We start from the raw sequence: 70960 nt of genomic DNA on the forward strand, positions 1-70960 counted from the left end.
ACCTCACGCCCTCAGTCAGCTGGGATAGGCTCCAGCTACGCACCACAGCGGATGAAGTGGTTGAAAACGAATGAATGACTAGGGTCAGACAATGCTTCATGAGCTGACACCTCCCACTGTCAGCTCACACTCTGGGTGGGAGTGGGAATCAAACCGCCGTACTTGTGATTATAGGATGACCCGCTCTACCACTGAGCCACTGCCCCCCCCCCCATGTAACACAACTGCAGCAGCCACGCTCCACAATGGCTGTAGCGATTTAAGTTATCATGAAATACGTTGGTTTTATTGAAGTTCAAGTACGGCACATTGTTGTGTCATAATTTCACCCCAGATTGGTTCTAAATGACTGAAACACTCACAGCTTCAAGGGGCATTGACCTCCTGAAACTCCATCACTGGTTCAACAGAAATAATTAAGCAGTTGTCATCAATGCCGGAAACAATAATGTGAAGTTGGGGAGCATATTTTACAGAATGAGAAACAAGTCAGCTTTGGCTTTTCTTTGGTTTTATTAGTGGGTCCCCCTGTTGGAGAACCATTCGTACTACAAGTATTGTAATACAGCATCACAAAGATGAGTTCTAGATTTTCCATTATGAGGTGAGAGACACTGATTGCCATCATTGTCAAATTAAACATTTCCAACTTAATACAACAACGTGCTTTAGACTCCCATGCCGCACAACATGTAATGTGTTCATGTAAACTCATCATGATGCATTACAGTAACGTCTCTTTATGGCGTAAAACATGGTGATTCTGCATCATTAGGTGGAAGTGAAATCTTCAGAGAGAGATGTCAATGTACTTCTGTAGTATTCCTCGCAGCAATCCGATCAAACTCAGTAGAGACAGAATGACAAAGACCACCAACGTCAGATAAAAACCAGGCAACCTGCAGACCAGACAGCACCTGTCATCAAATATTTCTGCTGAAAACACAAAACATTGAAATTTCTTCTAAAAACAACCATTATGAAGATTAATTACCTGTTTTTGGTGGACCTGGCGTATCCATTAACATATATTTGCCGTGCGATTATGTAGACCAGTCCTCCTACGGCTGCAGTCATCTCATTGAAGAACAAACCACAGGTCCACAGTGACACCAGGAACACAGGATAACACTCCACACAGTTCTGACTGCAAACACCACAGACACACACAGCTAGTGTTCATGTTGCATCTTGGACTCAGTAGAAGACTCTCCTCTTTCAAAATTCTGTGTGTTTTCCAAATATGTATCCTTGTCCTCGTGCAAAAACCGCTCATGCTATGGCAGCATGACATTTACTTATTGGTATACAGTCTGTGGTCAATGATGCATGAGACACATTTAATCGTCTCATCAAAACATCATCTATGTTTACCATTTTAGCATACCAAGCTTTAAAAGTCAGCAATGTAGTGAAGCCACGCGATTACACAGTATAAATTTCATTTCAGTGCAAAATTACATTTGCAAGTATTTTGATCAAACAAGACCAGAGGTCATATTAAATCTAATACTTGTCAAACTCGTGGTACCACATGAAGAACCATCACTACGATTCTTTCTTTGACAATGTTTAATGTCTAAGTTTGGAGCAAAGACCTACTTTGATAGACTTTTGTGATAAAAAGATAGTTCAGTCATTATCGCCTCTCTTTCATGACGATAAGATGAGGAAGAAGTTTCTTAGACCATAAAACAATTCTTGAGCTTCAAAGAAAAACATCTCCTAAACTACTGAAGAAGATGGGATCCAGAACGGTTTGGATCAGAGATGAAATTCTCTCACAAGATGCTTCGTTCAGAGTGAGACCAGGTTCGCTCCCCAGTGGGCTGACACTCTGACATACGCAAACTTTGATCCAGTTACTGTGTTCCATAACTGGATCAGTGCTGTTGATCTGTTTACTGTAGGGACAAATCTACAGTATGTAAACTAATTGCTTTAATTGCCAATTTAAACGTCTTGAAGCAAACTACCGATTTATATTTACAAGGAATGTTATGAACCAGTTCAGGAACTATATTTCTTTTGTTGTAACCGGTTTAGAAACGTCAAATCATGGGTGGAATGTAAAACCGGAAACGTTATAATTCTGTTTCTGTTCAGAACGAACCGATCAAGCCCTGGTCTAAACTTATAACTAGGTATGCAGAAACAGTGAGATCTCACTGATCTGAACTTGTGTTGTTAAGTACAAGCATTCAAATTTGTCTCAGATGGGAGGAATAATGGATTATGCTGATAGCCTAATCCAGCATTTACATTACGTGATCTATGCACCTATATCATATATAAGCATATTCTAGCATCATATCCACCTTCAAATATACATTTCCATGGTTGAATCCACGGACGGTTGGATACCTTTTCCACAATTTTTCTTAATTCATTTCGACGAGCAGATTTTTTGCATTGTCCCAGCATGTAATTGTTAAAAGAAAGCTGTAAAGGTGTGTTGGACTATAAAACTTCACCTGATTTTCTTTCAGCATGGGGAGAGTATAGACAATGTCTGAATTCTCATTTTTGGGTGACCTATTCCTTTAAAGCTTTATTATGTGGGACCCAATCTACAGTAGAATAGGTTATGTGAAAGCATAGCTGAGCATTCATAAGCATCATCAATATATTGACTAAATGATGATATGCTGCTGTTAATGTCTTGGTTCTGTTACTGTGCACGGAAGATCCTCTCAAATGCTGGGGGTCCAGTCACGCAGGGAGGCAGGACCTTATGGACAATCCTGGACAAGCCAACTCGCCGGGCGAAGAGGCCTGAAGGCAAACAGTGACGTGGGTTCCAAATAAAATGTTTTGTATTCATATATTAGCTTGAATAAATGGAAATATTTTTAAAGTGTAATAATCCCAGCCGATGTCATTTGCCTTCTTACTGATCCCATGAAACAAGTTAAACAAGTAAATGAAAAACATTTTTGTAGAATGCAGTTTGATTCGGCTAGTTTCTAGCCTAGCCTAGTCTAGCCTATCCCATAACCCCGGAGGGTCGTTGGGGCACCACAGACAATCTGTGGTTTTCATCATATGATGTGTCTTGAGCTTAACATAACCTGGCGGCGCCCATACTTCTCCAGGTTGGATGCAGTTTAACGTCAGACTAGGACTGAGCTAGTTTATACTTCTCGGTGAAAAACTCTTACAGTGACATGAGATTGAGGAACTACTACTGACACTGCTATTAAAACAAAGTGTTCAGGTATGAGTACAGACATTTTTAGCTTACCCATTTGCAAGGCAGACAGCAGAGACACTGAAGCCAACACATAAGGGGGCTCAGATCCCATTGCTCTGCTAGAAAGTACAGCTCCGTATGCAGTTTGCGCCTCGTTCAGTGTCAACAGGAGGTACTTCCTGCACCTGCGGCACATCCCACAACAAGTGGAGTCACGTTGTGTAATTCGAGCCCTGCCCTGCTACTGAAAGAATGTGAGAATGGAGACATCAAATATGAAGCCTGTTAATGCTTCAATCACAATCAATCAAATGTAGATGATGAGGACTTCCTAATCTGGCTTCAGGACCATGGATAAGGGCTGATCATACCAAATGGTATGATGAATTAGCCTAATGCTAACGGTCTGTAAAACATAACATTAGCATCCAATAGATTCAGATTTCACACATCATGTTAAAATAACTCAGACTAAGTGAACGGTTTGCTCTGATGTCAGACTTCATGTGGTCCATTTGTCGTTGTCACACCATCTGCAGTGCTTCGTCCCTCTTTTATCCACATTTGTGTGAACTTTTGAGCAGGAAACAAACCCACAATGTATTTATGTTCATGGAGACGTTCACCAACATCGACACTGAAGACAATTCAGGTCAGGTTGAAAATGAGAACCAGCGATGTAGACTATAGACTACCTGTAAGAAAACTCTGTCACAATTTTATTATTACAGTATTATTATTGATGGGATTGCCCCCCTGTCGGAGCTAAATGATGTAACTTAAAATGATGTAACCTAACCAGGATAACCAATGTTGGCCTGGTTAGGTTTCTGCCTGGACGCATTAACTCACGCCAACGCAGAGCTCTGAATGCTTTGCTATTTGATGTTAACTATTGGGGATGTCGCGGGATGTTGCAGTCTCTGACTACCTTGGTTTTACAGTACTTTAAAATGGTAACGCAAATCGCCACTATAAAACAAAGCACAGCTTTTGAGCAAAGTTATCCCCTGAAGTCCGATCTCAGGGAAAAACGTAAACGAATGTTCACTAAAGGCATGGTGGATTTTGTCTTTTAGTGATGGGACAGTTGTGATGGAGTGCTTAAAAGTTGTTGAGACATTGAGGGAAAACAGAAAGATGAGATGTGTGGAAAAAAAATCAAACAAATCCCAATGTCAGCTTCAACAGGAACCAGAAATTAGAAATATGACCAGCGTGACGCAGACATTCAGAGAGCTCCAGGGACACCTGTGGCCATTGAGGAGTCCACAGATGTTCCTGATAACTGATCATTCACAAAGACAAGCAGGTCTCTCTGGGTGTAAACAAACCGTAAACAGTTCCACATCTCCTGCGTTGGAAGCCGATCATGACTGAAAACGTCCACCTGCCCCCACCTGCCCCCAGGTGAGCCCCGGCCCGGCTGGGACCCCGGATGACCCCCTCCCCCCTCCGGCCTCATGACGTCCTGCGGGCGGCTCGGCTAGCAGCGTGGCGACTGGCGGCCGTCCTCCAGCAGCATGGACAGCGATGATGACAACATAGAGGAGGTCGTGGACGGTAGGCCGCCCCGTTCCTACCCTACTGCGGCTCAAAGGAAGCCATGCGGGCGGCTGGGGACGTTTCTCTTCTCCTTCTACCGCTCTGCGAGCTGCTGCCCGCAGGCCCCGCGGTCTCTTCACTGCGCCTCGGATTTTATTTAAGGTGTAGCTCCGCTTGAAACGCGAGCGAAGCCGGCCTGGATGTGACCAGTGTCCCGCTGATATAGAAGCAGACTACACGTTATGATTTATGTCGTTATTTTACATCATGGTGTGTGTCGTTTACCAATCTGGACATTTTGACCTAAAATTCTTCTAATCAATTGAGATTTATAGCAGAATAACAAAAAAAAAAACAAATAAAAGAAACAAAAATGTGCAGTTATATTCTCTTTTTTGTGGGCGACCGTGGAGTGTTCTGGTCTTGTTCCTTCTGGACAGCAGTCCGGTCCTGTCGGTCCTGTCGGTCCTGTCGGTCCTGTCGGTCCTGGACAGACTAGTCTCTTCATGTATTTTGGACAATTGTCCATTCATTTTGATCTGCTGTTTTGTAATGGATCCATAGTGTCTGAAGGATCAGAAGGGGTTTAACTAACCAGACTAGTTAACTTCAGTCCTATCCTTAATGATCAAACCGGTTTTATCCCTGATCTGTGTGTGGCCACAGTCTGAAAAGGAAAGTGAAGCTGTTTTTTGTTTTTTTTAAATATTAACTGAATAAGTTGTTAGAATGACTCTGGAGTGATGAGTCATGTTCTTAGTTGTGTACTGATGCTCCAGGTGGCGTTCAGATCAGGTGACTCAACCCACAATGCCTCCCCATGCACAGAAACACGGAGGCGACGCCCTGATGGTGTGGAGGATGTTTTTAGTTTGTGATGCTGGTGAGACGGTGACGTTGAAAGTCCATTAACAATATTAGCTGTTCCAATGTTAGAGCCTCGAGAATGGTTTAGTCTACACGTGCTGAATGAAGGGATTTAAAACATGTCTAGTGAAATGTGCCTTTAATGGTCTAATTTGAACACAATCAGGTCCGTTGGATGAAGACGATCAGCCACATGGTTTCTGCACCGTCACCTACTCATCCAGCGATCGATTCGAGGGACACTTCACCCACGGGGAGAAAAATGGAAAGGGAAGGTTCTTCTTCTTTGACGGAAGGTGCAGCAAAGACGACACAAACAGTGACCATTTCAACCACTGGAACCAGTCCTACCACACTGGGTTCCTCTGTGTGACCCCTCTGCTGTCTGGAGGAGGTTCAACTGAACGTGGTTTTATTACAGCGCTCCTCTCTCCCCCCTCTGCAGCACGCTGGAGGGCTTCTATGTAGACGATGCTCTGCAAGGTCAGGGGGTGTACACTCATGAAGATGGTGGCGTCCTCCAGGGGACATACGTGGACGGGGAGCTCAACGGACCCGCTCAGGAGTTCGATGGAGAGGGTCGGCTGGTGTTCAAGGGCCAGTACAAAGACAATACCCGATGTGGAGAATGCTGGGTCTACTACCCTGTGAGTTCGCCCGGTGCTCGCCGGGACATGTTGGGTGTGGTTAGACACGGTTCCATTACCTCTAGTCAGATCAAACTAGATTCATGTAACAATTAAAAACAGCGGAAATAACCAATGACAGATGCCAGAAATGCAAAAAAACCCACAACATCTGTAGACGTCAGTTACATTTTTCAACAGGAAGGTCTGGAGGACAGTCTGGAAGAGCTTGTCAGTGAAAATCGGGCTCCTAATCATGGAATTTAGCGTCCTGATGACGGAACAGAGGATGGCAAACAGTGAACTAAAGCCTGGGCTAAAGCCACAACAAACATTTGGCTGTCACCGTGTGGTTCTGTTCATATATAGAAGTAAATGAATATTGTTTGTTTGTTTGTTCATGTGTGTTGTGTGTGTTGGTGCGTACTGAGGCGGGTCTAGGATGGGGGCTGTGTGTTTGGGGAGGTGAATGAGGACGGGGAGATGACAGGTGAAAGCCTGGCCTACATCTACCCCGACAAACAGACGGCTTTCTACGGGAGCTTTGTGGACGGGGAGCTGATCCGAGCTCGCCTCGCCACCGTCACCGCCAACAAGAGTGGAAGGATACACTTTGAAATCACACCCGGCAGTAAGTACACACTCCATATTGGCTGACGGCATCTTGGCTGACAAAAGTGCTTTAAACTAGCGGTCCCCATTCTTTTTTGCCCCACAGATCGGTCTTCATTTGCTCAATAATCGTTAATAATGCCAGGACGGCTATAGTCTAATAATAAATCATCCGCAGTGGTTTTATGTAAAATGCAGACATCAACAGACAAAGAACCTTTTTTCATAAATTGATAACATCTCTGTAAACAAAATAATTTTAAGAAATAATGATATTAAAAACTCTATTAAAGGGACTGCACTGATGAGGTTTATTTTGAAATATAGTGACTTAAAATCAGTTCATTCAACGTAGGAGAAATACTGATTATTTCCAATCAAAGGGTGAACAAGTCAATCAAATAATAATAATTACAATAATGAGAATTAGTGGTTTTCAAAATAAAACATCTTTAGACTGGTAATCAATTTTTAAAAAAAGTCAAAATTCCTGTTCATAAATGTTTAAATTACCGTAAATAATGATATGGTTTGTCCCAAACCGTCTTCAGTTTGCTCACATCCCCCCTCCAGTCCTGATTTATAGGTTCTGTTTGTACGTACTGGAGACATATTTGTACAAATGTACTTTATTTTAGGTCCTGTGTACAGTTACGACAAGTCCACATCCACCTGTATCGTCACCCACGCTCTGCTTCCTGATCCCTACGAGACTCAGAGGTGGGTCAGCTCCGTCGTCTGATTGGTCGGTTTCCTGCTGCGCTGCTGCAGACGGCGCTTCACTCTGTCACCACCTGGTTTCCGTCTCAGGGTGTTCGTAGCAGACTCCACGGTCCAGGGGGCGGGACAAGGCTTGTTCGCCAAGACGGATGTCGAAGCCGGCGCCGTGGTGGCGTTTTACAACGGAGTTCGCATCACGCACTCCGAGGTACGAGTCAGAACAGATCTCCCTCTCCACCGTGCCTTTAGTGCATAATGTGTCAAACTCAAGGCCCGGGGGCCAAATGTGGCCCGCAAGAGCATAAAGGGTCCATGTCTAAAAATAAATAGGTCAAAAGTTTGTTTATTTAACAGTAACATTAAAGAGTCGTTACATTTAACGTTACATTGAGTTACATTGAGTTACATTTAGTTAATTTAGTTACATTGAGTTACATTTGTTAGTTACATCTGGCCCTTTGAGGACAGCCGTGATGCTGATGTGGCCCTCTGGGTAAATGAGTGTGACCCCCCCCCGCTTTAGTGTGACGTCTGACAAACACTCCAAACAGGAGGAATGACATCACAGCCCCACCCACCTCACGATCCATCATAAAGGGGGGACACCACTGAACCCCATTAGTGGGATTTCAATGTCAGAGGACTTCAAATGACATGAAAGCTCTCGACTCTCCAGGTGGACAGCAGAGACTGGGCGCTGAACGGAAACACCATCTCACTGGACGAGGACACCGTGATCGACGTCCCGCCGCCGTTTGACCAGACGGAGAGATACTGCGCCTCTCTGGGTCACAAGGCGAACCACTCCTTCACCCCCAACTGCAAATACGACCCGTGAGTTCCCCCCCGGGGGCAGAGGACGTGTCTTCATGCCCACCAACGGAACGTACGTTTGTTCTCTGCAGGTTTGTCCACCCTCGCTTTGGGCCAATCAAGTGCATCCGTACGTTGAGAGCTGTGCAGAAAGATGAAGAGTTAACAGTTGCCTATGGTTACGATCACGAGCCGACGGGGAACAACGGCCCCGAGGCCCCCGACTGGTACAAGCAGGAGCTGATGGAGTTCCAGCGGAGACAGGCGTCTTCCAGTGGCCAATAGGAATACAAACCAGTTCCGGTAGACGCCTCCACCTGTGCCACCACCTTATGCATCCTTATGACGCTTCATATCTCAGCAATGAACTGTTGGTATTGGAGAAGTGACTTTATCTAAAATGGGATAAGAATTGAAAACAGAAGTTTCTGAATAAAGGGCTTGAAGATCTGAGGTCAAAACCACACAAGAAGTACGCAAGAAACTAAATTCACCTCATCTTCTCTTTTTTCATGGTCCGTTAACTGTCAAGAGAGCTGGGTAGATAACCCTAATGTCATGTCAGTGTTCTGGCTTCCTTTGATAAAATGACAACAAATCAATAACAAGGTATAAACTAAGCTGCTAAACTGAAACGGTCTTTTATTTAATAATGTCTGAATTGCACCTTGTGAAGTGTTTAAACCAAAAATGTCCACATGGCCTTCCCTGGTGTTTGTCAGAGACCTACTGTACAACTACACGGGGTTAAATGTCTGTCCATCTGTAATTATACATAACATCGAAGTCATGTATGATTCCTTCAACCCGCACACATGTCAGATGAAAATGAATAAACAATAAGTTGTAACAAGTTAAGAGTGACTTTTTATTCACAAACCAAACTATTCTTGACAAAATCATGTATAGTTTTTGATTGATTTGTTGTACTCTATGATGAAAATGCTAGTTTTTTTAATTAAAAAAAGTTGCATTTTTGGCAAACTTTTACTGCAGACTATTCCAGATATTTACTACCATCTCTAAAATATGTTTTTATTTAGCCGTGTTTCCTGCCTACACAAACCTTTTACTAAATTGTTGGTAGAATTATGCGAAACCTCCTGGACTGTTCGTATTTGGATGGTAGTCAGAAGAAAATACTTAGTGCACATCCAGTGGGTCTGGTAGATATTGTTTTGAGCACGTCAATAAATGATATGACGTCACTCCGTCGGATTCGGGAAGTGACCATAAAAGGAAGGTGCAGCTCAAATTTACACCACTGGGGGCAGCAGCTCGTCAGGAGAAACGTGGAGGCGATGACTTGACCTTTGTGCTCTCTATTGTTCAAATATGTCTTGAAACGATGACTTTTTGAATTTATAGAACTTAGAATCCTATTTACTGTAGTTTTTTTTTATTTGAGCATATTAAAAACACAAGTAGTAAATAAAATTACTGTTATTTGCAGGTCATGTATGTGCTTTTGAAATTTTACCATCGTGGTATGTAATAAGTATTCTACTAATGAACATAACTACAGAGTGTGAAGCAGACATTAATGCTTCACTATTGTTCATATTCAGACGACACAACAAACCGGGGCTAATGTAGATATCCTGCGAGTCCAAACTGCGGGCATAATTTCCTCCGTTTACCTCACCTGCCGCTGGTCACCAGGTTGATGGTTAACCCCCCAGCAGTGGGACCAGTGTAGTCCCGGAAGACACCAGACCGGAGCCGCCATGACTGCTGCTGCTGTCCGGACACAGAGCCTCTCCCCCCGGACTGAAGCCTGATTTCTTCGCGTTTCTGACGCGAATCCCGGGACAAACGATCCGGCTGGCGGTGGAACGTCCCCGGTGACCGCGGGGGTGTTGGGTTCATCCGCGGACATGGACCCTCACCGGTACTTCATGTTCGACCAGAAGACTGCTCTGGTCCTCGGTATCCTGCAGGTAGCCTGTGCGGGTGTTTGCGTGGTGTGTGGGTTCGTGGACGCGGTGTTCCGCAAAGACACCCCGCTGAGCGCCACCCGGACGCCGCTGTGGGGAGGACTGGTGAGACTGTCCGCCGGGTACTGGTTCGGCTGCAGGGGTCTCCTGTAGAGGGACAGGCCTCTGATGGAAGCTGCTGTCCTGAACGTTTGAAATGCACGTCGATGTGAGCTTCATTCCCAGGCACACATTGTCTGGGGGTGTTGTCTGGGGTGTTGTCTGGGGGTGTTGTCTGGGGTGTTGTCTGGGGGTGTTGTCTGGGGGTGTTGTCTGGGGTGTTGTCTGGGGGTGTTGTCTGGGGGTGTTGTCTGGGGGTGTTGTCTGGGGTGTTGTCTGGGGGTGTTTTCTGGGGTGTTGTCTGGGGGTGTTGTCTGGGGTGTTGTCTGGGGTGTTGTCTGGGGTGTTGTCTGGGGGTGTTGTCTGGGGGTGTTGTCTGGGGGTGTTGTCTGGGGTGTTGTCTGGGGGTGTTGTCTGGGGTGTTGTCTGGGGTGTTGTCTGGGGGTGTTGTCTGGGGGTGTTGTCTGGGGTGTTGTCTGGGGGTGTTGTCTGGGGGTGTTGGTGCAGCTTGTGTCTGATTCTCATCCAAGAGACTTCTTCAGTTCTGAACTGAAGAAGTCTCTTGGACGAGAGAGAAAAAGTCTTCAAGAACTTTCTTAACGTCCAGTGGATCGACTTAAACAGCTTTTGGATAACCATGACCTGGATGACTGAGAACCTACACAGACATCTTGTGTCTGTCCTTCTCCTGCAGGTCATGGCTTCTCCGGGTGTCCTGGCGCTGTTGGCCTCCCAAAGGAAACACTCCGTCCTGGTAGGTTCTGGTGGCACGGCAGTGGGTGTTGGACGTCAGATGGAGCACATCAGGCCTGGCTTTGACAAACATTGATCACTGACTCCCATCACGATGTTACTGTAGTGTATCAACCACAAATCAGATGTACACAGATTCTAGTTTCCAGACTTGCCGAATCAGCTATTTGTCAGTCACCATTAAAGAAAAAATAACACTTATGCTTCAGATGATGGACGGTAGCTCCAGCAATGGCTGTGAGCGAATCGGGTTCCCGTAGTTTCACCAAAAGCCTTGGAAAAACAACACAGTTTGTTTTTTTTAGACATACGCAAGACAGAACAGTGGTGACTGATAACCTTGACTACTTCTTCTGTTTCCTGCTCCTACAGGTGAGTGTTCTGGTGGGGGCAGCCGGACTCTCCTGTGCTGCTGCAGTATTCACCTCAGGTTACTCTTGTCTGACACTCACCTATGGAGAAGAGAATGAAGAGGTCTTCCATCGCCACGCTAGTCCTCAAGTGGTAAACAGACAGGCCTGGAGGTCACACTGTAGTTTTTTGAAGGATGAAGCGTATCATCAAGGTTGTGATTGTTTCTAATCCGTTCATCTCCTGCCAGACGTTCGTGCTCCATCGGCTGGTGAAAGGGGCCAATGCCACTATCCTGCTGGTCTGCATCATCAGCCTGGCTCTGTCCTGTGTCATTGCCTATCTGGGCTGCCGTAGTCTTCCGTGTTGTGGCTGCTACGATGCCAGGACTGGATTGGTAGGGAATTGACATTTTGGTGTGTCCAACTTCTTAGTTACTGTTGCTATGAATGTCATGTACTCTTATGTGACGTGGCATAAATCCCAAACAGAGATCGACATAAGGCTTCTCTTTTTTTAGTCAGTTGCTGTTGGCTTTGTTTGCTCTAATGTTAACTGTGAACTTGTAATATATACAGTATACAATAGGTAGCTTGCTAAAGAAGTTAATACAAGCTAGTCGTAACCTTTTGTTTTCAGAGCAACTTGTTCTTTAATTGCAGTGCAGAGACAGTATATTAATGTATATTAATGTATATGTATATTAACAATAAGTATCACCAAGCTGTAATATTCATTTTTCATTTTGTTTTGTGCATGACAGGAAATACTGGTCCCTCAGAGTGACCCTGGAGACACGGAGATGGTTTGTACGTGGCAAGGTAAGAGTTAATGTTCAAAGAAGCTTTAAAGGAGGAGTTGAACCAAAGCTGAAAGTCATTATTTATTCATTCCCATGTGATATTTTTTTTTATTTTTGCAAAAACGCTTTAATCACATTCAAACATTTTGCAATTTTACATTAGATGAAGCACTAAAGTGCCTCAGAAGAAGATTTTTTGCAAAAAAAACAACTTCAATCACATTTAACATTTAGAACATTTAGAACATTTTGCAATTTTTCATTAGATGAAATTTCAAAAACACGAAACACTCAAAAACATTAAACATCAAGAAACAAAGGGAAATACAATATAAAAATTAGTGCATTATAACAGGAAGTTTGCAAAAGTGGGTTGATAATCAACTAAAGTGCATAGGACATTTTTGTAACACCAGATGTTCCTAAAGTTATTCAGGTCTTTTGTCAATTTATAGAAACCAAATTCTAGTTTTAAGCGACATCTGATGTTACAGCAGAAAACAGTAGCTGCTTCTTGAACAGTATTGTTTTCAGTTCTCCTCTTCCTGGTCACATAAATTGCAAGTTTTGCCTCCCCAGAAATAAAATTTAAAAGCTGCCACTTTCTCTGATTCGATCTATTGTACCCAGCACCGTAGATGAATTTCCTGATACTAAAATTTTCACTGAACAAATTAAAAACATTTGTTAGAAGAGTGAAGAGCACTGAAGTCTCCCACACCCACTGAAAGTATGAAAGACTGTCTCCTGAAGGGGACAGAAGGGACACTGGCTGGACACCGCAGGGTTAAAAACAGAGATAAAGCATTGGAACCGATGGCACCATGTAAAATCCTCCACTGGAGGTCTGCTGTTTTTTCTTGAGGGGGGGTTTGTACAGAAGTCTCCACTGTGGGTCAGGTCCATTTCCCGTCATCCTGTTGGTCCAGGTAGTCGGGGCTCTGTCACACAGGCTGCTCTTGTTGATTACTTTTACACATTGTCTGTACAGTATTTTTTGATGGCCGTGTGCAGGATGATCTGTCGTTCATCTCCGAGGAGAGGACCCCCCAGTTCTCCAAACAGGGGACTGATGTGGACCTCAAGTCTGTGTGACCATAAAACATGTCTGGGCTTAATCAGCTGAAGAAAATGAGATAGATGGATGGATGGATGGATGGATGGATGGATGGATGGATGGATGGATGGATAGATGGATAGATAGATAGATAGATAGATGGATAGATGGATAGATAGATAGATAGATAGATAGATAGATAGATAGATAGATAGATTGATTGATTTTATTAATCCCGGAGGAAATTGTATATATCCACTGCTCAGGCATTACATAACAAATAATACTGGATAAACACCAGGAGAACAGGAAACACTGACATCACAGGACATACCACAGGACATACATTACACTAACAGACAGGCACATGCAGCACTAACAGGACTTATATACTAAACTATAACTAAAATATAAACAGTATAAAATTGAATTAAAATATAAAACAGTATAAAGAATAAATAAATTATATATATATATATATATATATACACACAACAGTATAAAATTAAATTTAAATTAAATTAAATTAAATCCATATTCAACCCCGTGCTGACCTCGCCACCTCCCCCCCGCTCCTCCTGAGAGAGTCATTGTACCCCCTGATGGCACGGGGCACGAAGGAGGACCTCAGCCTCTCTGTGGAGGCGCTGTGTGACAGCAGTCTGCCGCTGAAGGTGCTTCTCTGCTGGGAGAAGGTGGTGTGTAGGGGGTGCCTGGTGTTGTTCATGATGGCCTTAATTTTAGACATGGTCCTGCTCTCCAGAAGCATATCCACAGAGTCCAGGCTCAGCCCGACCACTGAGCCCGCTCTGCAGATGAGTCTGTTCAGACGGTCCATATCTCTTTTCCTGGCCCCCCCACCCCAACACACAATGGCGTATGACAGCACACTGGAGACTACGGACTGATAGAACATGAAAAGGAGCTTAGGACAGATGTTGAAGGAGGCCAGCCTCCTAAGGAAGTACATCCTGCTCTGCCCCTTCTTGTACACACAGTTGGAGTTGAGTGACCAGTCCAGTCTGCTGTCTAGCTGCAGTCCCAGGTACTTATAGTTTTCTACCACCTCCACCTCACTGCCTTTGATGATCACCGGCTGTGGAGAGGGAGGTGCCCGCCGGAAATCCAGAACCACCTCCTTTGTCTTGGAGACGTTGAGCTGGAGCTGGTTCTGTTGGCACCACTCCACGAAGTCAGCCACCAATGCCCTGTACCCCCCCTCATCACCCTCCCGGATACATGCCACTATCGCGGTGTCATCGGAGTACTTCTGTATGTGGCATGTATCTGAGTTGTGCTTGAAGTCTGATGTGTAGAGGGTGAAGAGAATGGGGGATAGAACGGTCCCCTGTGGCGCCCCCGTGCTGCTGGTCACCATAGAAGACAAACAGTCCCCCATACGGACGTACTGGGGTCTGTCCGTTAGGTAGTCCGTAATCCAGCTCACGAGGTAGGGGTCCACAGCCATGGAGGTCAGTTAGTCCTGCAGGAGCCGGGGCTGGATGGTGTTGAAGGCACTTGAAAAGTCGAAGAAGAGCACTCTGACGGCACAGCCCCCGGCGTCCAGGTAGGAGAGTGTGCGGTGGAGGAGGTACATGACAGCATCGTCAACCCCAACCTTGGCCTGATAGGCAAACTGGAGAGGGTCCATAGCACCCTGCACCTGTGGACGCATGAGCTCCAGGACCAGTCGCTCTAGGGTCTTCATTACGTGGGAGGTAAGAGCGACCGGTCGGTGGTCGTTGAGCTCAGTAGGGCGTCCTTTCTTGGGTACAGGGACAATGCAGGAGGTCTTCCACAGTGACGGGACCCTCCCCAGCCGCAGACTGAGGTTGAACAATTGTTGCAGGGGGTCCCCTAGTTCCGAAGCACAGGCTCGGAGGAGTCTTGGGGAGACCTTATCTGGTCCAGCCGCCTTGTAGGGACGGAGCCTCCTCAGCGTTGTCGTCACCAGGTCTGCAGTGATGATGGTCTCGGTCGTGGTGGGAGCAGGAGGTTGTGGCGAGGTTGGAAGTCCAGTGGTTGAGGTGGGGCCGTTGAGCTTCGCAGTTCTTGGAGTGGGCTCGGGAGAAGTGGCAGGGGTGGAAGGAGAGGAAGCACAGGAGGAGGGAGCATCAGTGGAGCGGTCTGTAGGGCCAGGAGAGGACTGTAGGCCAGGAGAGGTCTGTAGGCCAGGAGAGGCCTGGGACGAGGAGCCGGGAGTGGTGGGGGAGCTGAACCGATTGAAAAAGCTGTTAAGTTCATTCGCTCGTTCAATATTCCCCTCCACAGTGCTGCGCCCTTTCCCATGTCCGGTGATGGTTCTCATCCCATTCCAGACCTCCCGCACTTGGTTGCGCCCCAGCTGCTTCCCCAGCTTCCTCCTGTACGCCTCCTTGGCCTCCCTCAGGCAGAGTCTCACTTCCTTCTGGGCCTTCCTCATCTCCTCCTCATTCTTGCTCCTGAACGCCCGCTTCTTCCTGTTCAGGACAGCCTTGACTTCCTTGGTTACCCATGGTTTGTTGTTGGGGTAACACCTGATTGTCCTGACAGGGGCCACGGTGTCCACACAGAAGTTCATGTAGTCTGTAAAACACTGAGCTGCCCCCTCAATGTCTTCCCCATGTGAGCCCACAATAACATCCCAGTCGGTGGTCTGGAAGCAGTCCCTCAGCATCTCCTCTGCTTCCGAGGACCACCTCCTGACCTGTCGTGTTGTTGCTGGCAGCCGTTTCACCAGCGGGATGTAGGTGGGCTGTAGGTACACTAGGTTATGGTCTGATTTACCTAGTGGAGGGAGGGGGGTGGCGGTGTATGCCTCCTTAGCATTAGTATAGAACAGATCGATGGTTCTGTTCTTCCGTGTGGGACAGTCTACACACTGGACCATAGTGGGGAGAGATGAGTCCAAGGTGACGTGGTTAAAGTCACCGGTGATAATGACGAGCGCCTCCGGGTGCCGGGTCCGAAGAGCAGAGGTGGTCCCACAGATGGTTTCTCGTGCCGTCTCAGGGTCCGCCCGTGGAGGGATGTAGACGGCAAGGACAATGACGTGTGAGAATTCACGCGCCAGGTAGTAGAGTCTGATGCTAACAGCTGTTAGCTCCAGATCGCGGTTACACAGTGTTGATTTCACCGTCACATGTCCCGGATGGCACCATCTATCGTTGGTGTAGATGATTAATCCACCTCCTTTCTTCTTACTGGCGGTGTTCGTGTCCCGGTCCGCTCGTATGGAGGAGAAGCCGGTTAGTCCGGCGTTAGCGTCTGGCACGTCGCCAGTTAGCCACGTCTCAGAGAACACCAACAAGCTGGTCTCCCGGTAGCGATGATCAGTCCTGCACAGCGCCGTCAGTTCGTCCAACTTGTTGGGTAGAGAGTTCACGTTCCCCATGATGACGGGGGGGGGGGGGGGGGCGGAGGGCTTGACTCTCCTCCGGTTAGCGGCTCTAGCCGTTAGTCTAGTCCTTTCAACTCGACCCGCTCGGCATCCGCGATATCTCCGTCGGAGCTCAGCGGGGATGAGATCGCGTGTTGCTGGGTCTCCTTTGACCCTCAGAGACATCAACTCCTCCCTGGAGTACACTAGCATATCACTATACATTATCTAATTTAACGTTAGAAAAATACACGCAGAAACATAGAAAAAAACGCAAAATTATGCAAACAAACTCGCTCTGAGCAGAGGAAACTGCAGCCTGCTTGCGCATGCGCAGAAGAGGACTGGTTTAGTAGCATTAGACAAATGACCACAAACAAACCGACTCCATTCCTCATGCCATCAAAGATTCTATTTTTATTTAAAAGATCTTACTCGTTTTACCGTACTAAAATCATTATCTTTGGTGGGTGCACACAACTTTTGGTGGGAACTTCCTGGTCTGGTATGCATGCTAACAGATCTAGCAACTAAAAGCAAGCAGCAGGGACGACTTGTCACATAAAGCTGGTTCAAGTAGAGGAGCTTCATAAGACATGGACTGAGGCTGGATTCGGAGCATCAGGAGCCTCCACACACAGACGTCCAGGAAATGGACTGCATGTGTCTCATGCCTGGGGTCCAGCTAAACCTGAACCAGAGCCAATGTTAGAAACATCTTACAGGTGAAGGAGAAGAAGAACTTGACCATTGTTCAGGTCCAAAGGCCTCTCTTCATCAAAACATGTAACAAATACATGTTACAATTAGATTATTACACAATAAATGAGAGTTGTGTATAACGTAAAAAACAAAGAATAGAGTAAAGAATAATAATGACGGTCATTTTACCTCCCGTGACCCGCTACGGCGGATGAAGCGGCAGAAGATGAATGAATGAATTTACCTTTTAACTGCTGTCCTCATTGTTTTTTGCCCTCTTTGGTTCATGCCCTCTTGCCCCACCATGAACAACAGAGTGAATTCCAGTCCTCCTTCTGAACTTCTCCAACCACCCACGCGACGCCTTAAACTCCTTAAACTTCCTTTAGTTTTAATAATGTGGTGATTGTAGATGCATTACGGCCATATTCTTTGGAGAGATCAACCAAACGCCAAACCAAATCCCTTTTTCATGCTTTTCTATCATCTCTTGCTTTGTTTGTACGGACAAAAAAACTCTTTTCTTCGTCTTTTCTTCTGGTTAGTGGTTAGCGCTGCTGCCTCACAACACGGCGGACCCGGGTTCAAGTTCCTCTCTGTGTGGAGTTCACATGCTCTCCCCGTGTCTGCTTGGGTTCTCTCCGGGTTCTCCAGCTTCCTCCCACCTCCAAAAGCATGCGCTTCAGGTTGATTGGCCGTTCCAAATTGCCCGTAGGAATGAGTGTGTGTGCATGGTTGTACAGTATGTCTTTGTGTGTGGTTCCGCGGTGCACTGGCGTTGTGCCCGGAGTGTCCCCCGCCTCACGCCCTGTGCCGCCGAGATAGGCTCTGGCTCCCCGTGACCTGCTGCGGCGGATATAGCGGATCAGACTACCTCCCGGGTCGAGTGCCGAATGCCGAGACACTCCATAAACACCGTAGTAGCTCCACACAGAGGTGGAGTGGCATCCCTCTTAGCCAATGGGATGCCAGGAAGATACGTAATAGGTAATAGCCAATGGCAGAGCAGCTATGAGAATGTTGCGTTCAGGAACCTGTGGGAGATTCGAGTATCAGCTGATACTGTGTTTTTACATTACATAAGTCGAAATTTTTTTTGTAATTAGAGGTAATATTTTCCTACTGAGAAATTTCGTAAGTAGAAAATTTGGTAAGTAGAGACATTCGTAAGTAGAGGTACCACTGTGTACTGAATCTGGTTCTACTGTGTGTTACTGTATCTGGTTGTTGCAGCTGTACTGTCAGAATGAACCCTATGATCTGTTTCTGTGTGCAGCAGGAAACGAGGACAGACTCTTCAACTCTCGTGGTCAGTCCAGTGACCAGGGCAGAACTGAAGAAGAGGAGGGTTCCTCCACACCGCCTACATACAGCAGACTGGACTGACATCAGAAACTGGTCCTGGTCCTTTCCAGTTGTAGTTTGGATTCTAGAGAAGAGAGAAATTAACTGATTATATTTGTGCCTACTTGGTTCCTGGTTGTAGGTGGACAGAGGATGAACCACAGATCTTGGCTGAAGATGCTAAATTCATGGAAACCTTTTAGAGATGAGCACTTTGGATTTTGGCAGTGTCTTTATTCCAAAACATGTCACTTCAACTTTGCCAGATTCATACCTGTTTACAGTGTGACTGAAGTGCCTGACTCTTTATATGCCATGTAAAGGTAGTTTAGTATGGAGTCTGAGATATTTAATGTGTAAGGAATAAATCCTGGTTGATTTGTCTTCTGCTTCATTTGTTTTTATGCAGAGATCAATCCACATTTTTGTTCAAATTAGTTTATTGCAAGTTTACACATGAAAAAAACCACAAACACCTCATCCCCAATGGTTTCCTTCAATAGTCACTTTGTGAATTAATACCATGATGTGGTTGACATTTCCTGTCTGGACATTTCCAGTGAGATGCAGTAGCATTATTGACTGTTCATGAAGGAAAAATTAAGGCAAATCACTATTACAGTTGGACTTGACGTGCGGATAAGTTAGGGTCATTCGTTCTCACATTACTTCCTGTGTTACTACATCACTGCCAAGCCACGGAGCTGAGATTGTTCCAGATGTGTGCATATCTTCTGAACACTGAGTACTGAGAGAAGTCTTTTGGTTTGACTGGATCCAGAGAACGTCCGTGTGCATCGTGAGCTGGAGGGGTGACGTGCAGAAGAGCCCCAGGACCAGCTGGAATCACCAACACCTGAATCTGCAAACTAGCGTCAACTCAGAATAGCAGGCGTGTTTGACGGCGAACGCCAACACCGTCAGAGCGCAGCCGAACCGAGCATCTCGGAGACAAGTTGGTCATGAAAAGTCAGTTAGAAACCTATTTTTATGATCTATGTACGAGAGCTGTGAGCCAGTTTGGAAGTCACCTTCAAATAGAAGATAAACATGAATGATTTTATCAACATAAATCAGTTTTTATTTAAAGAATGAAGGTCATCTTTGGATTTAAATGGGCCCTACTTGAAATGTGGAGTGTCTGACAAAGGTTTGCACTTACGATAAAGAGATGGTCGCTGTGTTGTTCACAGCTATCCACTCCGCTAGCAGCTGCAGCCTGCCCACCAAAACAAGTTGTGAACCACTGATTGACTTTGTGCCAACGCATTACATTTAGTGTGTCTGTTTAGTGGCGGTGACATTATTCAGTCATTTTTGTACAAATTTCTAAATGTAAAAACAAGATTCAACATATTTTTAAAAAATTACTAGTGTAATGATTTGACAAAAAGAATTGTATTCGACAAGTTTGTGATGCTTGATAAATCATGGTGAAAAAATTAGTGTTATGGTCTGGAAAACATTAATTTTTCTTAATTTAAACAGAGTTTATACAAATTAAATGGCACTAAGTTTTTAATTTTAATGTGTTTGTCCTCTCAGGTCACAGAAAAAAAAAAGATTGATGGCATCTTCTCCAAAAATCCTTTATTAAGGTATTAATGCCACTGTGTTTCCATGTTTTCTGTCACGACTGGAGAATCCAAATGTGCACGACTAAAACAACTCATGAAGAGAACTGGTTTAGGAACCGATCCAATGGGAACTGGTTCAGGACCGTTTCCACTAGTCATTGATCAGTTGTGGCCACAATGGACTCCATATTAAAACCACTTCAATCAGAATGTCTTCTCTTCTAATGGAGGCATCTGTCCGTGTGTGGAGCCACTAATCCAGACACGTTCTTTATTTCACCGCTCCTCGCCCAACTCCTCGTCTTGGGTTTCTCTGGTCGGGGGGGGCCTCTGGTCCACGACTTCCCCTCAGCAGCTGCTGCAGCCCCAGCTCCTGGACCCGTCTCTTCTGTCATCCCTCCCCCGGCTCAAGTTGACAGTTCCCCCCATTGCCTCTGGAGGTTGGCTCAACACCAGAGGCTTCTGGGATTTCAGCTTGTGGGCCACAGTCATGAAGATAGCCTCAACATGATCACTATTGCCTCTGCCATGATTTCCACCTTCCTGACTGTTTGGGCTTTTTGCCGACGTCTCAAACAGGGGCATAGAGTGTGTGTCGGCAAACTGCTGCGCCACGTCGGTGCTCACTTGGATGGAGTCTTGGAGGTCGCATTTGTTTCCCACTAATATCCGAGGGACTTCAGTGCCCAGCGCGTGCTGCTTGCACTCCTCAATCCAGGCTGGAAGGCTGCGGAAGCTGGTGGCATTGGTGACATCGTAGACGAACACAACAGCATGCACGTTGCGGTAGTAATGCTGCACCATGGACTTCCTGAAGCGCTCCTGACCAGCAGTGTCCCACAACTGGATCTGTGGGGAGTGGACAGGAAATGATTCAGAGGTAACTAGGACATCAAATTCCAATGCCACACCAAGGATGAATGAATTCTTCTAAGGTGTGATGTGTATCCAAAGCCTGATGTATTCTATTACTCTGACTGCTGTCATGGACAAAGACTGAACCAATCAAATGTCCATTTAAACATAAACAAGGGAAATGAGTAGTTTTCAGGTGTGGTTATCCTGAGATCACCCAAAAAGTATCTTAAACCCTGCTTCCATTTCCAACCTCCTGTCTCTGTGAGGCGGGATTTTCTGCAGTGACTGTAAAGAAAACCAAACTGGAGTAGACCGGACGTCTGGAACACACTTCAGGTGTGATTGTCTCCGTTACCCCTAGATCAGCGGTCCCCAAACACTAATTCTCATTATTGTAATTATTATTATTTGATTGACTCGTTCACCCTTCTATTGGAAATGATCAATATTTCTCCAACGTTGAATGCACTGATTGTAAGTCACTATATTTCAAAATAAATCTCATCAGTGCAGTCACTTGAATGGAGTTTTTAATATAATTATTTCTTACAATCATTTAGTTTACAGAGATGTTGACTATCAGTTTATGGAAAAAAGGTTGTTTTAGTCTGATGATGTCTGCATTTTACATAAAACCACTGCTGATGATTTATTATCAGACTACAGCTGTCCTGGTGTCATTAACTATTATCGAGCAAATGAAGACCGGTCCGTGAAAATATTGTCCTAGATGAAACCGGTCTGTGGAGCTAAAAAGGTTGGGGACCGCTGCCCTACAGCACATGTGTCAAACTCGAGGCCCGGGGGCCAAATGTGGCCCGCCACATCTTTTTATGTGGCCCACGAGAGCATAGATTGTCTAGAAAAGGTCAGATTGTCTAAAAATAAATACCGGTAGGCCAAACGTGTAGTTTGACCAAAACTAAATTTCCCAAGATGCAGTAATTCAGCGCATTTTAACTTTGACAATAACTTTGTGAACAAATTTAACGTCCTAACTTGTGTTTGATGTTATTTTTCTTTATTCATTGATAGTTTGATCCTTGATTGATGGAGTTCCGGGGTTTAATAACCTGACAAATTAAAAGGATTTATGTTAGAACAGGGCAATAAGAAAATATATTTTTCTTTGCAACTGTAACTTGAGTAAGTATTAAATTCGGTGTTATTTGACATTAAGAAGTAGTTACGTTTATTTTACATTTACTTTACATGACATTGAGTTACATCTAGTTACATTTTTAAGTTACATCTGGCCCTCTGAGGACAGCCATTATGCTGATGTGGCCCTCCATAAAAATGAGTTTGACACCCCGGTCTAGTCTGCAGGTTTCCAGTCCACCAGGAAGTCACTGAGCTTCACCACAGGCAGAGGGTTCTTCTCAGTTCTTCTGTGTTTCGACCTAAACAGTAGAAGTATTGACTCCACCAGTGAAGCAGGTGTATGGAGGTTGGTGGTGTTACACATCTGACTCACTAAATTAATTTAAGTGGTGTGAACTCATTCAGTCTGCAGTCATCAGTAAAAGATAGTGGATAGTGTTGGCGGGTCTTAAATATGGTTATTAATTAATTGAAACTGTTTTTGGTTATTTAACTAATAAACTTGAAATTTATGTATTTATTTTTATAAAGAAATTTAAAAAAAAGACAAGTATCGGGGGTCGTGTGATTTTTATTCCCAGCCCTGCACCAGCTCCGGTGTCAGCGGTACACACCTTGATTTTCTCTCCGTCGATCTCCACCAGCCTCTCCCTGAAGTCCACACCGATCGTGGCCTCCGTCTTCTCGGGGAACTTCCCGGCACAGAAGCGGTAGGTGAGGCAGGTCTTCCCGACGCCCGAGTCGCCGATCACGATGATTTTGAAGATGCGGGTCCTCGGCGGCGGCAGGGAGCTCGTCAGAGAGCCGGAGAATTCAAGCGACGACCCGCCCTCCGCCATAGCAGCCCGTCACAGGCTGGACGCCCAGCGGGCAGTCGGGTAGCTGACGCCGGCACCGGCGAGACGAGGACGCGCCGTCCGGACGAGCTACAGCTGCCGGGCAAAGCTCAAAGCCGTGTGGAGGACAGGTCCCGGCCCTGTGGACTCATGTTCCCCCTGCAGTCACCCCGCGGACAGTCCGGAGCCTCCAGCCGAGGAGACGCGTCGTGTCACGGTCTCTTCTCGCGAGACTACGGGGTGTGACGTTCATGACGGTCCGTGAGACCCACAAGTGCTTTAAACAGTCTGTAAGTGTAGGAAAAGGTGATACAGATAGAAGGTGGGTTAATATCACTATGGGGGGGAGGGTTCATTAATGTTTAAATTGCCATAAATAATAACACAAATAGTTTGTCACTATATGTGGAAATTCAATTTTGCAGGTGGTTCCTGGAACACATTAACAATGTTAGTAGTTTGACTACTAACATTGTGTGCTGAAGTGGATGAATAGTTTCCCTACAGGGATCAATAGAGTAAATTAAAATGAACAAAAATGAAACTATAGAGGTTCTTGCAGCTCCTTCACCTGAAGCGTCAGGTGTGCCAAGACCAACCTCTCCAGCGCATTCATCAGATAGGATGTGAGGGCAACTGGTCGATCTCATAGAGTCGACTTGTTGGGGACAGGGACTAGGCAGGATGTCTTCCACAGCACCGGGACTCTCTCCTGACTCAGGCTCAGGTGGTAGAGGTGAGTGATGACCGGAGACAACTGGCTGTCACAGGTCTTCAGGGTCCTGGGGCTGATACCATCAGGTCCGGCGGCCTTCCTCCGATGGAGTCTCCCCAGCTGTCTCCTGACCTGCCCTGTAGTCACTGTCATGTGGAGGAGGGTGGTAGTTTCTTCAGTGGAGGAGGAGCTGGGGGGAGTAGGGTGGTGCACAGGGCTGCCCACCACGGGGAGGCGAGGGGGAAGGGATGGAAGTAGAGGGGGAGACAGACGGCTGTGAGCTGAACCTGGCAAAGAAAACATTGAGCTTGTTGGCTCTCTCCAAACCGCCTGATGGTTGTCTTTGTCTCCCTGTGCTTCCTGTGATCTGCTTCATCCCCAACCACACGCCCCTCATGTTGTTCTGCTGGAGTTTGGCCTCCAGCTTCCTCTTGTAGTTGTCTTTACACTTCCTCAACGCAATGTGGACGCAAACTAAGATTATCACAGACATCGTGGAGAACCAAGTCCACAAGCCCACAGTTCCCTTCCTGTCTGAAGCTGCTGGTTTTAAAAGCCGTCCACTCTGAAAAAATAGATTCAACATCGGTCTTAACTTTGCTTTACAGCAGTGGATGTTGGCAATTCTGGAAATTTGTATTGGTGACAACTTAAACACACAAGGTGCAAGGTACAAACACAGTGTTGTATTGAAAAATGTTGATCAGTTTATGACCACAAAACCCACCCGCCTATGTTGATGGAGAGTTCACTTCACAGAAAAGCATCAGTGAAGCCTTCTAAACAACAGAAGGAGATACAGACTGGTTTAAATGACAAGAAGAAAAGAATGAAAGTAAACACCTTCATCCAGCTTGTACAACAGTCCAACAATCACAAGGAGAAATTCATTCAATGTCAAACACACGCTTCATCTGCTATTGTGGGTCACAGGGTGCTGAAGCCTATTCCAGCTGGCTGGAGGCGTGAGTCAGGGTACACTCTGGTCACGATACCAGTGCTCCGCAGAGCCATACGTATACAGACAACCATGCACACACACCCACACACCCACGGGTAATTTGGTATCATTAATTCCCCTAAGCTGCATATTTTTGGAGGTGAGAGGAACCCGGAGAGAACCCACACAGACACGGGGAGAACGTACAAACTCCTCACTGAGCGGGACTTGAACCGGGAACCGCCTCGTTGTGTGGCGACAGGGCTACCCACCCAAGCCGCCCACAATCAGAAGAGATGATTTCAAAGTGCATGCTGACAGATCAGCTCTCAAATAAAAACACGTGAAGTAAGAAGTCTTCAGTAAGACATGCAGGACAACCTATTGTAGCACATTGCCTTTAAACTGACATCTGTCATGTGTCTCAAAACAACTAAATTGGTTGAGACATCATTATGTCCTGACTTAGATGAGGAGGACAGTCTCGTTCACATCTCAGGGAGGGAACACTACGAATAAATAAATAGTTTAGAGAGTCTACATATTAGTCCCCAGTCAGCTGTGATAGGCTCCAGCACCCCGCGACCCATGACAGCGGAAGAAGTGGGTCTAGACAATGGATGGACGGATGGATTTTTCTGAATAATTCCACCAACAGTCTGTTCCAGGAAGAATGTGCTGAAATACATTTTATCCTAAATTACTGTTGTTCTGGCTCAGAGCACATACAGTATCAGGAGAGCTAAATGTCGTGTTAGTTGTAACTTACCCAGATAAAAACATGTGAGAAATGACTGTTGAAGCATTATGTCAGCTAACAGGCATTTAGAGGCTTACAATACTTAATTTTAATGACTTATTTTTCTTGATGGGGACTGATGCAAACTACATAAATTAAGTTGATGGAAGGAGTCAATTCTCTGAATATGTGTTAATTTTTATAGCATTTTGCAAATACAAATAGGAGGTGGACATTTTTGGGCACAATCAGGATGAGAGTTATCTCCGAGTTATCAGTGTTGTGGTTAATCAGCTAAATATCGCAATTTTTGACGATGTTTTCCAACAAAGGTATTGTGTAAACCAACTGGCATTTGGAGGGTTGAATATTAAAATAAATTGATACTGCATACTACGCTGCCAGACCAAGAAAATAAAAACCGGGACGTATCACGTTATTTCGTGATACGTATCACGTTATTTCGTGATACGTATCACGTTATTTCGTGATACGACTTTTTCAAAGTGGTTTTATTTACTGTCTGCTGGCCATCAGTAAATCATGGCTCCTTTACATGATGCCATTGAATTATATTTCATGCTTGGCTTGAGACATGGTGAGATTTTACAGTTATTGGGCTCCGTGGATGACATTTATATAAGCATTTGAAAAAGATGGGGCTATACCGGAGGAAAAATGAGTCGGACCCTCTTGAGGTAGCGTCGTTCCTCATTGATGAGCTGGAGGGACACGGCCGGCTGCATGGATACAAGCTCCATCATCTCAACATAACATCTTATCACGAAATAACGTGATACGTATCACGAAATAACGTGATACTATCACGAAATAACGAGATACGTATCACGAAATAACGAGATACGTATCACGAAATAGCGTGATACGTCCCGGTTTTTATTCTCTTGGTCTGGCAGCTCTACGCTTCCGTAGCAGACCTATGGCAAGTAGTGATGTTGGTTTAAAAGTTAATACCGTGCGCCCTCGTACTTTGCGGTTAATGCGTTCCAGGAACCACACACGATTAATGAATTCCACGATAGAGGTACGAACTATTTATCTTATTATTTACGGTAATTTAAACGTTTATGAACCCTCCCCATACTGATATTAAACCACCTTCTATCTGTGTTACCTTTTCTCACACTCTGAGCACTTTTGTGTCTCACATAACTCTGAGACTTGACAGAATTTAGCGCACTTCCGGATGTCGTCAGCCAATAGAATGCGCGTACGGTATCACGTGGCTGCCTACCAAAAATTTACCTACCAAAATAATGATTTTGGACAAAGTTGAACAATAGTTATAGTATTTTGCCTTCCAGTAGATTTTTATTTCAAATTCGGGTAGATTTTTTCTGTTTTATTTTAAATTCCAGTAGACAGTGTTCAGGATTCCTGACGTAACGCACGTGAAACTCCTGCGTACCCGTCGTTACATCATGACCTTCACACGGCCACCGCATGTGTCCGCCCTATTCTGTTCATGATCACAAAAAGAGGAAAAAGCATCAAAAATTCTGTTATCTTGAACATTAAAAAATTAATTATTGTTTTTTAAATAGTGCTTCTGTCAAAATATATATCTTCATAGCTTACATATTTGTGTAATATGTTCCTGACTATTACAAATTGAACAGGCAGTACAACGGACAGCCTGATTAGGGGTCTTTCGTCTGTGTATGGTGCAACATGTGTTGGATAATTCCAGAAGCTCGCAGTTCATTTACTCCTCTGCCTGGAGACGTGTAGTCCTGCTGAAACTGCTTCTGGAGGCTTTACGACACGCTGAGTTTCTGCTTCTCTTTCTAAACCGTCTCCTCTCCAACAACTACGTTTAAAAGTTAAACGCTGCGACGTTTTATTAAATTTAGATATCGCGCTAGCTAAACTGTCAAAATGTTGAGTGTAGCCAGAAGCGTCTCAAGGACTCTCCCAACGGGCACCTGTACGAGAAACGTGTCCACGTTGATTAAGAAGGTGAGTTTAAAATATAATGATATAATATTTTGTATATAATGATATAAGTATCGCGATGCGTCAACAACGCTGAACGCTGCTAATTAAGACTTTTCAAGTAGCCGGCTAAGCTAGCATGCTAACGGCGTTACGTGATCGTGACATAATTTACGTAATTTACGTTTGCGAAGAAAAGATCTGCGGAATTAAACTGAAATGATCAATATGATCATGAACATTTTGATAAATACAGAAACCACAGCCTGCGGGGTCGAGTTTGTACTTAGTTTAGCTGTCAGCTGACTAATGCTAACAGCCTGCGCCTTAACATGTTCCAGCATATGGTTCATTATGGACATTCCGGATTACTGGTGTGAAGGTGATTTTACACTAACGTGGGTCATTTCTCACCCGTGTTTGTCCTGAGAGGCACTAGTGCCACGCTGAGTGGATGAGGGCACCAGTGACCTTCAGCAGATTGCCCCCCCACCACCACACTGCAGCGTTCAGCATCCACCATTCATCAGTGCTTCAGTGTGAGTGTCTCTTCGTGTGCTGTAGATCACTACTCAACACTTTGTTTTCCTCTGTAATCTAATCCCAGGCATGTTGGAGTGGCGTCCAAGCAGATGCGCTCAGATCTCTGCCCAGGAGGGACTACGCGTGAGTATCAGCTCATCACCTTCACCCACCTCTGACGCGAACACTCCTTTCTTTGACAAAACGTGGAAAATTCCATGTGTACAAATGTGTTTTATTCATTTTGTAGGTTTTTGTAGACTTGATTGGTTCATATGAGCCGTCTGTAGGCATTCCATAGTTTATAGTGAAGCGTGGGTAAGTGGATGATGACTGATTTGATTACAGAGGGACTTTTTTTTTGTACTTTTCCCTCTGTTTTTAGATTTGGACTGTAGAACATCAGTGTTTGATGTTAAACACAAAGTCCTCTGAAGATGCAGTTAATAGTTCTTATTTGGGCTATTTAAACATTGTAGAAAAAAAAATCATAATGATTCTACTGATTGATGATTGTGTTCACATGCTGCAGGTCAGAAGCTGTCAGGGGAGCAGTGATTGGAATCGACCTGGGAACCACAAACTCATGCGTCGCCGTCATGGAGGGGAAACAGGCCAAGGTGAGATGAAACGACTCCTCACCTGTCTGGATAGTTCAACCTTTTGTGAAACAGTTTGTGAAAAGGTAAAGGTGACATATCAACCGTCTCAGTGTGAACATGAGGAGAATAAAAATCAGCTGACTAGACAATTAATTTGGTCGTCACAGGTGCACAGATCAGTTCTCTTCAGATACCTTGTACTTAATCAGACCTCTGGTCTGTCAGACATTCAAACCAGTGGATGTGTTTTGTCCTGGTTTACTGAGGTCTCAACTAGAGGACGCCGATTGCTCTGGTGCACTCCCTGGAGTTCCTTTGAGTCTTTCCTATTTCATTTTGTAACAAAATAGTACATCTTAATGTTGAACCACAACATCAGAAATATCGTGGGCTCAGGTCCATAAATATTGGGACATCGGCCGTTGACTCAAAACTTATTTCATGAACAAATATGGGATATTCTCATTATTTTAACATCAATAATTTAAGCGAGTAAAAGGTGTGGAGGTGATTTTAGCTCTGATGTTTGTATTTGGAATAAGTTGCTGTCAACTCCCCACATGAGATCCAAACAGCTGTCACTATCTGAAGGAAGATTCATTAGGCTGAAAAATAAAAATAAAATCCATCAGAGGAACGGCAAAAACATGAGAAGGTCAAATCAGTACAGATGAAAAATAACCAATGAGTGACTAAAGACAAATCAGTGGAATGCAATGGCCTTAAAGTCAGTCACCTGACCTAAATCTGAGTCCACGTGTGTGGAACTTCCTGAAGAAAACGAATTAAAGTCTGATCATAAAGGCCTGGAGGATCATCACCAGGAACCAAAGACGTCTGGTGACGTCTGTGGGCTCCAGACTTCAGGCTGTAAATGACTCCTAATGATTGGCATCCAAATATTTGAAAGTGAAAGTTTATTTGATGATTGTTTAATTTGTCCCATTACTTTTTATTCCCTTAAGAAGTGAGAGGTACTTACGAAAACTGATACAATTCCTACAACGTTCAATTGGATGTCAGTTTCCTCAAATTAAGGTGAATGTCTGCAGTTGAAGCTCATTTTGCTTCATTTCCAAACAGATGAGAACTGTCATTCATTCATTTTCCTAACCCGTTCCATTTGTGTCCTGGCACCTTTCACAATGTCCCAATATTTATGGACATGACTGTATGTCAGCTGTTAATTTAAGATCTTCCCCAAAAATTAAATTACTTTAAACTTTTGTGAGAAAGTGTTGAATGATGACTCAATTCCTCTTCATCATTTAATTTCTTTAACGTCGATGTTATTTATTTATCATGTAAGTTATGTCTTGTGTATTTAATGATGAAATCTGCCTCCCATGCATCTAGACATAATATTAATCCTAATTTCTTATACCAGGATGAACTTTTTCTACTTGGGGCACTAGGATTGTTGAACCTGATGTTTTTGGTCTGAACGTTGATCTTTTCCCTCAGGTGTTGGAGAACGCGGAGGGGGCCAGGACGACGCCTTCGGTTGTTGCCTTCACATCGGATGGGGAGCGTCTGGTGGGCATGCCGGCCAAACGGCAGGCCGTGACCAACCCTCAGAACACACTGTACGCCACCAAGAGACTCATAGGACGTCGCTTTGACGACCCAGAGGTCCAGAAAGACCTGTGAGTCCTGGTTATTTAACAGTCAAGTCATTTAACGCTCACTGTCTGGAGGAAGAGGAGGGGATGTTAGTCCTTCAGCATCAAACTCCTGTTAGCTCTTTCTCTCCTTTCAGACTTCATATCATTATCAAAAGCCTTTAATTTTCTCAAAAACCGACAGTACGCCTTTATGAGAGAAGTTTTAGAATAATCCATTGAAGGTGCGTCTTCTAGTGAGGAAAATACTGTCAGTGTCAAAGCTTGTGGCTTAAATTTTGCGGTGACTGGTCGTAACGTGTGACGTTTGTGCAACAGGAAAAACGTGCCCTACAAAATCGTACGGGCGTCCAACAGCGATGCTTGGGTGGAGGCTCATGGGAAGATGTACTCCCCCAGCCAAGTTGGAGCCTTCGTTCTGATGAAGATGAAGGAAACCGCAGGTGTGACGACGACCACGAAGGAAAATTTACTAAAAGGCTGTGTAGATGTCTTAGTTTTTTCCATTTTTCAACATTTTTAAGTATTTGTAGTTGATGAGGGCTGCTGTCTTTGGGGGGGGGGGTCACACTCTGCCCTCCACATTCTTGGTGCTGATTGGGTGTTTTTTGTTGCAGAGAGCTACCTGGGAACCAAAGTGAAGAACGCTGTGGTGACTGTACCGGCTTACTTCAACGACTCTCAGAGACAGGTGAACACACACACACACACACACACACACACACACACACACACACACACACACACACACACACACACCTTCATGTGTGATAATACACAGAGCCCACACCTCCCTCTGGTATCTGACCAGTAAGATGGGGGATGGGTGCGTGCACACACCCCAGCTCTCAGTCAGCTGTCCAGGCTGTGTGTGTGTCTGGTTCAGTGTTACGGCGCTGGTAGAGAAGGTCCAGCGTTGGACTCGGCTGCAGCGGTTCTGTTTTAGAGCGGGCTGCGGTCGAGCTTCTGCAGGACCGGGTCCAGTGAGAGTGGACTGTCCTGGACCTGAAGCAGGACAGACCTAGTACAGGACCACACAGTCACACACATATCATCTGAAAATGTGTTGCATGAATTCCGACGGTGAGTGAAACGTTTAGTAGGATCGTTTTCAGCTGCTCTTTGACCTGTGATCAAATCTGTTGTTTGACTTTCAGGCGACTAAAGATGCCGGTCAGATCGCCGGGCTGAACGTCCTGCGTGTGATCAACGAGCCTACCGCTGCAGCTCTGGCCTACGGCCTGGACAAAACCCAAGATAAGATGTGAGTTGTGAAGATAATAAGGGTTTGTTATTCATCCATCTACTGAATTTAACGTAAAACGTTTTTCCAGCATCGCTGTGTACGATCTGGGAGGGGGAACGTTTGATATCTCAGTCCTGGAGATCCAGAAGGGAGTTTTTGAGGTCAAGTCCACCAATGGGGACACCTTCCTTGGAGGAGAGGACTTTGACCAGCATCTCCTCAAACACATTGTCAAGGAGTTCAAGAGAGAGGTGACCGATCTGTTCAGGCTCACCCCCCCCCCACGTGTCCAGGCTGTCGGAGCTCACGCGTGTTTTGTCCTTTCAGTCTGGTGTGGATCTGACCAAAGACAACATGGCTCTGCAAAGAGTGAGGGAGGCTGCTGAGAAGGCCAAGTGTGAGCTGTCCTCCTCCCTGCAGGTACAGAGAGCCCCCCTCCCTCTAGTTTCTGAAGTGTGTGTGTGTGTGTGTGTGTAAGCGGACACCCCAGCTCTCAGTCAGCTGTCCAGGCTGTGTGTGTGTCTGGTTCAGTGTTACGGCGCTGGTAGAGAAGGTCCTGTGTTGGATTCGGCTGCAGCGGTTCTGTTTTAGAGCGGGCTGCGGTCGAGCTTCTGCAGGACCGGGTCCAGTGAGAGTGGACTGTCCTGGACCTGAAGCAGGACAGACCTAGTACAGGACCACACAGTGTTTGTAGAATGAAAAGCATCCCATAGGTACAGTAATCCCCCGCTTATTCACGCTTCAAGATGCACGGCACTACATCGCGGAATTTTAGTAGGTAGTCACGTGATACGCGTACGCGCATGCTATTGGCCTGCGTTCCGAGGCTCACAGTTTCCCCTGCAGCTTGTTCTTCATTAATACAAAAGTGCATTAAACAGTCTATCAGAGTGTGGGAAAAGGTAACACAGATAAAGAGCTTTAATATCAGTATGGGGAGGGTTCATAAACATTTAAATTACCGTAAATAAGATAAATAGTGAAGTTAGACTAAGGGCAGAAGTGAACATTTGTGAGCAGCAGTATGGTTTCATGCCAAAAAAGTACTACAGATGCAGTATTTGCTCTGAGGATGTTGATAGAGAAGTACAGAGAAGGCCAGAGGGAGCTGCATTGTGTTTTTGTAGATCTGGAGAAAGCTGATGACAGGGTGCCCAGAGAGGAACTGTGGTATTGTATGAGGAAGTCTGGAGTGGCAGAGAAGTATGTTAGAGCGGTGCAGGACATGTATGAGGACTGTAAGACAGTGGTGAGGTGTGTGTAGGTGTGACAGAGGAGTTCAAGTTCGTCGTTATATCGCAGAATTGAGTTTTTTACGGGTGTTCGTGGAACGTATTAACCGCTAGTAACGAGGGATTACTGGAGGTGGAACGACAGAAACCCAGATCTCAATCTGCGATCCTGTGGGACCTATCGTGTGATTTCTGCACTGTTTATACTATTATGGTGAATGCTGTGTTGTTTTTAACTGTTATAACTCTATTCTTATGTGTAATGTATGTTCTATGACTGAATGTGTCTGTATGTGTGTAAGTAGAGGTGAATAATTCCCCTTTGGGATTAAAGCGTGCGTTCGAACGTACGTCTGTTTGTTCATACGTTCGTACGTTCGTACGTATGCCTGTTCGTACGTCTGTACGTACGTCCGTACGTCTGTACGTCCGTATGTCTGTACGTACGTACGTTCGTATGCCTGTACGTACGCCTGTTCGTACGCCTGTACGTACGTCTATACGTAGATTGTTGACTTCTGTTGACAGACATAAGTTATTCTACATTTAGTTCAGCGTTTCTGCATGAAGGACAGTAACTACTTGTGATTCTCCTGGAGTGGAGCTGCCGTCCTCCTGAAGGCTTTTGACCACTGACTGCTCCCTGTTGCAGACGGACATTAACCTGCCCTACCTGACGATGGACGCCTCCGGCCCGAAGCATCTGAACATGAAGCTGACTCGGTCTCAGTTTGAGAGCATCGTGGCCGACTTGATCCGCCGCACCGTGGCGCCTTGTCAGAAGGCCATGCAGGACGCCGAGGTGTCCAAAGGTGACATCGGAGAGGTGCTGCTGGTGGGAGGCATGAGCCGAATGCCCAAGGTGCGCTGCGACTGTCACACTCGTTTTGATTCCATTGTTTCTCCATTTCCTGTGTTGAGGTGTGTTTTCTAGGTAAACTTTATTTAAAGCAGCAAGACGACAACAACAAGATGACAAAACAACATAGGAACCGCCGTCGATCTCTTGGGCGGTCTTCAACCGCTACACGTCTGTAACACAGAGGTGTTTGTGTGCAGGTCCAGCAGACGGTCCAGGACCTGTTCGGACGTGCCCCCAGCAAGTCAGTGAACCCCGACGAGGCTGTGGCCATCGGCGCCGCCATCCAGGGCGGCGTCTTGGCCGGTGATGTCACCGACGTGCTGCTGCTGGACGTGACGCCGCTGTCGCTCGGCATCGAGACCCTGGGCGGGGTCTTCACCAAACTGATCAACAGGAACACCACCATCCCCACCAAGAAGAGCCAGGTAGGGGGGAGCACAGCTCCGTGTGGAGGGGGTGTCGGGCGCCGGCCGCGTCGCGTCCTGACGCCGTCCTCCCGTTCCTCCTCCAGGTGTTCTCCACGGCGGCCGACGGGCAGACTCAGGTGGAGATCAAGGTGTGTCAGGGCGAGAGGGAGATGGCGACAGACAACAAGGTCCTGGGGCAGTTCTCGCTGGTGGGGATCCCCCCCGCCCCCCGAGGCGTTCCTCAGATCGAGGTCACGTTTGACATCGACGCCAACGGGATCGTCCACGTCTCCGCCAAGGATAAGGGCACAGGCCGAGAGCAGCAGAGTGAGTCGTGTGTGTGTGTGTGTGTGTGTGTGCGTGTGCAGTGCTCACCTGACGGTTGTCTTTGAAACACGAGCGTCTGAACGTGTTCCTCTCCCCAGTCGTGATCCAGTCGTCAGGAGGTCTCAGTAAAGACGACATCGAGAACATGATCAAGAACGCTGAGAAGTACGCCGAGGAGGACCGGAGGAGGAAGGTAGTCCCACTTCAACACGTCGTACATGTATGTTTGGTTTCAGCGGCGTGCTGCGGTCTCCCTCTAACCGTGTTTGTGGCGTTCAGGAACGCGTGGAGGCAGTCAACACGGCCGAGGGCATCATTCACGACACGGAATCCAAGATGGAGGAGTTCAAGGACCAGCTTCCAGCTGACGAGGTAAACTGTCCGGTGCTGGGAGGATGAGCCCCCCCCCACCCCACTGGTTTTAACTTTTGATCTCCTTTCCCATCCACCCACAGTGCGCCAAGCTGAAGGAGGAGATCTCAAAGGTCCGGGATCTTCTGGCCAACAAGGACACAGAGACGGGAGAGAACATCAAGCAGGCAGCCAACAGCCTCCAGCAGGCCTCGCTCAAACTCTTTGAAATGGCCTACAAGAAGGTAGGAGCCGCCACCACCAGTGTGTGACTCCTCTGAACTAGTGGGAATGTTTGAGCTGATGCCAACACCTTCCGTGACTCACTGTCTGCCAGCGCTGTGCACCGGTCGGTCTCCTTCAGTGGACGTTCTGCGTCGCTTTTCTTTGTTCTTGAGCGATCTCGAGATGCTTCCCCGTGTTCGCTCCCTGGTGAGCTCTGACACACGCAAACTTTGTTGCATAGTGAGCTGCCGCGACTTCTCTGATTCTCCATCCTCTGTTCCATAACTGGATCAGTGGTCATGAGGCTAAATTCACAATGAGCTCCTTCAGACAGCCCCCCCCCCCATTGGAAAACATAATGACAGCCTTAACGGTTACAGTCGGAACCAAACTGTATTGTTTCCTGCAAATAAAAACGTTAGACACTGTACTCACTGCGAGTTATGTATACAAGCAAACCTTGGTTTGCTTTAGACATCGAACAAATTGGAGTTCGACTAAAAAATACAGAATTTTTTTGTCTTAGAAGTTGAACAAAATTTGGATGTCGAACGCGACACGAAGGCCTTTTTGGGGCGACCGTGGCTCAGTGGTATCGCGGGCAGCCACGCCTCTGTCTGCCCCAGGGCAGCTGTGGCATCACCAAGTATGAATGAGGAGTGAATGAATAATGGATCCAATGTAAAGATTCTTTGAGTGTCCAGAAAAGCGCTATATAAATCTAATCTATTATTGTTATTATTATTATTTACAATAATATTTCTCACCGCCAAGCATGAGAAAAGTCAAGAGAAAACGTGACGGTAATGTGCTTTTTATTTTAGTTTATCCAATAATTTTTCACTTAATTTGCGTTCCATTGCCTATGGTATGAGTTAGGGTACCGTAAACTTCTGTCCAAAAGACGACGGTAACTCGTACCTCAGGCTAACCGGATTAAGTTCATGTTTTTCTTTCTTGTTTGCTTCTTTTACATTTATGTGATATGTTTCATTAATATACATATGATGTATAAATGACATTATGAAATAACATGTTGAAAAAAGGTAGTTTTTCTCGTGTCTTGGAACGGATTAAGAACATTTACATAATTTATAATGGGAAAAATGCTTTTGGAATTCCAACAAATCGCTATTCAAACAGCCTTCAGGAACGAATTGTGGTCGGAAACAGAGGTTTGCCTGTATTTGGCTTTGAGGTACAATTCATGAAAAACCTAAAACGTACACTACGGTGATCTTGTATCATGAAAAGAAGGCATTTCAGCAGAAACATGCAAAGATTTCAGTAAACCAGCAGCAGTGATGGGTATGTGAGCAGCGTCTGAGACCTGGTTCCATCAGAGGTGTGACGTTGTCTTCCTTCCTGCAGATGGCAGCAGAGCGCGACAGCAGCAGCAGCAGCAGCAGCAGCAGTGACTCGAGCTCAGGCTCATCGGAGGGGGAGAAGAAGGAGGGCCAGCAGTAGACCTTTGCACCAAGGGGTCTGGGGGGGTTCCATGAAGACGGTGGGTGGTCTGGGAGGGAGACGGTCCAGAGCTACAAGTTGAATGGTGGTCATTCTCTCCTTTATTATAATCTACTGTGTTTTGGCAGTAAAATATAAGAGTATGCTCCATTTCCTGTTATACTGTCTGTAATTTAATCGTCTCAGTACGTCATGTAGCTCATCGTTGATTCATTCTCAGTTAGTGAAAGTTCTTTTTGTCACGGAGGCTTCCTGTTTGTCTGTGACTGGCTCTGATCAGGGACGAATCAGCTGTCAGCTCTGATCAGGGACGAATCAGCTGTCAGCTTTAACAGCAACAACCTGGACTTGAGTTCATTCTACTTCACTGAACCATTTTTGGACTTTTCAGTTAGTCTTAGTGCACTTACAAAAATTAAATTATGATTGACATCTTGGTCTTCACTGAGGAGGTTCTCATCCTCATGTCCTCTGACATGTGATAAAGGCTGTTCAGTCCAGGTGATCATGTGAAGGAGAGAATATTAATGGACATGTTGTATCTGTGTGGTTGAGGTAACTTCATGTTAGATAATGAACACCCCTTTTCTTTACATCCTCTCCTGTGACCCCCCCCCCCCACCATCATGGACAGAGTTGGGCTTCTGCTCTAAAAGCAGTTATTTCCCTTGTAGGAACATTAGGTTTCCTGCCAAAAAGTGTTCCATAAGCTGAATGTTGCTGTGTGCCTGCCTGAAAGTGAGCTAGTGTCGCCACCTGAAACTGGGAAGGGTTTGATGGGGGGGTGACTGGATTTCTGGACACAGCTTAGGGTCACAATATTGTTGCTGTCTTTTCTAATAAAAAGGTGAATTTTGAATGTGTGGTCTGGTAAAAGAATGGCATGTTTCATCTGTTTACTTGTTATCTGAATTTTATTTTCAAAATATTTGGTATTTCAGTTTCAGGTCGTTGTGTGGGAAAGTAAAAAATTCAAAAAATTATTGCAGTTTTTGCCACAATGAGATTTTTCAGTAGATGTTTTGGAAAATATGTTCAAATTGTTGAATGTTTTATAATTAATGGTCATAAACACTTCAGACATATTTATGTCTATAAAGGATATTTGTTGAAGTTCTTTTTTAAAAATTTCATTCCTGAAGTCTGAAACCAAGATTTGATGAACGACCCGTTTATTACTGTAAAGTGAACGAATCTGTCCACCCTAATCCGTCTCATCACATAAAAGGCAGTTTTCCACCGATTTCAATTCAAATTATTCAAATTGATCATTACGTGAATCGTCTGAGATCTGTTGAAATTTTTTTGAAATTTTGAGAATGATGTGTCAGCTCAATTTCACACTAAAGACAGAAATCAAATCACATAACAGTGCGTTTGTTAATGGATTGGCGATGAGATGAAAATGAGAACGTGTGTAGTATTTCAATCCAAAAATTTATGGCTTGTTGGGACTTCTCACTTTTCTCGTTTTCAGCAGAATTATGGAGGTTCTAAGGAAAGATCAGGAGTGTTCAGTGCTAGAAACTTACGTAAGTGTAGGTTAACTTTTCGTTAAATATGTTGACTCATTGTAAGTCAGTGTATTTTGTTTTTCTTGCCAATGATTTCATTCCAGTCAGGTATGAATTGCTGAGAGGCTGAATGGACCCCCTGAACCCCGTCGCATGTTCGACGTTAACAGTTCACCTGATAAGATATCCTCAGAATGAATAAATATGAGACATAAGCAGATGAATCGACTGATCTTTCATGTTTAAAAGAGTAAACTCTTGGAGGTCCACATTGATAATAGACTCGAGAGGTACAATATACTGATACCTTACAAAAAGGGCCAAAGCCGCCTCTTTCTGCTGTCAGCAGTGGAACACCATGATAAGGATCGTCTACCAGTCTGCGCTGGCCAGTGCTTTTCTCAATGCTGGGGTGTCCTAGGGCAGTGGTCTGAGGGTCGAGAACGCTAACGGACTGGGGACATTGCTGGATCAAATTTAGACTCATGGTAGCTTTGGAGAGGACATTGTCCAAATGAGGGGCAGTCTTGGACAATGACTTCCGCCCACTGTAAAGAACACTGATGGGAGTAAGGAGTTTGTTCATTAGTAGGATGACCTTCCTAAATATACTGAACGCCATAGGAAATCTTTCCTTCCTGTGAACATTAAGTTCTACAACGTCTCACTTTGACATGTAGTGTTGAAGAAGAATGGAGCTGCAGTAAATGTGTGTATCTGTACATCTCCCCACCTAAATATGTAAATAAGCTCACTTGAAGAGTCTCATGCTGTCACACTGTCACCAACTCCACCGACTACCTGTCAATCAAGCGCCCAACCAATCACGGCGTCCAACCATCGTGGCGCGTCTGCCAGAGGGAATCCCGTGAACACTATGGTGTAAGGCATCTGCTATGTTGGGAGAAGAAATAACTTATCTACTCGTGGTCTTCTTACGTACGTTCTGCAGCGGAGCAGCTGTAATGAAAAGCAGTTTCCCCCTCTGAGATTAATAAAGGACTCTGATTCCATGACGAGAGTGGTTTCTGGTTGCTATTATCACTGACTTTTGAAGAACTGGTGTCATTCTCCAGGTTTCCTCCCTAGGGAGGTGTTCCTGGCTCGTCCAGCTGGGAGGACCCCCAGGGCAGACCCAGGATCAGGTTGAGAGATCATATATCAACAGTCTTGGATACGCCTTGGGATCCTCCAGTCAGAGCTGGTTGATGTGGCCGACTGATGGAGGGCGTCATCTAGTGGTCATGCTGTGTACTGTTTTGTTGGGGGGGCTGTTGAACTGAATTGAATGAGGTCCAGAGAATAAACGTATGTTTTAGTACACAGATGAACTCTGTCTAGTCTCGTTCCTCCAGTACAATGACGCCTTACAGGAAAGAAATCTGTCTTGTGCAGATCAAGCATGTACCGTATTGGTCCGAATATAAGACGGTGTTTTTTGCATTGAAATAAGACTGAAAAAGTGGGGGTCATCTCATATTCGGGGTCTAGACATTATACCCATTCACAACGCTAGATGGTGCCAGATATCGTTAAAGCGAATGCTGAACTAACTCCCCCAGGCCGAAGCGAACCCCTGGCACGAAGAAGAAAAATAAAAATAGCGGTAAGAAAGAAAAGAGAAGAAAACAGAAAATGGAGAAACGTAGAGACCATCTGGAGAAAAGTGGGTCTAAGATCGGCATGGTTAACCGGCAGCTGAGGAAAAGTTACGATGCAAACTTCAAGACGATGGTGATAAATGAAGCAGAGTCCTCAAACAATTACAAAGCGGCTGTGAAATATGGTGTCACAGGGTGTAATATACGGAGATGGAGAGCTCAAAAAGATCGCCTAAAAAATGCTCGCAGTCAGAGAAAAGCTTTCCGTGGTCCTCAGAGCAGCCGGTTCCAAGAGCTCGACAGGAGGGTGTGTGCTTATGTGGACGAGAAACGGAAGGATGGGATGCCCATCAGAAGAGCTGTCATTCAGCTCAAGGCCATGGAAATAGCCAAAGAGCTAAACATACCCACCACTGAATTCAAAGCAAGCCTCGGCTGGTGTAGAAGAATGATGCGGCGTAATGGACTAACGCTGCGATGCAGAACAAGTCTAGTCCAGTTCCTGCCCTCTGACTTTGGAGAGAAGCTGTTGTCTTTTCAGCGCAATGTGATCAACTTAAGGAAAAAGCACTCTTACCCACCGGATCAGATTGGCAATGCTGATCAGACACCTGTGTTTTTTGACATGCCAACACATGTCACTGTACACGAGAAAGGTGAGAAATCTGTTATTATAAAATCCAAATGGAAATGAGAAGAACTGCGTTACCGTCATGGTAGCCTGCCTCGCAGACGGAACCAAACTCCCTCTGTATGTGGTTTTAAAACGTAAGACAGTACCTAAGGAGGCCATACCAGCTGGCAGTATTGTAGGGCTGGATGGAGACTTAGCTTGTAGTGGGCTGGCTCAAGGTTGTGTGGGGCAGACGGCGTGGGGGACTCAGAAAAAAGAGGAACATGCTGATTTTGGGTGCATTTTGTGGACACTTCCGGGGGGAATGACAAGTCAGCTGCAGGTGTTGGATGTTGTGGTCAACAAACCACTCAAAGACAATCTGCGAAAGAAATACAGAGTGGCTCCTGTCTGGTGATCATGCACTCACACCGACAGGAAAGATTCAGAAGCCTTCGGTACGTTTGCTCTGTGAGTGGATCGTCCACGCATGGGACGCAGTTTCCCCAAACAGCTTCATCCACGGGTTTAAAAAACGTTGCATATCAAATGCTGTGGACGGCAGTGAGGATGACGTGCTATGGGAGGAGCCAGCGGAGCCAGAGAATGGGAGTGAGGACAGTGACACTGAGCACAGCGAGGCAGAGGATGTTTGCGAGGAGTAAAGTTCTGATGTGACAGATCTTGGCGACTCTCAAGTTTAAACCAGTTTGCATTATTTTATTGCACTACAGTTTTTCTCTCGAATATATTGTTATCTTCTTTTCCTTTCGGTTTTTCCCTTCAGGGGTCGCCACAGCGAATCAATTTCCTCCATCTAACCCTGTCCTTTGCATCCTCTTCTCTCACACCAACTACCTTCATGTCCTCTTTCACTACATCCATAAACCTCCTCTTTGGTCTTCCTCTAGGCCTCCTGCCTGGCAGTTCAAAACTCAGCATCCTTCTACCAATATATTCACTATCTCTCCTCTGGACATGTCCAAACCATCTCAGTCTGGCCTCTCTGACTTTATCTCCAGAACCTCTAACATGTGCTGTCCCTCTGATGTACTCATTCCTGATCCTATCCATCCTGGTCACTCCCAGAGAGAACCTCAGCATCTTCATCTCTGCTACCTCCAGCGCTGTCTCCTGTCTTTTCTTCAGTGACACTGTCTCTAGACCAAACAACATCGCTGGTCTCACCACAGTTTTGTACACCTTTCCTTTCATTTTAGCTGAAACTCTTCTATCACACATCACACCTGACACTTTCCTCCACCCGTTCCATCCTGCCTGGACACGCTTCTTCACCTCTTTTCCACACTCTCCATTGCTCTGGACTGTTGACCCTAAGTACTTCAAATCCTCCACCTTCTTGATCTCTTCTCCCTGTAACCTCACTCTTCCACTTGGGTCCCTCTCATTCACACACATGTACTCTGTCTTACTGCGGCTAACCTTCATTCCTCTCCTTTCCAGGACAAACCTCCACCTCTCTAGCTTCTCCTCCACCTGTTCCCTGCTCTCACTGCAGATCACAATGTCATCTGCAAACATCATAGTCCATGGAGATTCCTGTCTAACCTCGTCTGTCAGCCTGTCCATCACCATAGCAACAAGAAGGGGCTCAGAGCTGATCCCTGATGCAGTCCCACCTCCACCTTGAACTCCTCTGTCACACCTACACACACCTCACCACTGTCTTACAGTCCTCATACATGTCCTGCACTGCTCTAACATACTTCTCTGCCACTCCAGACTTCCTCATACAATACCACAGTTCCTCTCTGGGCACTGAAGGAAATTTTAATTTCATTGTTCAGGTCTTTACATGGGAAAAGCATTTAAATCCTTTGGTCATCTTCTCACCCTTAGTTTCTTTCTCCAGGGTTGTTGTTCTGGTTTATTGCTCAGGGTTATTGCATATGAAATACTGATAACATTCCAAGATCTTCTAACCTTTAGGGCTAGAAGAACATTTGGTGAAATCCTTCCACAGGATTTACTCCACACACACACACACACACACACACACACACACACACACACACACACACACACACACACACACACACACACACACACACACACACACACACACACACACGAGGTAAACGAGGTCTGCTCACAGGATACAATCAACACTTGCTAAATAACTTCAGTTTCCCAGCCTTTGAAGATGTAGTTTATGGACCCTGAGGTTATCATGCATTCACCATTTGTCTGTTTCACTGTCCCTTCAACATTTGTTTCTCAGACTGTCCCTTTGAATTTACCGGTAATTGCATTCCTGTAAAAGAGTCATGTGACATCATGCCTGTCTTCAACAGTATAAATACCACTGTCTTCAGATAAGAATTTGTCCTTCTCGTACTGCATTCACCATTGTTCTGTAGTATTGGAGAACGACCCGGAGCTCTGTAAGTTAAGTACTATGAACTTCCAACCATCGTCTCAAGAGTCATCTGTATGCCCTGATCATCTGAACGAACTGCGGAGCTAGTAGGTCGGACTTCGCTTTAGCACCCTGTCATCATCTTTCTCCAGATCTACAAAAACACAATGCAGCTCCCTCTGGCCTTCTCTGTACTTCTCTATCAACATCCTCAAAGCAAATACTGCATCTGTAGTTCTCTTTTTTGGCATGAAACCAAACTGCTGCTCACAAATGTTCACTTCTGCCCTTAGTCTAGCTTCCACTACTCTCTCCCATAACTTCATTGTATGGCTCATCAGCTTTATTCCTCTGTAGTTGCCACAACTCTGCACATCTCCCTTGTTCTTAAAAATGGGAACCAGCACACTTCTCCTTTGTTCCTCAGGCATCTTCTCACTATCTAAGATCCTGTTGAACAACCCAGTCAGAAACTCTACTGCCACCTCTCCTAGACACTTCCATACCTCTACAGGTATATCATCAGGACCGACTGCCTTTCCACTCTTCATCCTCTTCAATGCCCTCCTCACTTCATCCTGACTAATCTTTGCTACATCCTGGTCCACAACAGTCACCTCTTCTAGTCTTTGTTCTCTCTCATTTTCCACGTTCATCTTCAAAGTACTCTTTCCATCTTCCCATCACACTACTGGCACCTGTCAATAGACTTCCATCCCTATCCTTAATCACCCTAACCTGCTGCACGTCCTTCCCATCTCTATCTCTCTGTCTTGCCAACCGGTATAGATCAGTCTCTCCCTCCTTACTGTCCAACCTAGCATACAAGTCATCATAAGCTTCTTGTTTGGCCTTTGCTACCTCTACCTTCACCTTACGCTGCATCTCCCTGTACTCCTGTCTACTCTCCTCAGTCCTCTCAGGGTCCCACTTCTTCTTAGCTAACCTCTTTCTCTGTATACACTCCTGTCCCTCCTCATTCCACCACCAAGTCTCCTTATCTACTTTCCTTCCAGATGACACACCAAGTACTCTCCTACCTGTCTCCCTGATCACATTAGCTGTAGTTGTCCAGTCATCTGGAAGCACCTCCTGACCACCCAGAGCCTGTCTCAACTCCTTCCTAAAAGTCATCCAACACTCTTCCTTTTTTAGCTTCCACCATTTCGTCTTCTGCTCTGCCTTTGTCCTCTTCATCTTCCTCACCACCAGAGTCATCCTACACACCACCATCCTATGCTGTTTGGCTACACTCTCACCTACCACTACTTTGCAGTCACTGATCTCCTTCAGGTTACACCGTCCACACAAGATGTAGTCTACCTGTGTGCTCCTACCGCCACTCTTATAGGTCACTCTATGTTCCTGCCTCTTCTGGAAGAAAGTATTCACTACAGCCATTTCCATCCTTTTTGCAAAGTCAACTACCATCTGTCCTTCTGCGTTCCTCTCCTGGATACCAAACCTGCCCATCACCTCCTCATCACCTCTGTTTCCTGCACCAACATGTCCATTGAAGTCTGCTCCAATGACAACTCTCTCACTTCTAGGCATGCTCTGCATCACTTCATCAAAGTCCAACCAGAATTTCTCCTTCTCCTCCAGCTCACATCCTACCTGTGGAGCATACCCACTAACAACATTGAACATCACACCTTCTATTTCTAGCTTCAGACTCATCACTCTATCTGACACTCTTTTTACCTCCAGGACATTCCTAACAAACTCCTCCTTCAAGATAACTCCTACTCCATTTCTCTTCCCATCTACACCATGATAGAACAACTTGAACCCTGCTCCTAAACTTCTAGCCTTGCTACCTTTCCACCTGGTCTCCTGGACACACAGTATGTCTACCTTCCTTCTCTGCATCATGTCAACCAACTCTCTACATTTTCCTGTCATAGTTCCAACATTCAACGTCCCTACTCTCAGTCCTATACTATTCTAGGCGTTCCTCTTCTCTTTCTTCGTGCGAACACACTTTCCTCCTCTCCTTCCTCGACCAACAGTAATCCAATTTCCACCGGTGCCCTGTAGGTCAACAGCGCCGATGGCGGTCGTTGTTAACCCGGGCCTCGACCGATCCGGTATGGAGGTCATGGGTATGATTCGCATATTTGATTTGGCAAAAGGTTGACGCCGGATGCCTTTCCTGACGCAACCCTCTGTATTTATCCGGGCTTGGGACCGGCACAATAAGACACTGGCTTGTGCCCTCTTGTGGCTACATTTCTCGAATATATTGTTATAATCATTTGTTTCAGATGTACTGTAATTATTTCTCTATAGAAATAAATTTGGTGTTCAAAAAGTCTTTTTTCAAACTTGAGCCTTGAAAAAGAGGGGGTCGTCTTATAATAGGGATCATCTTACATTCGGGTCAATACTGTGTATAAAATAGGGCTCCGTAGCTCAGGGGTTAGAGCACTGGTCTTGTAAACCAGGGGTCGTGAGTTCAAATCTCGCTGGGGCCTATGTTTAGTTTATTTGGAGGAGGCAGCGACTTAGCGGTAGAGCGGGTCGTCCAATGCTTCAAGATTGGAGGTTTGATTCTCGCTTCTGCCCAAAAAATACCCGGAGGTGAGCTGACAGGGGGACGTGTCAGCTCACCTCCGGAGCACCCGAAGCGCCCTTGAGCAAGGCGCTGTCCCCCTTACAAGTTGTTTAACTCATTTGGGGCACACCACGAAGGAGCTGCCCACCACTCTACCTCCCTTGCATGCATATAGGCCCCCTGTGTGTGTGTTTGTGTGTTCAGGGCCTGTACACACATACTGTATATATGCATGAAAAACATCAAAAACCAACTAGAGTGTGCCACTAATTTCCCTGTTGGGATCAGAATCAGTATACAAAATTTTAAAAAAATTACCAATAAGTATAAAGAAACTAGTTTTAGTTCCTTTGTCCCTCCTTGATGTGAAGTTATCTCCAAGTGTGTAACGCAACCTGAACAGAACCCAAAACTGGGTTTTACAAGGAACCTTGTAAAAATTTTATCGGCTATCTAGCCACTCGGCTGGACTACTGTAACGGACTTTAAGTGGGCGTTAGTGGGTCCTCCATGGCCCACTCCATGGCCCGCCTTCAACTGGTTAAGAATGCTGCTGCATGTCTTTTAACAAGAACAAGAAAGTACGAGCACATTTCACCGACTGTAGCATCACTGCACTGGCTGCCCACACATTTAAGGATTCATTTTAAAATCCTTTTATTTGCTTTTAAAGCCTTAAATGGCCTCGCTACACCCTACCTCTCTGAGCTACTTCACTCATACACTCCTATTGGCTCTCTCAGGTCAGCTGACCAGCTGCTCCTCACACAGCCTAAAGTCAGGCTGAAGCTCAGAGGGGAACGCACATTTTCTGTATGAGCATCTAAACTATGGGATGGGCTCCCCCTGCAGATCAGGCAGGCTTCTTCACTGGCTCATTTTAAATCAATTATTTTTTTATTTTACTATTTAAAAGCAGTGATTGGTAGGATCATAGAGCAGCATAGTAATGCATTTTCAGTTTATACCTCATGCAGTTTCAATTATGTGTTTATCTTTCCCCTCGAAGTTACTGACAGAGCCATGAAAAATATTGCTTTATTCATTTAATCATTAAATAATATACACTGTGTTCAATAGGCTATGTTCATTTCAATATGTTTTAATAAACATTGAACCAGTTCGGCCCTCAGCTTGGAGCAGATTGTTTTTTTGACATTGACACCCCTGATCTAGAGTGTTGATTTTGTATCTGATTTTATGATTTTAATTGTTTTATCTGATTTTATTTCCATTTTTAACTTATTGTATTGGATTTTTATTTGATATTTTACTGTAACACTTTGTGTTCATTGTCTTATTGTGAGTCTGTTGTGTTGTTATTTATTGACTGTGTTGGACTTCGGAAACCTAGCGTTTGTTTAAATCGTGACATAGAAAAAAATTGTACGGGATTGTATTAATCACATTTACATAATCCACAAAATTCCTTTTGCATTAGCTTACATTTTAGACAAGTTAAAATCATAAACGTTTTAAGAACAAGCTAGCGGTGAATTGTTCTCCCCTCATGTCTGTCTTTATTGAAGGCTAACATTTCCTCCTGAAAACCCTCCAGCAGAGGGAGGCTGAGCTTCATCCTCTCTGCATCCGAACCTGACTCATGACGCCGTCCTTATATCCTCCACTGATATTAATGTTTACTACCAGTCAAATGTTTTGACATCCTGCAGGGACATGCCATCCAATGAAACAATCAACCTTCCTTAACACAATCGTTTTTGTGTCTGAACGTCACCAAAGGGCCGTAGAAAGACTTTGCATTCCAAACACCAGCTGCCAGAGGACACTTCGCACACGTCCAGAACAAAGGCCCGATGATGAGTCGCTCCAGATGGGCACAGCTGAGGTCGGCCTCGCCCTCACACCGGGGGCAGGAGACCACGTCCAGCCTCCCATCACCAGATACCATCAACGCTGCAGAAAACAAATATGAAGTTCTCTAGTAAACAAAACAAAAGGAAGCTGCAGCCAACAATCTGACGACAGTGTTGGTTGTAAAGTCGTGTCGTACCGCGGCGGACAGGTGGGACACAGCGGGCCTGCCATCTCTCCAGCAGCAGGGGTTTGCCTCTCAGCAGAGGGTCTACTATGGTCCAGCACTATCCCCCCTCCCTCACTGGGTCTGCTCTCACAGATGATCTGGTTGATGCGACGCTTTCCTCCTAAAATACTTTGCATTATGTTAAAGCGTCTGCCCGTTTGTTACCACGGTCCTGGTGAATACTCAACTTGATTGGCTGCAGGGTTTGAAAGATAGATAGCTCTGTTAGGGACACATGTGCATTTCTTCATTAAGCTTTTTCAAGGCTGGTTCCACCTCGGCTTTTGGTTTAAACCCAGAGACGTTCAGTTTGTTCTGTGAAAACAGGGACGTAGGAAAGATTATGAACGGCGTACGTGTGAAGAGGGAAAGCAGAATGAGGCTTAAACGGTTTGTGTGACCTGAACCGTAGCACTTAGAAAGAGCTAATGGTGTTTTATGAGGCACCAAATCCACTAAGAATGTCTTCAGACTGAGGAGACGGTACGTTTGGGAGCTCCTCATCATCCGGTTAGAGGACAAACGCAGCGTCATGCTCAACTCATTGTTCTGACTCCTACTCCCTTTTTCTTCCTGCTCCTTTTCGGACAGTGTTCACACTTTTCCGGTGTATTTATTATTGTTTATTATTGTTATTTTGTTTTCGTTGTTCAAAATAAATAAATTCATTCATTCATTCATTCATTCATTCATTCATTCATTCATTCATTCATTCATTCATTCATTCATTCATTCTCTGAATGTGCCTGAAGACACATTTATAACTACATATTTGTGGAATATAAATATGATAAAGGTCACTATTTTACACCATGAAGCAGACAGAAAACCACTGATCACTGGTGCTGCCCCAAAGACCATTGTACAAACCATCTCACCCCAGTTTGGATGAGAGCCCCCCCCCACCTCAGATCAAGCATCAACATTTAATCCAAATGAGTAAAAAAATATTTTCACAAGAAATCTGAATTCAGATATTCCCGGATTGAGTCACGTGATCTCTGGATCGTTCTTTGTATATACTGAATGCTGGAGCCTCATGTTCCAAGATTGTGACATTGTGCTATAAATTCTATAAGATACATTTACAACTTTAATCATTTTATATATACTATGTATTAAATTGTGTGAAAGCACCTTTAAGATATTAAAATCCTGTCCTCTGACCCCAGAGGGGTATAAATAAAAAAGGAAAAAGGACATGATTGCCTTTAAATGCCCATGAGCAAGGTGTACCTGTAGGAACATGAAGGTGCTGAAGCTGGGGTGTGACTGTGACCCCGTAGACAACAGACATTGTTCCTGTGTCTTTAGCGCATGTCAGTCGCAGCTTCTCCTTCCTCGCTATCGGAGGCAGAACTCGACACACCGGTCCTGCCGTTGCCTAAAAAGCAGCTGAGATCAGAGACAACAGGTGGGACAAGGTGGGGGCCTCACCTGACGACTCCACAAATCCCTCACCATTCAAAATGCCGGGGTGGCCCTGTCTAGTTTACGGCTCCTTCAGGTCTTTCTGCCTCCATTCACCTCGAGTAAATCTCACACTGGCCTTCAGCGACACACTCCCAAACCCATTTATTCTCAGGCATGTCGTTGACATACTATATATTTTATTTATCTTGACTGCTGTGTAAAGCAATAATTCATCTCAAATAGTTTACTATAATATAATTAATAGTACACTCCATTGGTGCTGCTGTACCATCCATCCGTTCCCTTGAAGAAGAGGCGACCTTAATGGTCTCGTCTTCAGCTGTTTATCCTCTTTGCTGGGGGGTCCGTTGGAGCCTCTCCCAGCTGGCTACGGGCAAGAGCTGGGGTACATCCCAGATGAGACGCCAGGTCATTGTGGAACCACATAAAAGTGCTCTTCTACACATCCAAGGGTCGCCCCCATTGGCGTTCCCTCTGTAGGAAATACCTATGAATAGACCTATTATAAGGAGAAAAACCTTGTGTTTGGATTGAAGGTGGATGAAAACATTGACGACCAGAAAGAACACAGACATTTCGTAATTAAATGTATAATTAAATGTGATAAGTTAATTAGTAAGAGTTTAATGAAGGAAGAAAAGCTTTTCAGCAGGTTTATATCGTCCAACATCCACCATTTATTTAGAAAGATGCATGAGACAGCTCCTAAAGGGGAAATAAGAGTACTGGGAAAAAGGGAATTTATAACAGTCACCTCGTTGTCAGATTAAAAGCTAAGCAGATAAAAGTCCTGTCAGGGAATACTGGAAGCAGTGATGAGTTCAGCAACTTTAAAATAAACAGGTTAAAAATGGGAACAAAAGCACTCTGTTGATGTGCAGCGCTCCTTCTGTCCTCTTCCTTCCTGTAGCAACATTCATTTTATGTCATGGTGAGACTTTATGTGTGTGTTTTATATTTTTTAAGGTAGTGACATCATGTTTTTGTCAAGGTAATCACACCAGGTGAATGTTGGTCCTGGTGCTAACAACTTTTTCAGCACTGGTTATCACACCCTCCTCTCTGAGTTTAACAGGTCAGGCGTGACGTTTACAAGATATACAGTTAGCTTAATCAATAATATACTGATACCAACCTGGGACACAGCACCTTTAATCCAGTACAGGGAAAGCAGGACCACACGTTAAAACATCTATTTAAAGGTATAGGAAACTCATTTAGAAGTGATATTTATTTTGTTTATCATTATGAAAAAATCTTAATTTTTTTAGTAGGTCACAGGAGGCAGCCATTAGAACACAACATGATCACTGAAGAGATGAACCCGATAAAATCATGGTTACCTGTGAGGTGAATGGTTGTTCCAACACCACAGGAGTTAGAGATAAAGACAGGAACCTATCGTTATTCAGAATACCTTCTGGAAAGATTGGAAGGAAATGGAAAGCAGGGATAAACAGGGTCAGAAGGATCAAAGATCCGAGAATCTGCCACGATCACTTCACCCCGGATGAGAGATTAAAGGTAAGATCATTTCCTGACAACCCATAGTATTTACTCTGAATTCCCAAGGTTTAGTGGATCATTAATTCATGTCTGGAGCTAGTGGAGGTATTGTACAAATGTTTTTATGACCAGATTATCATGGGATTATGACACTCGTGAAAAGTAATCAATATCAAAAGTGATAGACGGGTGATTTTACTGAAGATCTGTGACACTGAAATAAAACACGCAAAAACAGCATGTCAGGCCCTGATCCTGATACATTCATTAATACCAGACATATTAATATAAACTAGAGTTGTTATTAACTCCACACAGTCCAACAGTAACGGATGGCAGCTAGCTCAATGCTAAGGGACAGATAGTATAAGCAACGAGTTACACGCCTACAGATCTACTGATTCACATGTAACTGATGAGGAATACTAAGAAAAGCCTCTTAAATAGTGCTATCCGTCTGGATCCTGGCAAATTTAGTCTGAAGCAAATTGATCTCTATTCCAAGTGTTCTGCCTTTCATCTGGAAACAATTTAAACTGCAATAATACATTTATAATAAGACAATTTATTTGTTAGGCATTTTTCTCGGCATTCAAGACCACCTGACATCACAAAATTAAAATAAGAGCAATGCAAACACATTAAATAAATACCTCCTTTCAAGTTTTCACGTTAGGGGTCACCACTTGCGTGTAATCTTTTTTCCATTTTAGATGAATGCTCATACTTGTTTCGCAAATATTTTATGCTGGATGCCCTTCCCGCTGAAACCCTCTGCATTTTCCCGAGCTTTGCATCGGCATACAGTTGACACTGGCTTGTGCCCCTGCAGGGCAGCAGATACCACAGATTGAACCCTGGGACAGCATACATGAGAAATAAAATAAAATTACATAAAATAAAATAACATAAAATGAAATAAAAAAAGATAATAAAAAAAGATAAAATAAAATCAAAGGCGTAAAAGTGAGGATGATGCAACCCCGATTAAAACAGTATGAGTATGTGGCGTCAGAGAGAAGACTCAGGTCTAAACGAGTTTAAACTGAGTGTGTGTGTGTGTGTGTGTGTGTGTGTATGTGTGTGTGTGTGTGTGTGTGTGTGTGTGTGTGTGTGTGTGTGTGTGTGTGATTGACAGCTCCTCTCTGCTCTCCTGTGACTCTGAATGAACCGTCACTGAGTTTAAAGACAAACATATTCCAGGGAAACACTGACTGGAGGGATTCCAGCAGAGAAGCAGGTTGTCGACTTGACGATTATATCCACATACCTCCCAAAAATATTATGTAACCGTCTCCAGTTCTTCCTGCGATTGACTGTCACTGCTGTAATAAACTCACTTCAACTTCCTGTCATTAACTTTTCCTGTGAGATTCAAAACACACACGCAGAAGAAATGTGCTGACAGACACATCCACGTCTTTTATTTTTGTGATTGCTCAAAAAGCTGATGAGAGTTTGGAACATGTCTGGAAAAATACCGAAGCCCTGGTGCTGCTGATTATTATTTCCTTTGACACATCAACAATTTTACTTTGGTTGTGAGTTTATTAAAAAAAGAAGAAGAAGTGATAATCAGCCATCATAATCAGCCTCTTATCTCATGTCAGCTATGTGTGTGTGTGTGTGTGTGTGTGTGTGTGTGTGTGTGTGTGTGTGTGTGTGTGTGTGTGTGTGTGTGTGTGTGTGTGTGTGTGTGTGAAGTTACGGGGAATTCTGGGAAAACAAATGCTGAGTCGAGCAAAAACATTGATTGTTCCTTTCTGGCCAAGAAGTGTATCCAGGAGGCTGTTTTTTGGCCTCATTAATATAAAACACCTTAAATTATGCAAGAAGTAGTCATTTAATTAGCTCCACTGGTGCTGGGCCTGTCTGTCTGCCTGTCTGCCTGCCTGCCTGCCTGCCTGTCTGTCTGCCTGTCTGCCTGCCTGTCTGTCTGTCTGCTTGCTTGAATGAATTTGTTGAAGGAAGTAGTCGTCCACATATCTGTCTCTTCGTCATTTGAATACTTTCAACCATAAAAAGACCCTTCAGAGGATTTAAATAAAGTTTGTTCCGACTCTAGTATTCAAACAAACCTTTTCTCATCAACTGAACACTAAAGGAAACGAAGGAAAGTGGAGGAAATGACACCGACATACATCCCTCTCATCAGACAGGAGGCTTCCTGTTCTCCAACTGAAAGAGGAAATTTAATGCTGAGAGGTTCGAGTCAGCTTTTAGCCTAATCTTCTTGGGATTTTTCACAGTTATCACAGATTGATCGGGGATTACACCCTATGTCAGCGCCGGGCGATTCCAGTGATCCTGCTGTTTGCAGGTAATTGAAAGTGGAGATTCTCCTGATCTGTAGAGAGAAACCGGGTCTCTGTCCTGCTGCACCTTTACTAACAGTGGTTCTTTTAGTCACACACACACACACATGCACGCACGCACGCACGCACACACACACACACACACACACACACACACACACACACACACACACACACACACACACACACACACACACACACACACACTGGCTTCACAACAACACGGTGCATCATGGGTTTGAGTCAGGGCGACCCTTCATCGGTCGCTCAGGGGTTAAAGTCACTCCTCTTTCACTTGTTGGTATTGTTTGTCTTAAAAGGTACTAAAAGTTAGAGAATGATAGCATTTTCAAATTTGCATAATGGGACATTTGCCCGGACTTATTTATTTATTCATTCATTTATTTTCACTTTTCGACATTTAAACATGCCACCACTTCTCACAATAACTCATTGACTTTAATGCTCTGTTCAGAAGCATTGTTGTGTGTTAGAACATTAGATCCAGTGGTGGGCGGTGGGGCCAACAAGGCCTTCTCTGCTGGTCTAACATAACCAGAAATCATCATAATATTTATGATAAAAGTTAATTATATTTTAATGCATTTTCCTTAAATAAATATACTCAAACATATGTATAAACATATAATTATACATTTGGATATAATCTAACATGGGCCAACACTGGGCCAGAGTTCTATTTTTAGATTAGAGAGGTTTTATCCAATCAGAATTCAGCTAGCCTGTGTTGCCAGGTTGAATGAAATCTGCCCAGGACCTTCAGAATCTAGAAAGCAGGTCTCCCTGCACTGAGAGTGAACGGGAACATTTAGTTAATAGACAGATGCGATAGCCAATCAGATCACGAGTTGGCCTTCCAGGACCTGCTGGCTAGCCCACGTTGTCCTAACATGTAGGTGTCCTGTGATTGGATACTCACTCTGAGAAGGCGGTGCTATACAGACGCACATTTGAAGAGAAGCTCTAGTGAGACGAGGGTCCGATCCCTGAAGGAGCTAACCTGTTCAAGCTAACCTGTTCTAGGTAACCTGTTCTAGGTAACCTGAACTAGTTAACCTGTTCTAGCTAATCTGTTCTACCTAATCTGTTCTAGGTAACCTGAACTACTTAACCTGTTCTAGCTAACCTGTTCTAGCTAACCTGTTCTAGCTAACCTGAACTACTTAACCTGTTCTAGCTAACCTGTTCTAGGTAACCTGAACTAGTTAACCTGTTCTAGCTAATCTGTTCTAGCTAACCTGTTCTAGGTAACATGAACTTGTTAACCTGTTCTAGCTAACCTGTTCTAGTTAACCTGAACTACTTAACCTGTTCTAGCTAACCTGTTCTAGCTAACCTGTTCTAGCTAACCTGTTCTAGGCAACCTAAACTAGCTAACCTGAACTAGCTAACCTGTTCTAGTTAACCTGTCCTAGCTAACTTGTTCTAGCTAACCTGAACTAGTTAACCTGTTCTAGCTAACCTGTTCTAGGTAACCTGAACTAGTTTACCTGTTCTAGATAACCTGAACTAGTTAACCTGTTCTAGTTAACCTGTTCTAGCTAACCTGTTCTAGTTAACCAGTTCTAGTTAACCTGTTCTAGCTAACCTGTTCTAGCTAACCTGTTCTAGGTAACCTAAACTAGCTAACCTGAACTAGCTAACCTGTTCTAGTTAACCTGTCCTAGCTAACTTGTTCTAGCTAACCTGTTCTAGCTAACCTGAACTAGTTAACCTGTTCTAGCTAACATGAACTTGTTAACCTGTTCTAGCTAACCTGTTCTAGCTAACCTGAACTTGTTAACCTGTTCTAGCTAACCTGTTCTAGCTAACCTGTTCTAGCTAACCTGTTCTAGTTAACCAGTTCTAGTTAACCTGTTCTAGCTAACCTGTTCTAGGCAACCTAAACTAGCTAACCTGAACTAGCTAACCTGTTCTAGTTAACCTGTCCTAGCTAACTTGTTCTAGCTAACCTGAACTAGCTAACCTGTTCTAGCTAACCTGTTCTAGCTAACCTGTTCTAGTTAACCAGTTCTAGTTAACCTGTTCTAGTTAACCAGTTCTAGTTAACCAGTTCTAGTTAACCAGTTCTCGTTAACCAGTTCTAGCTAACCTGTTCTAGCTAACCTGAACTAGCTAACCTGTCCTAGCTAACTTGTTTTAGCTAACCTGTTCTAGCTAACCTGAACTAGTTAACCTGTTCTAGCTAACCTGGACTACTTAACCTGTTCAAGCTAACCTGTTCTAGGTAACCTGAACTAGTTAACCTGTTCTAGCTAACCTGTTCTAGGTAACCTGAACTAGTTAACCTGTTCTAGCTAACCTGTTCTAGCTAACATGAACTTGTTAACCTGTTCTAGCTAACCTGTTCTAGTTAACCTGAACTACTTAACCTGTTCTAGCTAACCTGTTCTAGCTAACCTGTTCTAGCTAACCTGTTCTAGGCAACCTAAACTAGCTAACCTGAACTAGCTAACCTGTTCTAGCTAACCTGTTCTAGGTAACCTGAACTAGTTTACCTGTTCTAGATAACCTGAACTAGCTAACCTGAACTAGCTAACCTGTTCTAGTTAACCTGTCCTAGCTAACTTGTTCTAGCTAACCTGAACTAGTTAACCTGTTCTAGCTAACCTGTTCTAGTTAACCAGTTCTAGTTAACCAGTTCTAGTTAACCAGTACTAGTTAATCAGTTCTAGTTAACCAGTTCTAGTTAACCTGTTCTAGTTAACGGAGTGTTCTTGAGGAAACAAAGGAGAATGGATTTTATGTTTAAATCAGCCGTTTGAACAGTTGTTTCTGTGAGTACAATCATTTAATTTATCTAAGTTTTCATATTTAATGTTCTTGTAATTCACTTTCATTTATATCAAATCCGTTATAAAGAAATAAAATGACCAATGGACAGAAATGAAAGAAGAAAATGCTTCTTCTTCTGCACTGAGTGTAAATAATGTGGCACACTCGTTTGGCCCTGTGATTGTAGTGGAGATACACGAAGAGACTCGTGTCCCTGCTGGAAGATGGTTTGTTTTATACCTGATAGAGGTGGTGGGTTAGGGTTAGGGTTAGGGTTAGTAGTGTGTTAGTGTATGTCTGTGTTTCCTTTCTCTAGCTGTGGTGTCATAAATGATGGTCATAATCTCTAAGATTATGCTCTATTCAGGACTGTAATACAATCTCTTCAAATGACTGAATTTTATTTTTTTTAATGATTCCTTCCATTTACAAGAAGTAAATCTTTAAGACTCGCTCTTAGTATCAGCATCCATCATTGATGTCCTCCAGATCCATCAAATCTCGTTATCTTCTTCATCCTAGCATTGTCCTTCTGTTCCTTACACAACCAGAGCTCACACAGTAGAAATGTAAGACTTTTTAAAATTATACCATCTGTCCCTTGGTTCACTATTTCGGATCGCCGTGTCTCTCTGCTTGTCTTACACGTCACAGTGAAACTCATTTCAGCTGTAGGTCTGAGCCTTATGCTCTGTCCAATCTGTCCAAACAGACTCCTTTCAAGATGCGCGTCAGACCAAAGCCTGAGGCCCAAAGAAAAGGTCAAAGGGAAAGCTTATGAAAACAACTTGCATAACTTGTGTGTATCAGAAGAACTGACATGATACAGTAACATCAGATGCCCATAGGACATCTATTCATGCATTAAAACCTGACATAAGCTGCTTATAAATTACAACTTTTCTTAAATCTGATTAATTCTCCTTCAGTGTTGGTGTTGTAAAAAGGAAAAATGATTGACCTGAGCAGTGGGGCGGAAAGTCAGATGTCCTTGGAAAAGACCATCAATACATTTAAAGTGAACCCGTTAATTTATTGTGCTTTTTTGCTCAGCTTTAAACAATATCATGTTTGTTGGGGCCATACAGAAACATTGACTAGCCTTCAGTAGCAGGAAAGTACAAAAGTAGATCTCAAATGAAGTTTAACATCTATATTTACAGTACCCTCAGGATAAAATGATTCCACTGTTAAAGAGGCACTGATTTCTGAAATTGGTGTTCCATAACCAGAGAAAACCAATACCCACAATGCACTGCACCTCACAAATGGAACTGCTGATGACCAAACCGAAAGACCTGACTGTACAGTGAAAAGTAAAAAACATTCTTCTGTATTAATGCTGTGCAGTTACATACTCTAAATTCTGATTCAGTGTGAGACTTGATATTTAATTACGGTATTACTGCTAGAAATACTTTTATAGGCTTATACAGTGGAAAGCCAAGCATCATGGGATAGTGAAAGGAACATTTCACTCGAATGAACTTCACCAGGACAAACTGGATTCTTCTACAGAAGAATCCAAGCTTCACTGGAAGGACACAGGTATGCTTCATCTGAACACTCAAATCTTTTGAAATGCATGCTTTGTGATGAAAAAGTTGAAATTAAAAAAAAAAAAAATTCTTATCTTATTTGGAGGCAAACTTCACATCAGAATTCTGCCAGCTGCAGCTGCAAAGTGAAGTTTGTTTCCCTTCCAAAAAAAAAGCATAAATAAAAATACATAAATCGCCTTGTGACTCCGAGGACACGGACTAACAAATACATCAAAGCTGAATAACAAGGAAATGGTAATCTAAGAGGCAGTGAAGTCAAACTGGAGAGTAAAGATGGGGGGGGTCTTTTTTTTTAAAAATTTTTAACATCACGTTTGTTCATAAAAGTCAAATGACAAAATAATCATGTTGATACAAAATCCAAGAGATTCACAGATTTTCAATCGTACAACAAAGAAACATCTAAACTTTTAACATTAATAAATAAAAAAACCCAGAATAAATTAAGAAAAAAACAACAATTATCCGTTCTCCACAATCATCTCTTCTACTATCATGTCTTTTAGTTTTTTCCTTATTATTTTCAATCTATAAAACTCTTTGTCTGTAAAAACTGGTTCACCACTTCTTGTAGAGAGATTTTTTATTCATAAAAGCCAAATTACAAGATAATCATGGTGACACAAAATCCAAAAGAGAATCATGCAAAGAGGAATTCACATTCAAAAACAAATAATGGCAGTATTCTCAACGGGATTTTTAACCCACCCATCCCAGATACAGGGGATGGTGGGCGACACATTTACTAGAGAGAACTGATCATGTCTGGAATTAAGGAAGTCTGCAGGAAGAGGCTTTGTTTGACCCCCTGCTCGTGTTTGGATCCATATCATGTAGTCATTTGTCGCTGTCTTGTTGCTTTAACTGGCATGTAACACCAATTAATTCATTCATTAAAATGCCCCTTAGACAAACAGCAACATCTCAGATTAAATAATTCAGACAGCAGTAAGAAACAAACACTAGGGGGCTCTCAGCACAGTTTGGAGACTGAGTTCAGTCAATTTAAATTTCTGGCGAGGCCATGGGTGGACCCTGTCAGAGCAGAGGAACAACATGTCAGTAATTCCTCAGTGACATGAAATCCTCCATCATGTCATGTCAGAGGGCAGCCCCCCCGAGTATTCATGAGTCCATCATAGGGTGAAGCAGCAGAAGGTAGGCTGTCCATGGGGAGTCACTAAAGTCAGGATCATCTCAACCTCCTCCTCTGAAACCATGAAGTTATGACGAGTTCTCTGCGTGAACAGGTCGTCTCCTCCTCGCCGAGATTGCTACGTAATTAATCAAACTGCTGTCCTGACTGGAAGATTGTTCTCACATAATGGGAACTCCTATTCATGCAGGGAGACAGACATGCAGGAAAAAAAACAACTACAGAGGAGAAGAAAAGACGAAGAGATGAACAGAAGGAGACGCCATTAAAGAGTAAAAATAAAAGGAAAGGCAGACAGATGATGACGGAACAAAGAAAGAACGGGACAAGAACAGGAAGCCAGGCCGTCTCAGGAGGGGATAATTACATTAGATGAGATGTAATTAAAATCTGACATCGCTAATCAAGAGTAGCGTCGCATTTATGTTGGGGCTTTGTAAATTAATTCAGATGCTCTGACTGTTAACTGGAGTGCCTTAATTTTTTAAAACACCAATTAATTCACTGCTCTTTCCTCAAGAGTCACGGCTGCTGAAGCTCACTTCATATTTTCCATTGTAGAAAACAAAAAAATCAAGTGTGCTCAACTGCATCTAGGACGCTTCACAGCAGTCAGACGACTCCTCATTACAGCCATCAAAGTTAGTCGAGATGCTGACTGAAACTTTTGATTATCAAGGAAACATCTATTGATATTTTATTTTTTAGCTTTTTACATGATCTTTGCTACCTAAAAATCACACAAGATCACAACTTCTCTATGATGTCGTTGCACCTCAATTCAACAGTCTGACGATCTTATCTGCTTTCCCTTCAAACGACAGGCGTGTTTTAACTTCTCTGTCTTTTTTAATAGCTGCTAATCTATAGCCTGCTAACATTTGAGCCACGTGCAGCCATTCATTTATTTTCCGCTCGCCATGCTTTACTATAAAAATGGAGGATTACGTATCTCAGTTGAAATTTTTTTCACTGGTTTTGTTCAGGAGGAGCTGCGCATGGACTTCATTCATAAGTACCATAAAAAAACATGTAGGTAACAATCTAACAACGTTATTTTTAATCAAATGTGCTCATTTGTGTATTACAGTGTGTATGTGTAAATAATTCTGCTCTGAGACTTTAAAAATAACCCACTCACTGTTGAGTCGGCTCTGCTGCACCGACTGGTCTGCAATGTTTTAATACACCTATTAGTATTTTAATGTGAAAATGACCTTTCTAATGTGCATGGATGAACTGAATCCAAACTGTTTTGTGCCTCAACAGCAATCATTACTGTAGCAAACAAAGAAACCGATCACTGAGCAGCGTTTCAGTATCAGAGACAGCTCCTCGTTCCCTGGGTGATGGATCACAGCTTAACGGCTGCTGAACAAATTTCTCAAAAGAAAACTGTTTACTTCAGCTTTCAATGCGCAAAATGTTTGTCACTCTACACCCCAGTGAATGTAAATTATGGTCTTGTTTTATGATGGAAATGCTTTTATGTGCTGGATCTTACTCTATGTTAGACTTAGTTTTCAGTCAGAAAAATGAAACTTCTACTCCTTCCTCATCCCTCCTCACCCTCCGACTCCCCCTGCCACCCAAACGTCTCGCTATCTCTCGTAATGTCATTCAAGCAGTTCTTTTGTTTCCTTGCCACTCCTCTCTCACTGTCTCCCTCCATTATGTTGTCGTTTGACATGACAAGTTTTTTCCTGGAGTAATTAAAGTTAAACACGCCTCACTCCACACTACTACACATGTTCTACACCATGTTATCTTTGCTCTGTAAGCGTGTGCGGGCAGGCTAACAAGTGATGTGAAGATATATACCCCCACATCAGCTATTTTAAATTGCAGCGTGACTCGTAATCCTCATACACAACCAGAATATGAATTACAGGAGCGTGTTATCTAAAGTCCTTCACGCTGAGAATTAGTCGTACTCTTTGTGAATGAAAAGTGTGTGTAGGCCCGGGGATTACAGCAGGTTGTACGCAAGGACATTCTAATGAAGTGATGTCTGATTGTTGTCATCCAGACCCAACTTACACCATCCAAGTCCAAGTTGTGAGCGACCTCTTAGCATCCAAGTATATTTAGCAAAAAATTTACCCAATTTTGATAAATTCCCACAATTACTGGGAGTACACAAGACCACGCAGACTCAGTACTGGTCCTACCCAGAAGATTACTGGAGGGGGCACGCCTTCTGGTCAGGGGTTAAGTCAGTTTGTGTTTTGTAGAAGCATATATTATCCAAAGCTTTGCATCAACATCGATGTGTATATATAATACATGTTTCCAGTGAGTTAACGGAGCATGGACTGAACATATTAATCCTGTCAACATTTTGACTTATCGACATCAGCTTCACAGGTAGCACAAGGATAGCTAGGATGATGGCTGCCACCAGACTCGGCGGTTGTGTAGCAGTCGCTGTCCTTTGTTCATCTGGTGTCAATCATCTCTGGAGAAGGTTAGTCTGCTCTTCGTATCGTGATATTTCTTGTCTGATCACACAGTGACTAAGAATACTTGACATTTTCAGAAGCTAACAGCAGTTGATGAGACCTGAACTGCAAAGGTCAGCTCCTCCACTCAAGGAGTGCACCAGAGTGATGGGGTGTCAGCAAAGAACACAACTGTTACTTTTGGTAAAGGGCCAAGAAACTGAGCGTGAACAGTGTGAAGAAACGTGCTGCTGCCTGTTCTCAGCTGTTCAGAGCTGACGCTGCCTGTAGAATGAGGACCAGATGCTGTCCATGTCCACGCTGCTGAGGTGTGGCCTCAACAGGAGATGGACTGTTTGTCCTTTAGTGTTGTGAGAAAAGAAGGAAAAGAAACAAATACACAATCAAACAAACTGAACAATCAAGACATCCATAAAAATACATGGAACCATATTTGAATTAAATTCACCAGCACATTCGATGTTTTCAGAAAGAGATCTCAGGTCTGTTCTACTGCCTGTGTTGTACTACCTGTGTTGTACTGCCTGTGTTGTACTACCTGTGTTGTACTACCTGTGTTGTACTACCTGTGTTGTACTACCTGTGTTGTACTACCTGTGTTGTACTACCTGTGTTGTACTGCCTGTGTTGTACTACCTGTGTTGTACTACCTGTGTTGTACTACCTGTGTTGTACTACCTGTGTTGTACTGCCTGTGTTGTACTGCCTGTGTTGTACTGCCTGTGTTGTACTACCTGTGTTATACTGCCTGTGTTGTACTACCTGTTGTACTGCCTGTGTTGTTCTGCCTGTGTTGTACTGCCTGTTGTACTGCCTGTTGTACTGCCTGTGTTGTTCTGCCTGTGTTGTACTACCTGTTGTACTGCCTGTTGTACTGCATGTGTTGGTCTGCCTGTGTTGTACTACCTGTGTTGTACTACCTGTGTTGTACTACCTGTTGTACTGCCTGTTGTACTGCCTGTGTTGTACTGCCTGTGTTGTACTGCCTGTTGTACTGCCCGTTGTGCTTCCTGTTATTCTGCCTGTGTTGTACTGCCTGTTGTACTGACTGTTTACTGTGGGTCAGAGAGGACTGTAATTTCACCTGTGCTGTATGTGGTACATATATGGTACACTAGACAATAAAGTTGACTTTGACTTTGAGGTGTCATTATAGTTTAAGATTAAATTAGCTTCCCTTATGGAATATTTATTAATCTTCCTTAGGGGAAGCTATTTTTCTAGTCTTGTTGTTAGTAATCATTACACACACACACACGCATGCACGCACGCACGCACGCACACACGCACGCACACACACACACACACACACACACACACACACACACACACACACACACACACACACACACACACACACACACACGGTACAGGCCTAAAACGCATAAAGTTTAATTGGTTGGTGTCTGATGTTATGTGTGGTTTGGTTCTATCAACATATCTTCAGTTACAACTACTGCGTTTGTATTTTCCGTTGAGCGACGTTGTTTGGATCACCTTTAAGACAAGCAGTACAGTAATCTCTCGTTCCTCGCGGTTAATGCGTTCCAGGAACCTCACGCGAATAACGATGATCTATTTATCGTATTATTTACGGTAATTTAAACGTGTCTGAACCCTACCTATTCGGATATTAAACCACCTTCTACCTGTGTTACCTTTTCCCACACTCTAATAGACTGTTTGAAGCACTTTTGTGTCTCACAAAAGTACGCTGCGTTCCGAGACTCACTCACTTCTGGATGCCGTCAGCCAATAGAATGCGCGTACGGTATCACGTGACTATCAATCAATCAATCAATCAATCAATCAATCAATCAATCAATCAATCAATCAATCAATCAATCAATCAATCAAGTTTTATTTATATAGTGCTTAATCATGTCAACAGACATTTCAAAGCACTTTGACAGAGAAACCCAACAGAACCCTCCAGAGCATAAGCGACAGTGGTGGGGAAAAACTCCCTCGTTGAGGAAGAAACTCCGGGCAGGACCCAGATTCTTTTAGGCGGCCATCCGCCTCGACCGGTTGGGTGGAAAGGAAATAAAAGGAAGATAAGGACAGGGTAAGAGAAAGAGAGAGAGTGGCAGATATGTCCAGATGGAGTCAGCGTCTTTATGGTTATGGTTAGACCATTGGGGTTGTTGCCTTCCACACATGTTCCCCATCATGTAGTTAACTACCTACCTACTAAAAATCCATGATGAGGTGAAGTGGCGCGTGTTGATTACTGTATCTCACTGTAGTGTTTGTGTGACGACGCCGAAGAAGGAGAGAATGGAACCTTGCCACAACACATGACGAACCCCCGCTCTCACTCCCACCCTCCAGTACAGACACCACACACCCCAACACTTCTGCTTCGACAATTAGCAATGCCCCAAGAACATAAAAATGCAGCTAATAAAAAATTAAAAGTTAAGTGAAAGACAATCACCTCACGTGAGCCGCTAACAATCAAACAGTAGAACACATAAAAGAAATGGACTCGCTCCGACAAACTACTAGAACTTTTAGGAAGTCACATGTCAAGCCTTTCTTATCTGACGGCTGGCGGGGTTGTGGTGTCAGGAGAGGAGGAGGTGGCGCTGGCAGCTGGAGGTTATAAAACCACTACGACCACTGTGCAGTTGACTTATCCAAAAGTAACATTCTCCTTGATGACATCCAATCATTTTCCAACACCTATTGTTTTCAGACACTCATCAACACATACAGAACCTACCGGTGAACGCTGAGGAAGGAGCTGACACACAAAATTGGAAAGGTCTTACATAACACACAGAGACTTGATCATTACAGAATGAAATGACACTCTCAGCCCACCAGTGATTTTCCACACAGCCTGATGGCTGCTCATGTCCCACTGGTGCCACAGGAGCCAGGGCTGTCTGGGGGGCATCTTGGTGGTAGTCCACAGAGTTAACAGCACCTCAACAAACAGATGGAACCAAAGCACCAAAGATAGTCCTTATAAGGTGGTGATTGGTAGAATTATTTGCTGGTAAAATTAATGATTTTACAAACCTCTCAGACAGACACTTTGTTCAGGGCAGCAAGAAATGGGTATAAAAATGTATATACAACATGTTCCCTTATTTAACGTACATGATTTTTACTGTCCCAATAATCACTCAATCATATGTAGTATATATCAACATTTCTTTCACGATTTCAGTAAATAAAAACAAACAAACAAACAAATAAAACAATTTAGAGATTTTTATTTGGCCTCATGATCAGCCATGTGCTATAAATTGCTTTTACTTGAAACACGTTTTGTCAGTTATGAAAGGAAAACTACTTACAATTGTTCTCTGCCCATGAGATTGGTGATACTTTGCGAATATACAGCAGCGTTTTAAATGAGGAAACTTGTCATTCCCTGCTTTTCGACAACAATTTACAAAATCTAAATTTTTTTTGAGCTATGCTTGTTTGGCTGCAATGCAAGAAGAAGACAAATGTAGGATAGATTCATGATGGCACAAGCATTTAGAAATTAGCCTTGAAACTCTAATGGTAATGGAGCAGAAAGGGACTATAAAACGCTCATCCTTGCCCGCTATGTAATAATTACATTGACTGTAATCGTGGCACAAAGTGCAGTAGTAATTGACATAATGTTTGGGGGTAGAAAGTGGCAAGACAACACCATCCATTATGAATTAGCAACAAACATAATAAGTGAAGTAATGGTAAAATGAAATGATAACTAGGAATAACCATAATAAAAATTACAATGTTTTCTACTGCATGATTCCTTGATTGATTCCACACAACTGGCATCTGGATACACACAAAATCATTCACAAGATATCAACAGTGGAAAGACGGATGGAGCGTGACGTTTGCTGTTATGCTAAACAAAAACAACGTAGATAATTTCCTCTGTCCAACAATTACCGTGAATCATTTTTATTTTCTGTCATTACCCACGGTCACTCGGTCCTAACGGTAATGGACATGATGGCAGTCATTATGCAGTCTGTTGTATTTCCAGAAACACAAACACACAAACACAACCAAACTCATTTCACAATAAAGATACATATTTCCTTTGGTTATTCAGCTGATATTTATTTACAAGTATTTTAGTTCTGCTCTGAATCTAAATCTAAGAGTCATAACAGACTTAGATTTATATCCATTTTTATGGAGTGACTTTCATGTTTTTTTTAAAGTTTATATTTATAGCATGTCATGAGACAATGACTGTATGTCCATATTCTAAAATGATGATGAAATGAAGTGAAAAAGAATGTCAGCAGCACTAAGAAATCACATTTATTCCCTTTAAATGCTGCATTGCAAAATACCATTTTGAGTCATCCAGTGCTCATTGTTTAAGTGAGAAGAAATAAAATCACTTAATCACACCAGCAGACGTTTCAAAGTGCTTCAACAGACAGAGAAACCCAACTGAACCCTCCAGAACAAGCATAAGCGATGGTGGCGGGGAAACTCTCCCTCATTGAGGAAGAAACTCTGGGCAGGACCCAGACTCTGGAGGGTCATCATCCACCTAGAGCGGTTGGGTGGGAGAGGAAATACAATGGGAATAGGGACAGGACAAGGAAAAGAGAGAAACAGAGAGAGTGGCAGGTAGGCCAGATAGAAGTGCTGTCTAGTTTAAAGTTTAGATCCAGCTGAAGTGGTTCAGGATTACTAGATTACTATGTCTAGGTTTGGTTTCTTAAGGAGGGGCTTGATCATAGCCACTTTAAAAGATCGTGGCACATAACCTAATGTTAAAGACTGGTTAATTATTGACAGCATAGTTATTTATTAATGATAATACCTCTCTAAGAAGCGTAGTTGGAATTTTGTCCAGCAGACTGGTGGTGGGTTTAGCAGAGGAAATTGGGGAATTTAAAACGGAGAGTTTGCTAAATATTCTGGATAAAACAAAAAGCAGAACAAACACAAAGGTGATGCAGAGGATGAAATTATTTTGATGCTCATCCGTAGTCCGGAGGAACATGAAGGTTTGACGATCTGCCAAACATCTAAAGCTCAGCAGAGTTTAAGCAGGAACACGGCTGAACGTTAAACACCTCATTACGCTTTTACCCATCGCTGCCTGTCTTTTTATCCCACGAGCCAATCACATGCAAGCTGTTGAAATGTATGCATGCTCTCTCTATGCCACCATCCAGCCTTCATCCACACAGAAGAATATCTGCGACCCGCCTCTGTCGAAAGCCTTGAAATTTTTCCAAAGAAGAATGACTGTTCGGAACGGTTTATCAGACGTACAAAAAACACGAAAAAGAAAGAAAATCACAAAGTGAATAAAGGAGCTTCTGTTTGACAGCAAAAGTGTTTTGAGCAGAATTAATTGGTGTACTTCCCTTCCTGCTTTTCTGTTGTTTTCATGCAATAAAGACGTTCTGTTGAGAAAAATCAAAAAGTGTCTCCAACTATAGAAATACAACTTTTATTTCAACAAAGTCAAGTAAGAGCTGCAGATTGAAGTTTGTGACAGAATAGAAACTCTTTTATCTTTTGTATTTGCTCCTGTTGTTAGCAGGAAACCTGTCTTTTTACTAGTTTCTGTCAGACATCAGAGGCTGGCGTCTTAAACCTTTTCAAGAGGCCCCTGTTGTACTTTCCCACTTCCACATGCACTTGCAAGTATGCGCCGCGGTAACATCTATCTACCTGGATTAAACAAAAAAAGGATATAAAAGAGAGAAAGAAATTGGTTTTTTATACTTTGAACATGTCTTGGCTTCATGTCAGCCCATAGTTGTCTCAAAAGGTTTATGATCGTTTTAGTTAGAAAGCACTGATGCAGCACCTGCAGACGATATTTCACCAACCTATGTGCATTTTACCCAGTGAGACATTATTTTATTTCATGACTTGACTGCTGGAAAGGATCACTCAGAAATGTTTTGATGGAATAGTAGGGTTGGATCTTGTAATACAGGACGGTTTATTACATTTCGAGATGGATCTGGGTGCAGGCGTAAAGTCTTTCTCTTCAATATTGTCGGATAAGGCGAAGAACCCTACTGCGACATCCCATGGAATAGTGTCATATGAAGCTGATTAAAGTAGCATCATTGATTTACCGCCTGAGGACGTTAATACTAAATGTAACAAGGCTGTCGGTGTCTATCATCTCTCAGTTTTTTGCTTTCTTTTTGTTTTATTTTTCATCACAGGGCCCAGATATTGTGTCAGAAATAGGATTTAAACTAAATCCACCTGTGGACAACTTCAATGATCAGTGGCCTCCAACCCTTTTTTGCTCCACGAACCTGTTTGACATCAGACAGTGTCTTCCTGGTGCGGCTTTTAAGGTGTGGCGGATAAATACAACAAAATAAAATGATACGACCAAACATTACTCAGATCTGATCATAAAGGAAACAGAAATAATGTAGGTTCTGCATCAATTTAAAGGGACTGTCACTGCTTTTCTCTCAGTAAAACAGATTGGTGATTCAGACATGAGTTTTAGATCATTCAACCATTATTGCATCTTTTGTAACTTATAACTTATTTGTAATTCTTAGGTCCATCATGAAACACTGCTGATGTTTCTCACCATACGGCATTTAGAAGCAGGTTCTTCCCAGATTTGAACTCAGATCAGATTCAGTCTTCAGTGTTGACCGATACACCACAGAATACATTAATAAAACACACACACACACATGAACACACACACCTGGGGGATCATTGTTTTTCTAATAAACTCACAGCCAAAAGAAAAATTGTGAATGTGTCAAAAGGAGAAATCACCAGCAGTACCAGGGCTTCATGAATAAAATACAAGACAGATGGAATGCAATAAATACATTATTTAATACATTTAGATGTATGCAGTAGATAAAAATAAAAAAAAAACCCCAACAAAACAAAGCACCAAAACATAGTAAAAGAAAGTTTAAAAAAATAAATGAAAGTAAAATGTGCATTGAGATCATCCAAACCAATTTTCATTCCTTTACCTATAAATTAAAATGTCAGTGGATTGAAAATACTGACTATATCCTGAATTTCACTCTTTGAGTTTAATTTCAGCTTCGTTTGATGAATATAAAAATCAAATATATCTGCATTCAAAAAGTTTCAGGCTAAAATTTTAAAAAGTCATGATCAACCACTCATCACTATCCACCAAATATCACTAATTTCTGTTGAACTTCTAAAAAACGGTGTCAAAAATGAAAGGGAGCTTCTCAGAGTGTAGAAAGAAGATTGCTGCTGCTCACTTTTAACAGTCAAGTCCTTCAGATCTTCTGTCTCGTCTGCTGGTTTCATTACTGCCAGTCCAGGAAGTGTTGAGTCCTCAAATCTCAGTCAGACTCAGATCAGAGAACCCCGCTCCTCCACGGCGGTCAGGGTCCTGTTCGGTCCAAAGGAAAGACTCAGTGAACCAAAAGTAAGAACAGTGGCTCGGACAGGAAATTCTGTTTCATCAACATTTGATATAATTCCACAGACACCTCCTCTTAATGGTAATTCACTACTTTATACAATAAACAGTTGGACTGGACCTGCATGTTTTATCCATGATGTGCTTCCTGTCTGTCAGATTAACCATGAAGACATCAAGAGGGAGGAAGTCTTCAGGTCCTCCAGACCTGCTTCTGACGCCGTTGTTTTCAGCTCCATTTCTCTTTCACCTGCGTCGCTCGTGTTTTTATTTGAATGCTGGTTTTCAATCTGTATTTCATTTGCTGTTCAAACAGTAAATCTTCCCAGAAACTCCAATGATCAGTCTGGACCAACTTAACTCCGAGCATAATGCTGTTGGCATTCTGTTGTAGTTATCTACATATGGTTAAATATGTTTTAAAATCTAGATATACGGTAGTTGTTGACATTTTATACAATGTTTTACTCACTATTTTCAGGGGGTATCATAATGCTGTAAATAACTTAAAACATTTTTATTTATGAATGAAAAAAATAAAAATATTCCTGGTAATCCACAGAGATTACACTTGAATTCTGTGTTTATTTCTGTTATACTATTTTTTTAAAAATTTTCTGTCTATTAAAAACATACAGAAAAATAAAAATCAAATCTATTCATTTTATTCCATTTTACAGCTGTGCCACAAACACTGGAGTTGTAAAATCACTAGCCTAGCCCAGTCCACCCACCTAGTCTAGCCTACCCTAAAAGCTCTCAATGGCAGCGGATGCCTTCCTTCTGTCTCTGATCGTGTCTCTAATTCTCAGTGACTCTTTGCAATATCAAAAATGACAAAAGGAAAATTAAGCTGCTGGACACTCTAGACCAGGGGTGGGCGACACGCGGCTCTGGAGCTGAATAAATCACAAAATGTCAGGGTTGGGTGTTGGTGCTCTGCTGTGCTGGGGGGTGGTATGAACATGTGGGCGGAGTATTACGCTCGGTTGAGTCTTTGAAATGACTTACTCTCCATTGCGTTGTGTAGCACGTATTCCCTCTCAGTTGTGTGTGTCGTGTTTATCCATCATGTCACGGTGAGTGTTACCGTCAAGACTCCAGTGGGGTGGGTGTCGTTCCCAGTAGCTCGTTTCGCCCACAGATAGTTCATCCTCTCCTCTCCTGCAGCTGCAGTAGGATTGCATTGAAGCCCTCTCTCAGTAACCAGTAGTGTTAATCGTTAGCCGTAATTCTCCTAACTGTCAGCTCATTTGTCTCAATCATTTCTGTGTAAAAAGAGTTTAGATTACTGTGGTTGAGACAGACAGACAGACTAGGTCTATTTGTTTGTGAAGGTCCGCTGCAGGACGCCTGCAGTTATCAACAGACATCAACATTCACACTGCGATGGAAACAACACGTGTTTGGTTGTTGTTTTATTTACTGGCAAAACTGATTGGTGCTGATAATTAAAAAGAGACAGTACTATGATGAGTTTGACAGGTCGCCTCTAGGGTCTGTTTCACAAAGCAGCTAACCTGAGTGCTCTCGTTTATATAGGAATCAGAACCATTTTGTGTGGTCTCCTTGAAAATAACCAAAACTGCTTTAGTTCTCACATCAGTCGCTGTGGCATTGTACTGCTTATAACCGCTTTACAGGTGGGGGTTGGTCACAGGTGAATCATGTTAACTATTAGAATGTTAACTATTACAACGATACAAAAACTAACTTCGTATTTGTAGGAAATAAAGATGACCAAATGAAATGTATATTGTATGTTTTCACTGCCCACTGTGGTGGTGAGGATGTGACTTAGACTCGGAATCGATTCTGACATACGGTGTCTGTGCCGTCCTGGGTAGCTGGCAGGTGGACGGGGTCATCATCAGGGTCCTCAGTTTGTAGGGTAAGTTGTTGTTCTCCTCTAACAGTGAGAATATCATGAAGAACAACACAATTATATCACAGGCGCTCTCAGGAATCATCCTGAGGTGACGTAAGCACTGGAAATGGGCTTTCAGCAGGTCTATGGTCATCTCTAACGGGACTCTCGTCCTGCAGTGAAACTGGTTGAAGTTCTGCCGGGGTCCTGGTTCAGTGGAAGAGGTCAGCTGGATGAGAGCTCATCAGCTCTGCTCTCTTCTAGCACATGTTAGAGGTTCTGGAGATAAAGTCAGAGAGGCCAGACTGAGATGGTTTGGACATGTCCAGAGGAGAGATAGTGAATATATTGGTAGAAGGATGATGTGGGAGGTCCTAATGGCTTCAGCCACACCCATTGTCCTACTATAACATCTTCAAATGGGGAATAACAAAGAGAGAACAAAACAAGGTCAGTCCTGTTGTGTCTCATCTCGTGGAAAAAGTGTGTGTGGAGGACGGAGCTCCGATTTATTTTGTTTTATTCCCCTTTATCTGGGTGTTTGTCCTCGCTGGAGGTACCGCTGTGTCGCAGACACATTTCAAAGGGTCCTTTCAGTGCTGGTTTACTGCTGCACCTCCATCACCTGAGATACGAAAACCTTTATGATCCACTGACATTAAAGTCAGTCTGTTTCATATGGGGGGGTTCCATCACGCACGTCTGCATGATGGAACGCCGTCACTCACGTTAACCCTGAACCACCCCAACAAGACCTGCCACAAACATCACATGTTCCACTGCTACGTGTTGGTCATGACCTGCGTGTGTCACAAAAGCTTTTTATTTTTTAGAAATTGCTACTTCAACTTATTTCACTGTCAGATGATTTTTTTTTTTTAGTAAACTGCATTTCCACCTCAACCTAAGCGGTGCGGTTTGTCTGACTTGGCGGGAGATACCGTCGGATGTTAGGAGGCCAGTTTGACAGCAGGAAGTCAGCATCAGGGTTGATTTAGTGCTAACAGCTTCTGTCTGTAGCCTGCTGTCACTACACATTCCTGCAATTAGCAGAGGCTGGTGTCAACACAGCGTTGTGGAGGAGTGTTGACTGCTGCTCATCACCCCCCAGCTGTATCAACACAATCGGGAAAGATTTCATTCAAACTAATTCTAACGTCCTCTGTTCGGGCTCATCAGCCAGCTGGTGTGTTCCAACTTATCAGATGCCTTGGGGATCAATAATCATATTTTTTCCCACAGGGACAATTTTATATAAATCTAAACAGTGATCATTCGTTAATGCGTTTAGGAACCAACCGCAAAACGAATTCTGCGATATAGTGACAAACTTTTTATTATTGACGGTAATTTAAATGTTTCTGAACCCCCCCATACTGATATTAAACCA

At 43.7% G+C, this 70960-nt stretch overlaps 4 protein-coding genes and 3 non-coding genes across 8 annotated transcripts; 6 read left to right on the forward strand and 1 right to left on the reverse strand.

Annotated features, from left to right (window-relative positions):
* The first annotated feature begins 4600 nt into the window (after window positions 1–4600).
* On the forward strand, window positions 4601–9234 carry setd7 (SET domain containing 7, histone lysine methyltransferase). The gene is made up of 8 exons (XM_068325200.1): window positions 4601–4756; window positions 5772–5901; window positions 6051–6252; window positions 6673–6862; window positions 7482–7563; window positions 7654–7771; window positions 8240–8397; window positions 8469–9234. The coding sequence occupies exons 1-8, from the start codon at window positions 4717–4719 to the stop codon at window positions 8659–8661; spliced, it is 1113 nt and encodes a 370-aa protein (XP_068181301.1). The 5' UTR covers window positions 4601–4716; the 3' UTR covers window positions 8662–9234.
* An 827-nt stretch (window positions 9235–10061) lies between these two features.
* zgc:113425 (uncharacterized protein LOC541425 homolog) lies at window positions 10062–20221 on the forward strand. Of its 2 annotated transcripts, none has more exons than XM_068326180.1 (6): window positions 10062–10418; window positions 11107–11166; window positions 11538–11669; window positions 11767–11913; window positions 12280–12337; window positions 18712–20221. In XM_068326180.1, exons 1-6 carry the CDS (start codon window positions 10254–10256, stop codon window positions 18819–18821), a joined length of 672 nt encoding a protein of 223 aa, XP_068182281.1. In that variant the 5' UTR covers window positions 10062–10253; the 3' UTR covers window positions 18822–20221. The 2 variants fall into 2 exon arrangements, with proteins under 2 accessions (XP_068182281.1, XP_068182282.1); XM_068326181.1 differs by having other exon boundaries at window positions 18715–20221.
* Window positions 20222–20354: 133 nt separating this feature from the next.
* Window positions 20355–23370, reverse strand: rab33ba (RAB33B, member RAS oncogene family a). Its single transcript, XM_068326179.1, has 2 exons — window positions 22933–23370; window positions 20355–21205 (listed from the first exon to the last, which is right to left on the reverse strand). Exons 1-2 carry the CDS (start codon window positions 23155–23157, stop codon window positions 20705–20707), a joined length of 726 nt encoding a protein of 241 aa, XP_068182280.1. The 5' UTR covers window positions 23158–23370; the 3' UTR covers window positions 20355–20704.
* Window positions 23371–27240: 3870 nt separating this feature from the next.
* hspa9 (heat shock protein 9) lies at window positions 27241–37226 on the forward strand. The gene is made up of 16 exons (XM_068325439.1): window positions 27241–27528; window positions 28112–28170; window positions 28559–28646; window positions 30093–30274; window positions 30569–30693; window positions 30868–30941; window positions 31408–31514; window positions 31585–31747; window positions 31824–31916; window positions 33381–33590; window positions 33788–34015; window positions 34102–34324; window positions 34423–34517; window positions 34604–34696; window positions 34780–34920; window positions 36272–37226. The coding sequence occupies exons 1-16, from the start codon at window positions 27448–27450 to the stop codon at window positions 36365–36367; spliced, it is 2058 nt and encodes a 685-aa protein (XP_068181540.1). The 5' UTR covers window positions 27241–27447; the 3' UTR covers window positions 36368–37226.
* On the forward strand, window positions 31091–31291 carry LOC137603273 (small nucleolar RNA SNORA74). Its single transcript, XR_011037249.1, has one exon. It is a non-coding gene; the product is annotated as a small nucleolar RNA SNORA74 (small nucleolar RNA).
* Window positions 31982–32182, forward strand: LOC137603272 (small nucleolar RNA SNORA74). Its single transcript, XR_011037248.1, has one exon. It is a non-coding gene; the product is annotated as a small nucleolar RNA SNORA74 (small nucleolar RNA).
* Window positions 37227–44879: 7653 nt separating the features above from the next.
* Window positions 44880–44952, forward strand: trnat-ugu (transfer RNA threonine (anticodon UGU)). The gene has a single exon. It is a non-coding gene; the product is annotated as a tRNA-Thr (tRNA).
* The last annotated feature ends 26008 nt before the right edge of the window (window positions 44953–70960 follow it).

This window comes from Antennarius striatus, chromosome 10, assembly GCF_040054535.1.
Source record: "Antennarius striatus isolate MH-2024 chromosome 10, ASM4005453v1, whole genome shotgun sequence".
Classification (NCBI taxonomy): domain Eukaryota; kingdom Metazoa; phylum Chordata; class Actinopteri; order Lophiiformes; family Antennariidae; genus Antennarius; species Antennarius striatus.

Excerpts from the sequence above, each read along its gene's own strand:
- setd7 (XM_068325200.1), top strand. The coding sequence starts at position 4,717 with ATGGACAGCGATGATGACAACATAGAGGAGGTCGTGGACG. Across the intron at positions 5,902-6,050 it reads TTCTTCTTCTTTGACGGAAG|CACGCTGGAGGGCTTCTATG; the intron begins GTGCAGCAAAGA and ends CCCCCTCTGCAG. Across the intron at positions 7,564-7,653 it reads GATCCCTACGAGACTCAGAG|GGTGTTCGTAGCAGACTCCA; the intron begins GTGGGTCAGCTC and ends TTTCCGTCTCAG.
- zgc:113425 (XM_068326180.1), top strand. The coding sequence starts at position 10,254 with ATGGACCCTCACCGGTACTTCATGTTCGACCAGAAGACTGCTCTGGTC. Across the intron at positions 10,419-11,106 it reads CGCCGCTGTGGGGAGGACTG|GTCATGGCTTCTCCGGGTGT; the intron begins GTGAGACTGTCC and ends CTTCTCCTGCAG. Across the intron at positions 11,167-11,537 it reads AAAGGAAACACTCCGTCCTG|GTGAGTGTTCTGGTGGGGGC; the intron begins GTAGGTTCTGGT and ends CTGCTCCTACAG.
- rab33ba (XM_068326179.1), bottom strand. The coding sequence starts at position 23,157 with ATGGCGGAGGGCGGGTCGTCGCTTGAATTCTCCGGCTCTCTGACGAGC. Across the intron at positions 21,206-22,932 it reads TCGACGGAGAGAAAATCAAG|ATCCAGTTGTGGGACACTGC; the intron begins GTGTGTACCGCT and ends CACTCCCCACAG.
- hspa9 (XM_068325439.1), top strand. The coding sequence starts at position 27,448 with ATGTTGAGTGTAGCCAGAAGCGTCTCAAGGACTCTCCCAACGGGCACC. Across the intron at positions 28,171-28,558 it reads CTGCCCAGGAGGGACTACGC|GTCAGAAGCTGTCAGGGGAG; the intron begins GTGAGTATCAGC and ends CACATGCTGCAG. Across the intron at positions 34,697-34,779 it reads ACCAGCTTCCAGCTGACGAG|TGCGCCAAGCTGAAGGAGGA; the intron begins GTAAACTGTCCG and ends ATCCACCCACAG.